Source organism: Panicum virgatum, chromosome 1N, assembly GCF_016808335.1.
Source record: "Panicum virgatum strain AP13 chromosome 1N, P.virgatum_v5, whole genome shotgun sequence".
In the NCBI taxonomy this organism is placed as follows: Eukaryota; Viridiplantae; Streptophyta; class Magnoliopsida; order Poales; family Poaceae; genus Panicum; species Panicum virgatum.
The window spans coordinates 17,734,758-17,806,846 of NC_053145.1; the positions used below are offsets into that span (position 1 = coordinate 17,734,758).

Sequence of the window (72,089 nt, forward strand, 5' to 3'; positions counted from 1 at the left end):
TAACAATGGGGAAGTGTTACTAGAGCTAGAAAAATATATTACAAAAGATGACTGTTGTAACACTTGAGAAATGTTCCACTTGATCACTAATTATGTTACAATGTAGTAACACTTTTTGGGATCTGAAGGAACACAACTATTTTGTTCCAATAGTAACATCGCATATAGGAACACTAACAATATTTGTTACTTGTGTTACTATGTCTCGTAGTAACACATTTATTGAGCTATAGTAACACAAGTTGATGTTACTAAAACCCTATTCCGCACCCTGGCAGATTATGTACGTCCAGTCATCCACTAATTTTGATGACTTTTGCTGACTCATACCTCATATTAATATGGGGCTAGTGGCATTGGAAAGCTTATTTCCTTAACTTTCCAGACATATGTAGAACATCAAAAACAGACTCTGTATGTAGACTGGGTTATGATTTCAAGGCGGCCTGATCTAGGACTTGGAGCTGGACTCAATTTGGTATGTTGTCAACTTCGCTTGGACATCTTTGCTGGTCTTTTTCTCCTCCATGCCTCTCTTCGCTTAATTCTTGAGCTTCTCCATTGTCCTAGTTAGAATAATTTTATAGAAAACCATTTTTTAGATTTTCTAAAAGTGCAAAGGAACAAGCTCACATCACCAAATGTCTCATAAATATGCATGTCACTGGATAAAAATAACTTAATTGTTGACACGATAGAAGTATACCCCCTCTCACCATACGTAGTCACCATTAGCACCGGGTCATGGGTCATGCCATGACCCGGTGCCTATACCGCCAATGACATTTGGTACCGGGTCGTGGCACGACCCGGTACCAAATTTCCTCCCTGGGTCGGTCCATGCCAAGAGTACTGTCTGTTATTGCACCCGATACTGATACCTCATAGTATCAGCTACAACAACAGTTGGTACCTTTGGTCTAGACTTTTAACACGTTTTCTAGTAGCGAGAACTGCAAACAAGAACCTAGGCCTTACATCATCATCTTAACTAGTGCAAATTGGAAGGACCTAAGCTTTTCAACAGTGCAGACGTTAGTTGTAATCCACAGAACAAATTATTGCTGGAACATTCATGCTGTGACAAGCCACTGCTTAGGTCCATGCATCACATGAAGCATGGATCGAAGGATGACATAGTCATGGAGATGTTGTTAATAGGATAATGACTATCATAGTTACCAATTGGATGAACCATTTAAGTATAATAACCATCATCACTCAAAATAACATCAAAATAAATTTTAATGAATATTTAGAGATCTTTAACTCTGCCTTCTTCATGAGCTATTGTGCTTAAATTATTGTTAGGGTTCGTTTGGATGTCGATATTGAAGAGCTTGGCATTGAATTGAGTTCAATACCAAATCAGGCTGGTATTAGAAATGAGTCACAATACCAAAGTGATTGTTTGGATGTAGATGAATCTGTGAGATGGAAGCAGCGTCATAATACCAGCCTCTAGCCCATCCATCGTGCTATTCATCCCCTCCTCGCGACGCTGAAAGCAGCGGGACGCTGGGAGCAGCACAACCGGCCTTCAAAGGAGCAGGGCAGCATGGCACTGGGAGCAGCGGTTGGGCAGCTTGACACAACGCCGACGCCCGCACACGGGGTGGCGGCGTGCGCTCGACTGGTGGGCGGGGATCAGCGCGCCCCCGAACAGAAGCAGCGCTCGACCGGCGGATCGGGACTGGCAGCCCCCGCACCTCACCCGTGCCGCTCGCCCCCACGGGGTACAAGAAGAGGAGGAGGGGAGCCGGAAGAGAGGAGGGAAAGGGGTGCTGGCCGCGAGGAAGAGGTGGAGAGGCGCTGGCCGCTAGGAAGACGAGTAGGAGGAGGAAGGGTGTGGCCCGCCGACGGAAAGAAGGAGAGGGATGGCAGCGCGGCCCGCCAGCGGAGGGAGAGGGGGGTGTGGCGCGCCAGAGGAGGGAGAGGGATGGTGGCGCGGCCCGCTAACTGGGAGGAGAGGGCAAGCGGCGCGGGGATGAATGTATCGCAATACCGAGGTGCGGGGCTCCAATTTGCTCGAGGGTGCGGGCAAGTGAAGCAAATGTCGTGCGGTATTCGCTCCCGTTTCCGATTTGCAATTCTAGTGACATCCAAATGGCAGTATTGGTGCCTGCGAATTCCAATTCCTGATTCCAAGCTCCAATGCCAACTTCCAAACGGAGCTTTATTGAATTGTGCTTGTTTCATCGACCACTGCTAAATTGTAGACAATGATTCCCTGACCACTAGACAAAACTTGTGTTAGCAATTGCTATGATTTATTTTGTCCTTGCTATATGTACAACTTTTTGCAACACAAACAACTATTATATACAACAAAACATATTCATTGTAAAAGGGACATGCTAACCACATGCTAAAGGGTTGCAAATGATATATTTTTTCATTACTATATGTGCACCTCTTTTGCAACGCAGATGACTATTACATGTACAATGAATCATATTTGTTGTAACATAGACATGCTATCACAACCATCATCTAAAGTGTTACAATATCTTCTAAGTATTGCAATGCTAATAAAATTGTCCGCAATGTAATTCATATCGTGGCAATAGTGATCACCTATTGCAACCGGAGCACATTTGGTTGTGATAACACTTATTTTTATCAACGATTTCTAAACTTTGAGCCTTGAAACAATTGCGTAGCAAAAATTCCATATATCGCAACCAAAAGTGCAAATGGTGATGATAACATCTCCTATTGCAACCAAATCATGGCGTTGCAAAAAAAAAGCGTGGCATTAGGGTCAATAGTAAGTATGCCTACACATAGGTCCATTTTCTAAAATTTTGAATAAGACTATAAATAATTATGTAGATTGAAAAAAAGTTGATAGATTTAGTTCCAACATCAATTTTCACAAATTAATTTTTTTATTTGAAATATTTTAGTACCAGTCACTGCTCTCTCTCTCTATCCCACAAAAATGCAAATATAAGTTTGTTCTAAGTCAAACGACATCAAAATTTAATTGAACTTATAAAGAAGTTTATCAACCTTTATTGCATCAAATACGTATGCTATGAAAATATACTTTTAGGATGAATATTAGTGATACTCAGTTGTTATCATAATTTTTTGGAAAAAGTCTAAATTACTCCCCTCAACTATAGCTAAAGTCCGAATAACCCCCTAAACTATAACTTGGTCCAATCTACCCCCTGAACTATGTCATTTAGTTCATTCTACAACATAATATAATTTGTTCTTTTTGTTTCTCCATACACAATTTGAATTTTAACCAAAAATTTTGCAGGGTGGTAGTGGACATCATGATGCATATTTTAGAAAATTTTTACAATTTTCAACTTTATTTCTCATATAATTTTGAACTCCAATGTTTAATTTTTGCTAAATATTCTAACATATAACAATAATGATAAAAAATTATGATATATTTTTTTAACATGTGTTATGATGTGTAGTATGATATTGTAAAATTTCAACTTAAAACTCCACCTATGCATGGAGAAATGGAAAAAATAAATTATGTTAGGGGGTAATTTGAACCAAAGAGCATAATTTGGGGGTAAAATAAACCAAACAATAATTTAGGGAGTTGTCCATGCTTTGGCTATAGTTGAGGGTAGTAATTTAGTCTTTTTTCTAATTTTTTTACTATTTAGCATGATTGGTGAAATTTAATATGGTTTGAGTTAGGACAAAATTAAAAGTGCATTATTCTTTTGGGGAGCACAATTTAGCATATAATCACCCATTATGTAGGGCTTCCGCATGATCTTCAATATCATAATTTTGTTAAAATATTTATAAAGTGTATTATCATAGTTGAAAAGATCTATATCTTATAGTAATGGTGTGTTCTTAATTGATAAAATTTAGATATTGATTGTCAAAACTGAAAAAGTTTTAGTAAGATTCATGTTGCATTACCTTCGATATTTTATTTTGCTTTGGACAATCTACATTTTAAATGTATGCCTTTAATGCCCCAGCTTGTAGATGAATCACTTAAATAAAATGCGTGGCAACATTATGGACTCAATCACTACTAGAAAACAGGTCATTGGTCCAGGCCAAAGGTACCAGCTGCTGTTGCAGCCGGTATCGATGGGTACCGGCTGCAACAGCAGCTGGTACCTTTGGCCTTGGACCAACCTAGTGGAGGACAATTGGCACCGGGTGGTGGTTCCAACCGGTTCCAATGCGTCAGCATAGGCACCGGTTTGAACCACCACCCGGTACCAAATGAAGGCGGCGCTATAGGCACCGTCTGATGGTAATAACCGGTTCCTATGGTGATGAAATGTGGTAGCTGCCAGGAGCTCGGGCCTAAGGCACCGGTTGGTGCCTTGACCCGGTGCTATTGAACAAAATTTAGCACCGGGTCATTGAAACCAACCGGTGCCTTTGGCCCGAGCCTATAAATACCCCAGCCCCTCCCCCCCTCAAGCTATCGTGAACTCACTGTTCATGGCAGCTCAGAGAGGTGAGGGGAGGGGAATTTTTTCTTTTTTTTGAAAAAAGGTTAGTTATTTTTCTTTATAACTTAGCAATTAATTTTTAGAAACAGTTATTACTTGATTTAGTTTATACATGTGATAATTATTTTTATTTGTAGCATCTTATTGTAGTTATATGCGTTATCAATTTATTTGATATTTGAATACTATCAAATTATTGTATTTATATGTTTTATCAATTTATTTGATAAGTGAATAGTATCTATTTATTGTAGATATATGCATTATCAATTATATAAATGTATTTTTATAAATTGGTAGTATGAATGAACTATTTGTACAGTACAATGATGTATATAAATGTATTGTGGACCCAGATGAGTCGGCAATGGATATACATGGCCGACCGGCGTTCAAAGGAGTTCATGGATGGCGTGCATGAATTCATAGAAGCGGCCGAGAAACACAAGTATGGCGGTTTCGTTCGTTGTCCATACAAATTCTGTAAGAATGAGAAGGATTACTCATCATCAAAAACCATCCATAGTCACTTGTTCAATAGTGGTTTCATGCCGAACTACTATGTTTGGACCAAGCATGGCGAAAGAGGAATTGTGCTGGATAATAATATAGAAGAAGAGGACAGGATTCCTGACTTTGCAGCCAATTATAATTCCTTTTTCAATGACACTGCAATGGGTGAGCCTGAAGAAGATACTGAAGGATACGTTGTAGAAGATGATCTTGGTCAGATGCTGCGCAAAGCTGAGGAAGGTTGCGAAACAGAAAAGGAATCGAGAGATCTGAAGTGTATGTTGGAGGACTACAGAACATTGTTGTACCCTGATTGCAAACAAGACCAAAAGAAGTTGGGTACCACATTGGAATTATTGCAATGGAAGGCATCAAATGGTTTGTCTAACAAGGGATTCGAGGAGTTGCTGAAACTTATAAAAAACTTACTCCCTGAGGGTAACACTTTGCCGGAGACAACATACAAGGCGACGTTGAGGGGATGTGTGTCAAGAAGAGGGTGCCTGCCAAGGTGATGTGGTATTTTCCTCTAATACCACGTCTGAAATGTTTGTTCATGAACAAAACGAATGCTAAATTGATGCGATGGCACAAAGAAGAACATAAGCAAGACAATATGTTGAGACACCCCGCTGATGGGTCGCAGTGGAGAAAAGTGGACAGAACATTCCCAACATTTGCAAATGATGCGAGGAATATAAGATTCGGCTTAAGTACGGATGGCATGAATCCTTTCGGTAAGCAGAGCAGTGGCCATAGTACCTGGCCCGTGACACTCTGTATATACAACCTTCCTCCCTGGTTGTGTATGAAGCGGAAATTCATTATGATGCCGGTGCTTATCCCCGGCCCGAAGCAACCCGGTAACGATATAGATGTGTATCTGAAACCACTGATTGAGGATCTTCTATTGTTGTGGAAAGAGGAGGGTGTTCGTATGTGGGATGCGCATGCAGAGGATCATTTTAACCTTCGTGCATTGCTTTTCGTAACCACCAACGATTGGCCAGCACTAAGTAACCTCTCTGGACAATCCAATAAGGGTTATAGGGCATGCACCCATTGTTTAGAAGAAACCGACAACATGTACCTCAAGCACTGTAGGAAGATCATGTATATGGGTCATCGTCGATTTCTTCTGATCAAGCACCCATTAAGGAGGAGGCATGCTCACTACGATGGAAAGGCAGATCATCGTACCAAGCCTAGGCACCATTGTGGGAAAATGGTGTTTGAAATGGTCAAAGATATAAAAGTAGTATTCGGAAAAGGACCCAGCAGCAAATCAGTGCAGAGTGATGACGGACGTGCACCTATGTGGAAAGAAGAAGAGTATTTTTTGGGAGTTACCTTATTGGGAAGACTTAGACGTCGGCCACGCAATTGATGTGATGCACCTAACAAAAAATCTTTGTGTGAACCTTCTAGGTTTCCTTGGTGTCTATGGTAAGGCAAAGGATACATTGGAAGCGCGGCAAAATCTTCAACGTATGAAACAACGGGCCGCCCTACATCCAGAAAAAAGGGATAAAGGACGTCATTATCTAGGTCATGCATGCTACACTCTTAGTAAGGAAGAGAAGCAAAGTATGTTCGACTGTTTGAACAGTATCAAGGTCCCATCAGGCTACTCTTCGAATATAAAGAGGCTACTGAACTTGAAAGAGAAGAAATTCGCACACGTAAAGTCCCATGACTGTCACGTGTTGATGACGCAATTGATTCCAGTTGCACTTAGAGGTATTCTACCAGCTAATGTTCGAGCAACAATTATAAAGCTATGCGCCTTTCTCAACACAATTTCTCCGAAGGCAATCAATCCATCGAGTTTAAGCAGGCTACAAGAGGATGTTGTCCAAAGTTTAGTCAGTCTTGAAATTATATTTCCTCCATCATTCTTCAATATTATGATGCATCTTCTAGTTCACCTGGTCAAAGAGATTGGTATTCTCGGTCCTGTTTTCCTTCATAATATGTTCCCTTTTGAACGATACTTTGCAGTCCTAAAGAAATACGTTCGTAATCGGGCTCATCCAGAAGGAAGCATTGCGAAGGGTTACGTCACAGAGGAGGTCATTGAGTTTTGTGTTGACTATATGGAAGAACTCTGCCCAATTGGGATTCCAGTATCACGTCATGTGGGGCGGCTGATTGGAAAGGGCACACATGGAAGAAAATCAGTAAATGCCACAGATCATGCCACGTTGAGCAAAGCACATCTCACAATTCTGCAACAATCAGCCTTGGTGGCTCCATACATGGAGGAGCACATGCAAATTGTGCGAAGCATATACCCTTTGAAGTCTGAGACATGGATTACAAAACATCATAACGATACATTCGCCACCTGGTTGCAGAAGGAAGTCATGGCTAACGATCAAATTCAGGAGCAACTAGCTTGGCTGGCCAGGGGTCTAGCAAATTCAATCTTGATGTACCAAGGATATGAAATTAATGGTTACACATTTTATACAAGAGCCCAAGATAACAAGAGCACCAATCAAAATAGTGGTGTCCATATAGATGCCACCGACTCTAGTGGCCAAACGAACTCATATTTTGGTTACATTGAAGAGATATGGGAACTCGACTATGGGCCGTTGAAAATACCTCTATTTCGTTGACAATGGGTTAAACTCACAGGAAAAGGTGTCGATATCGACGAGTACGGAATGACAACGGTAGACCTCAAAGAGCTTGGCTATCGAGATGAACCATTCGTCCTAGCTAAAGATGTCACTCAAGTTTTCTATGTGCAGTACATGTCTAGCAAACCGAGAACGGACAAGTCTAGGAATAAATAAAGTTTTGTAGGTGCCGGAGATGAGCCAAAGCGCCATATTGTTCTGGCAGGAAAAAAAAATTGTGGGAGTCGACGATGTCACAGATGAAGAAGAATACAATAAGATTGAAGATATGACTCCATTCGCAGTGGAGGTTGACACAAGTATTCTTTTAGCTAAAGAAGAGGCTCCGTACGCACGTCATGATCATAATGAAGGGATGATTGTAAAGCGAACCATTGTTAATATTCCCTTAGTTGAATGATTATGTCTTGTAATATTTTCTGTGAACATTATTAGATTTCTTATGCAATGAATTGGTTTATTGGACAATTAAATGATTTATTATGCAATTAAATAATTAGTTATGCATCTAAATGATTTATCATGTAGTAATTAGAATTATTGTGCATTTAAATGATTTATTATGCAATTATTTGATTTATTATGCAATTAAAATAATTAGTTATGCATCTAAATGATTTATTATGTAGTAATTAGAATTATTGTGCATTTAAATGATTTATTATGCAATTATTTGATTTATTATGCAATTAAAATAATTAGTTATGCATCTATATGATTTATCATGTAGTAATTAGAATTATTGTGCATTTAAATGATTTATTATGCAATTATTTGATTTATTATGCAATTAAAATAATTAGTTATGCATCTAAATGATTTATCATGTAGTAATTAGAATTATTGTGCATTTAAATGATTTATTATGCAATTATTTGATTTATTATGCAATTAAAATAATTAGTTATGCATCTAAATGATTTATTATGTAGTAATTAGAATTATTGTGCATTTAAATGATTTATTATGCAATTATTTGATTTATTATGCAATTAAAATAATTAGTTATGCATCTATATGATTTATCATGTAGTAATTAGAATTATTGTGCATTTAAATGATTTATTATGCAATTATTTGATTTATTATGCAATTAAAATAATTAGTTATGCATCTAAATGATTTATCATGTAGTAATTAGAATTATTGTGCATTTAAATGATTTATTATGCAATTATTTGATTTATTATGCAATTAAAATAATTAGTTATGCATCTTAATGATTTATCATGTAGTAATTAGAATTATTATGCATTTATTAAAAGAAAGCCTTAGGTACCGGTTAGAATTGTCAACCGGTACCAAAGGCAGGCAATTCGAAAAAAAAGGTTGGGCGCGCGTTCGAACCGTGGCCGCAGCGCACAAATTACACAGAGTTACCATTGAGCTATCAAGGGATTTCAGATGCCATCCCGCCAGAAATCTAGAAAAATAAATTTCAAAGACCCTAAGTCACTGGTTTTCGTTCCCCACCCGGTGCCAAAGGGGAATTTCAGATCCCGCCCGTTGGGCACCTAAGGCATCGGGTGGGAGGTCACCCGGTACCTAAGGCTTTCCTTAGGCACCGGTTGGATACCCAACCGGTACCTAAGGCTGCCTTAGGTACCGGGTGACTTTATCACCCGGTGCCAAAGGCTTCCACAATTTAAGCACCGGCCCTCTCCTTCTTCCTCCACTCGCTGCCGCCCTCCGCCGCTCGACCTCCGCCGCCGCCCAGCCCGTCCGCTCCCACCATTCGGACACGCCATCACGCAACCCGTCTGCCTCGACACCCTTGTGCACTTCTCGACCGCCGCCTCAACGACGCCCCCTGTCCCCTGCGCGCCGCCGCTGCCCCGTCCCCTGCGCGCCGCCGGCGGGCCATCCCCTGCGCGCCGCCGACCCCGTCCGAGCCCGCGCATTGCTTCGCGCTTCGCCTCGACGTCGTTCGCGATCACGTTCGTGCGCTAGTAAGGCCATGCCGTCCCGTTTCCACCTCACCTCGCCGCGGTTCGCGCATCCGCCATGGCCGCGACCTCGAGCTCGCGAGGCCCTCCCGTGCCTCCGCGTCATCTCCGTCGTCGCCGGGTGTTTCAAGCAGTGTAGGAGCTCTAGTTGCTCGGCTTAGGACGAATCGAGCCGCACCGGTCACCTCATCTCGGAACACGGCAATACCACCGCCGCGGACTTGCCGCCGAGCAGCCGCGCATGGCCAAGCCTCGCCGGAACCCTAATTCTGCCGCGATTCGGGGGGAATAGCTTCGCCTCGTGACTCTTAACGTGATGCACTAGCCGGTTTGGCTCGCCGTCGCTTAGACCCGCGTGTTCGCCGTCGAACCGCGCTGCCGTGCCGCCATTGTCGCCGACGAGCTCTGTCTTGTCACTCCAGCCTAGGGTTTTGTAGCTCGTCGAGTTCGCGGTGAAGAGAGGAGTCGAGTGTTGCCGTTGGTTTTGCCGGAGACCTCGCCGACAGCGAGTTCCGCCGTCGCCGTCATCATCCTCCCCGTTCCCCTGTCCCTGTCTCGCTGTCCGGTGGGGCCCAGAGTCAGCGGGACCCACATGTAAGTGACCGACAGTGTAAAAGAAAAGGAGAAGTTTGTTTTTATTTCTTCGTTTCCTTGCAAAAATCACAATACAAAATGTAGGGCTCCAAATTGAGTCAAATCAATTTTGTTAGTCTTCTTAAGTCCAGTACTACATGCTAGAAATATTAAACTTGGTCATTACTATGGTAAATTTAATTGTTTAGATTTAATCTTGAATCTACAATTTTCCTTATTAAATTCATAACTGCTATTTTATACTAAGTTCTAAAATTGTTCTCCTTATGAGCTTTGAGACATGAGCTCTATAAAGTGTAGTTAGCTTTAGATAATTTTTTTCTAAACCCATTAATGGACTTTACCTCATGCTTTTAAAATATTAAAGAGAGAATTTAGTTACAAGTGTACAATTTAGTTATTAGAGAGAATTTCTATTATTAGTCTTATGTATAGTGTACAATGTTTTCATTATTTATAGTTTATAATTTAATTATAGAATTTAGTTATTAGAGAGACTTTATTTAATCATGTATTTAAATAGAGAGTGAATAATGCTTGTATTTATGTATTTATCATGTATTTCTGTAACTCATGTATTTATCATGTAACTCGTGTATTTCTGTAACTCATGTATTTATGTATTATGAATTCTTCATTCTTAATTATGAAATCAAACACGATGCTCTCTCCTTCTTAACGACTTCTTAACGGTGATCGGTCTCTAGCTAACTCTCGTGTCTCCTTGTCCCCGACGCTCTCTCGCTGCCTCCCCACCGACGCTCTCTCGCTGTCTCCTCACCGACGCTTGGTCTCTCGCTCACACACACGCACACACACACACACACTCACACACCGCCGAACATGCGCTTTTGCTAAAGAGACCTTGAGTTTCTTCAAAATTAACCCGCAGTCCTTCCTAGTTCAAAAGAAATTCCAGATAGGCCCTTTATAGATTTTTCTTGCAAATAAGTCCCTAGAATCTTGTTTTAGCCATATCTTTCACATTTTGACTCCGATTTTAGCGATTCTTGTGCTCATGCGATCCTTGCATCGTGCATCTGTTAGATCCGAGCCGAACCAGAGCCGCCCCGGCGCTTTTGCTAAAGAGACCTTGAGTTTCTTCAAAATTAACCTGCAGTCCTTCCTAGTTCAAAAGAAATTCCAGAGATGCCCTTTCTAGATTTTTCTTGCAAATAAGTCCCTAGAATCTTGTTTTAGCCATATCTTTCACATTTTGACTCCGATTTTAGCGATTCTTGCGCTCACGCGATCCTTGCATCGTGCATCTGTTAGATCCGAGCCGAACCAGAGCCGCCCCGGCGCTTTTGCTAAAGAGACCCTGAGTTTCTTCAAAATTAACCCGCAGTCCTTCCTAGTTCAAAAGAAATTCCAGAGAGGCCCTTTCTAGATTTTTCTTGCAAATAAGTCCCTAGAATCTTGTTTTAGCCATATCTTTCACATTTTGACTCCGATTTTAGCGATTCTTGCGCTCACGCGATCCTTGCATCGTGCATCGTGCATGTAACTCATGTATTTATCATGTAACTCGTGTATTTCTATAACTCATGGACACATACTCTAACACATTTTTACGGTTTCAGTTAAGGATGGACCCCTTCCGTGATGACGAGGTCGCCAAGCAATACATGTTGGACGTAATAAACAAATATACGAGGGCCAACACCACCTAGCCAATCGCTGAAGAAGATGCTCGGACAGCTGATTCGTTCCTGAATATGTCTAGAGATGCCGATGAAGAAGATGATGACTTTGCGCCGCCGCCCAATGAACAACAGCATGTTCTAGTACGAATCTTAAAACTATATGCATGGTGATTTTAGTAGATTAGTTTTGCGATTAATATATCTTTTCTGTAATTTAGTCGACCTCCGCATCGACTTCGTTGAGCCAGTCAAAAGGGAGACGCCGGCCCACCAAGAAAATGGAGGGAAGACAGGTCATCACAGAAGTGGACGCAGAGGGCTATCCAAGTGCTCCAGAGGCTGCTAGCACAAAAATTGTCAACCAATGTGGGGTTATTGTTCGGGCAAGAATTCCGATCACCACAAGACTATGGAAAACGAGCAAACCCGAAGAACAGCAACACGCCATGACTGCGCATCAGAAGGAAATGCTATGGGTAGAACTCAAGGATATGTTCACTCTTCCTGAAGGAGTTGACCAAGAACTTGTGATGAAATGTGCCTTGAAAAGGATGGCCCTTGCCTTTGCAACTTTCAAGAAGAAGTTGTACATCAATTACATCAAGAAGGATAAGGAGCCGAACTGGGACGATCTTCCTCAGGTTAAACCATACTGGGAGGAGTTCAAACAATACAAACTATCAGAGGAAGCCCAAGAAAAATCCGAACAGGCCAAGGTGAATGCAGCAAATAAGAAGTACAGCCACCACCTTGGGGCTGCCGAGTACAAGAAGTCAATAAAAAAATGGTAGAAGATGGAGCAGGACCTTATGGATAGAGGCATCAGGCCAACAACTTGGGATTGGCCGGATAGATCCAAGTGGTGGTTATTTGCTAATGGCGTGACACTAAACCAGTTGGATGGAAATTTGGTCGTGCCCGAGCATATGCAAGAAGTGTCCCGCGATCTAGTCGCTGCAATAGATGAGACCCAACAAGGAACATTCCATCCTCAAAGGGAGAATGATGAGCTGACAAGGGCATTAAAGAATCTGGAACACTCTAGATGAGCCCGCGGCATCGGCGTGGTCCCATGGAAAGTTGCTTGGGCCGGAGATTCCTCTTACAAGACTCACCGAAAGAGCAAAGCCGAATAGGAAGAGAAACTTCGTGCCATGCAAGAAGAGATGACAAGGAAGGTTGCATCCTTGGAATCTCAGATGGACGCCAGGGTCAATAAGGCAGTGCAGCTAGCTCTGAGCCAAAGGGGCACTGCTAGGTCGCACCCGGATGTTGTGATAAGCCCGGTCTCTCAGCGACGCAGCAGCTGTGCATCCACAGCGGCGCCCGACGTACAAGTGGAACAGCAATCCCAGATTGAGCCAATAGGGGTAGATGACCAGAGGTATCCAGTGGACAATGTCACCATGCCGACGCCGTGCGAGCTTCATGTGCGAGCAAGAAATATATCCATTCATGTCGCATACAGGTCAGCCCTGCCCCTGAATCCTTCTACTACAATTAATTCATGGAAGGCCGATACCCCCTGGCTACACCTCCGTCACAGTCGAGCAGATAGTTGGAAACAATGAGGATCTTGAGCTCGACTTCGTTGGAGGGGATGGAGAGAAGACATTGGGAGACGCACTGCACGGGGTCGTTCTATGGTACAAGGCCAACATCAAACTTACTGCAAGCACAACGGCTCCCGTGCAGACCGATCGCCCGTCTCTGCGGTCTCCCTCACCGCCGTCCCCACAACCACTTCCTTCACCACCGTCTCCGCCGGCGCAAAGGGCCACGAGTACTCCAACTCCTCCTGACCCAGAAAAAGGAAAGAAAAAGACAGCATCCGGCCTCCCAGCGGCTGGACCCTCAAAGAAGAAGCAGAAAATGGTCGAAAGAAAATTAACCTACGAGAAAACTGCTGAGGAGTTGGAAGAGGAGACTGCTCAATATATAAAAGAACAATTGAAGCCTAAAGTCCCCCCGCCAAGGGAAAAGGTACCTCTAGAACTAGGGAAAAAGCTTCTCACAAACCTAGACAACCCACCAAAACCGAAAAGCTTACCCTCGGACTATGATCGTACTCTGACAAAAGCACACAAGGTGAGAAATCTGAAGAAAAAATGTGGCAAGACCATTACTCAGCTTGGCACACAACAAAAAGGACTCGAGCCCCTCCGGGTGCTAGGGTTGCCACTCCTACACCCGACGGACGTACAACTCTAGGCGGGCCTACAGGCCGCGATATTTCTTTCTGAAACTGGATTAACGCTAGAGGAGGCAACAGGGGCAAGTGGAGGCAGAAATCCCTGTCGCTCCCGTTCTTACTCCATTCCAGCATGGAAAACCTTTGGTCACTGAGGAAGAGGAGAAAAGTCTAGGCACGCAGATGTTCAATTTGCATAGATGGTACCTACGAATGTCGAAGGACCATGGGAAAATGTTTGGAGTCAAGTATCGTGACCATGATTTCTTCCACGGGGAGGAGGACTTCTGGGTGTACTTCGAAAATTTATATCACATTTACCATCGACAAGCCCTCGACGCCTCTATCATCACCATTTGGGTTTTGTAAGTATCACTTACCTCTACATTAATACTTTTTGTTAACAAGAACATAATTATATGTGTGCATTATAAAATTTCTATTGTATCGTTTAGACAGGAGACCCAAAGAAGCCGAAAACATGGATGGCACCATCAGATCGGCTTCATGTCTCCTTTGCTAGTCAACCAGAAAGTGCTCAACAAAAATTACAAGGAAACGTGCCAAAACATGTACGATTCGTTGACTAGGCAAAATTACAAATCCTATATATTCATACCATACAACTTTGGGTAAGCCTTGGTCGACTCAATCCTCTGTTATATTACTAAATTAATTCTAAGTCGTCTAATGCATGTATGTATATATCCTATCTATATCCGCAGTTATCATTGGATTTTACTCGTACTTTCCGTAGAGACCGGCAATCTTATAGTCTTTGACTCAATGAGAAATCCAAAGTCCGCAATCCAACATATCATAAACCCCTTGAATAGGTAAGTTCAGTTTGCACAATCAAATCTTTTTTATGTTAATAACAATTTCTGAATATCAAACTTAACTTTGAGCGCAGGGTTTGGAAAAAATTTGTGAAAAATAACAAAGGACGTGGTCAATGGAGGCCCGAACTGAACGTTAACATGGATTATCCGGTATGTTGATTCATAAAGATTTGTCTAGTTAAGTATATAATCCCAAATTGTTCTAAATTGAGTAATTTATTTATTTCTCCTTAAGTGTGCGAGACAACAACAAGGAACTGATTGGTGCGGGTACTACATATGCGACTACTTGCACATCATGACTCCATGCGGGAAGGTTACTGATGAAGACATGAGAGTACGTCCAAACCGTTCACTAATATATTTTCATAATTGTACTAACGCACATGATGTTAATCATTTTTTTTCTAAATGATAGATGTCTCAAATGGGGGATGAATGTTACTCTACTGATCGGATCAACGCCGTGTGCGAGCAGCTCGCCGGATTCATTTTGAATGAGATCTTGGATCCTAGAGGCGAGTTCTACCACGACGGTCACATCCATAGAGGACTTCCATCTACCTCCTGAGGGGACCAGTAGTTGGACTACAAACATGACTTGTACATTTGTAAATATTTTTAAACATTATGTCTTGATGTTTGTAAATTTGTAAATATATTAGTTCATCTAATTAGCTTAATTATATGCTCGCATTTCACTTTTAGTTAGTTTCAAATATTCTCTGAAAACGAACACAAACGACCAATGAATGTATAGTACTGTAGAGCTTGAGTGTGTTTAGCAATTATAAAAGAATAAATAGTAATAAATATAGCAAGCAAAACTAGATTTGGGAAAAAAAGGAAAAGGTCATTGGTACCGGTTGGAAAGACCAACCGGTACCAAAGGGGATGCCACCTTGCGTCAGCGTGGCAGCCTCTTTGGTACCGGTTGGACTTTCCAACCGGTACCAATGGGTGCCTAAGGCAGCGGGTTAAATACCCGGTGTCCTAAGGCGGGGCCATTGGTCTCGGTTGGCGGGAACCGGTTGGAAAACCGGTGCCTAAGGCCATTTCCAACCGGTTCCCATGGCCTGTTTTCTAGTAGTGAATGCACTAGAGTCATAAGAAGTATTAAGCTCTAAAAATTATCCATTTTTTCTTGTTCATGAACCAGTTGAGTAATAAAGTAACAATACTACAACACAATTCTTATTGAAAGCTAAGCCATACCGTAGAAAAGCAAACCTCTCTTTGCTACAACAACAAGATAACATCGAAGAAAACTACAACATGGAGACCAACACAAGTCGTATAATATGCTCTCCAACAATTGTAGTGCCGCAATTATGGATGCAACACATCATAACTTAGTTCCCCACATACTGGAAAGACAATATTTTCCATGGGAACTCTGGCTGCTGGGGCACACCCCACACAAATGCATGGTACCTGCCGGCTTTCTTGTATTCATCTGCCAGTTTCAACACTAGGAAGTAGTTGTTTCCAATTCCAGCAGGCATCGTGCTTGCCCAAAGCACATCAATGAGAGTAAAGTACTGGTTATTCTGTATCAATTGCTGCACAATAGATTTCCCAATTTGCCAGTACATGGCATCCCGGACATTGTTGATTTGTTGCCACCCTTTGTTCCAATCTGGGACATTGTATGATGGTGGTGCCTGGTTGTGAGTTTGGTCATTTGGAGGTGTAGGAGGAGGACTTGATTGTGGTGGTGGACTAGATTGTTGTGGAGGTGTGGTAGGGGGACTAGATGTTGTTGGAGGTGGCTGGGCATAGGTTGGAGGCATGGTAGGTGGACTTGAAGATGGCGGAGGTGTAGATTGTGGTGGTATGGCAGGAGTACTAGAGGATGGTGGAGGTGGCTGGTTATATGGTTCATTTGCTGGAGGTGTGGTAGGAGCACTTGGAGATAATGGAGGTGGACTTGATGGAGGTGTAGCCGTGGGACTTAAAGAAGGTGGAGATGGCTTGCTGCTCAGAGGTGTAGCAGGTGGGCTAGACTGTGATGGAGGTGAGTAGTTTGTTGGAGGTGTGGTAGGAGGACTAGATTGTGGTGGTGGAGCATATTGTTGTGGAGGCATAGTCGGAGGAGTTGAAGATGGTGGAGGTGGCATGTTGCTCGGAGATTTGGCAAGTGGGCTAGATTGAAATGGAGGAGTATATTGTTGTGGAGGTGTAGCTGGTGGACTTAAAGATGATGGAGGTGTGGTAGCTGGGCTAGACTGTGGCGGAGAATAGTTATTAGTCAGAGGTGTGGCAGGTGGGCTTGATTGTGGTGGAGGGGAATAGTTAGTCGGAGGTGTGGCAGGAGGAGTAGATTGTGATGGAGGTGTGACAGGAGGTGTAGCCGGGGGACTTAAAGATGGTGGAGGTGTGGCAGGAGGTGTAGCCGGGGGACTTAAAGATGGTGGAGGTGTGGCAGGAGGTGTAGCCGGGGGACTTAAAGATAGTGGAGGTGTGGCTGGAGGTGTAGTTGGGGGACTTAAAGATGGTGGAGGTGTGGCTGGCGGTGTAGCCGGGGGACTTAAAGATGGTGGAGGTGTGGCAGGAGGTGTAGCCGGGGGACTTAAAGATGATGGAGGTGGCTTGTTGCTTGGAGGTGTAGCAGGTGAATTAGAGTCTGATGGAGGTGAATAGTTGGTTGGAGGTGTGGTAGGAGGACTAGAATTTTGTGGATGCGAATTGTTGGCCGAAGGAGTGGTAGAAGGACTAGATTGTGGAGGAGAGGGATATTGCTGCGGAGGAGTAGCAAGGGAACTTGAAGATGGTGGAGGTGACATGTTGCTTGGAGGTGTGGCAGGTGGGTTAGACTGTGACGGGGGCAAATCGTTCATTGGAGGAGTGGCAGGAGAACTAGCTTGTGGTGGAGGTGAATAGTTAGTTGGAGGAGTGGCAGGAGGATTAGTTTGTGGTGGAGGAGGGTACAACTGTGGGGGTGTAGCCGGGGGACTCGAAGGTGGCGGTGGTGACATGTTACTTGGAGGTGTGACAGGTGGGCTAGACTGTGGTGGAGGTGAATAGTTTGTTGGAGATATGGCAGGCGGACTCGTCTGTGGTGGAGGAGGATATTGTTGTGGAGGTGCAGCCGGGGGACTTGAAGATGGTGGAGGCACATTGTTGCTTGGAGGAGTGGCGGGTGGACTAGACTGTGGTGGTGGTGATGATGGTTGCTCATAGTTCGGTGGGGGACTGGATTGTGATGGTGATGGTGGTGAGCTAGGAGCCACTGATGAAGGAGGCGGTGACTGGTGGTCATTACCGGTATAGGATGGAGCCTCAGCTGAGTCATTGGGTGGTGATGGCGATTCTTGCCCATCGTCATCACACTCAGTTTTCTTCGGAGGCCCATGGCCATCACCATGTGGGTCTGGACCTCGCCCTGCCTTTTTGCAGTGTGGGTTCTTCATCGGCCCAACCCCATTATCACCATCACCTTTTTTTGAGGTTTCCCCGCCATCAGATCCTTTGGCGCCCTTGTCCCCGGACTGCTTCTCGTCAGCTCGGGCTATGTGGACAGTGAGGAGGAGGGTGAGGAGAAGGAGAACTACTAACGATCTCATAGCGTGAGATCGCTGTCCTATAGGCAGCAGTTAGCAAGAGAGGTTCTTACTGGCTTGTGTTGCATGGACAGGGTGATACCTTCTATTTATACTAGTGTGGCTGGCACGTACCAATAGCTTGCTAGGGTTTGCTTTATCCCATACGATCGAGTTGCAGAATGATCTTCTCTCGTCTCGCCGACCTTGCTTTTGTTAATTCATTGTCAGCTGCTATGCTTAATAATCACCACTCGTTCAAGCCAACAGAAGGAATCTTAAACTGAACAATGGCTTAACATTGCTTGATATATATTTGTATGCTATTTCCGTTGACATTTTGCAGCGCGCACTGATCTCCGCACGCACAGAGCATCTAACATAAGAGATCGTGCCAGTCAATTGATATTTTCTGACATGGTCTGATCAGAAGGCTAAAACTGGGAAGATCGATCTACCTATACACGGCTTCCCAATGAGAAGGGCTTACCCCCAATACAATTAGCGCGGCAAGATTAATTAAGTTTGCTCCAGAAGAATCTCTGCGTTTTAATAATTGATACCTTCTGGCGATCCAGTATGTGATCATCACATAGATTTGATTTGATTTTCAGTTCTTAACCTTGTAAGATCTAATTTGTGAGTAGTACACAGATCTAGTTAAAATTCTTAACCAGACAAGATCAAGATGTAATTGGTATACTACATGTCTATCTGTAGCACAGATTGGCACACGAACCCAGAATGGACGGCGCAGCGAAGTCGCCTCTATCTCCTGGAGTCATCTCTCATATCACGTGAGGCACTGGATCTTGTATAGACATTTTGCAGGCAGAGATTTTTTTTTGAAATAAAATTTGCAGGTAGAGGTAGATCGATATATCAAACTCGACACCCGGATCCATTCTATCAGTTGAAATAAAATTTGCACTGTAAATTTTTGTTGCAGTTGATGCTCGAGTGTATGAACTGTAGAACCAGGCTTTTTGAACTGCAGAACCAGGCTTTTTGAACCCTAAATCGCCACACTTGGCGTGGATACACAGCTGTGTCCAGATTGAAACTTGATCATATGGAGCAGAACCAGGCTTTTTGAACCCTAAATTGCCTCACTTGGCGTGGATAACACAGCTGTGTCCAGATTGAAACTTGATCAGATGGAGCATGCATGCGTGACGCGAGATGGATCACTTTAGTTTTTGCTATATATGTACAAGACTTATCGCAGTTTGCATTATTGTATCTTTGGTGTACATGTCTCAAAAGGTAAAGAAAGTTGTACGAAAGAAGCTAAATAATGCTCTAAACACGGTAAGGACGTGAACCTTCTAAACCTTCTCATGAGCACAACAGGTAATAGCAGAACCTAGGTCACCATGGCTAGCTAAACCAGAAGCCTAAAACAATAAACCCTCTTGTGCTATTATAAAACAATCTATAATATAAAAGTTGAAAAAATTAAAATTATTCTTATTAAGATTAGACCCTAGCGTACTCCTCACGGACGTCCCAATTGCCAGGCCAAAAGATTTGATGAAAAGTGGTGTAGACCCACGTTTTTTATAGAAGAAAAATGTTTCTGCTGATTAATACTAATTCCACATCAATAGAAGGAAGAAGAAACAACAGTGGGACGCCTTCAGATGAACATCCATCCAGTAAGAAATTGATTAATTTTGGCAAGGAGTATAGCATCACCCATACTTAATTGATTTAATTATTGACATCGTGGTCAAACATTTACTTCAGGGTGCAGAGAAACTGTCAGATATATAGTCAAATTTTAGTATATTTTAATTCAAAATACTACTACTGATTTCATGATCTAAAATAATACGATCTTGTGATGACAAGCATGCGCCTGTGTTCATGTTAATTTTGCTAAGTAACACGAACAAGAAATAAACCAGAGATGACTTGTAATTATATCTGCCCCCGGCCCGGCCTGGGCATGAACTAATTGGGCTAGACCCAGCACAACCAGGCAAACAGGCCATGCCGTGCCACACATTGTGCCATCATCCCAGCCCAAGCAAGCTCACGAGCCCATTTTCTTGCCAGGCTGGCCCGAAAAGCAGGGGTTCCATTGTGCACGTGCTGTCCTGCCGCCCACCGACCACCGCCGCATGTGCGCAGAACCGGGCCAGTGAGCAGGGTGGCGACCATCGCCGCTCGTAGCTGTGGCACTGACGGCGGCGGAGGCGGTGGGGAATCGACCAAGAAGACAAGGAGAGAGAGAGATGAGGTGTGTAGTGTGTAGGAGTTAAGGTTTTGAGAGATGATATTTGGTGGGCCAGTGAGATTGAAGAATTATGTGGGCCGTTAACAAGCCAATCTTAAATATTGGGTTGTACCATGCCGCCCCGTTGTGTTGCACTGGCGGCCCAAGCATGACACACCATAACGGGCCATGTTGTCCCTGGCACGATAACCATCGGGTCGTATCGTGCTTGGGCGGTGCCAAAAACTCGGGACTCATGCCAGGCTGTCAGGCCTTGGGCCTTTTCGCCATCTATGTTTATAATGTACCGCAAGGTGGACATACCAGTTGCGTCATTCCCAGGCCTTTTCGCCAGGACCGTTTGATGTAGCTGAACTACCGTCGATGCAATGCACATGGCCGTCAGGAAGTAGTCGAGATGATCTTGATGTTCACTTGGGGAGCATTGTTACGACCGTATGGCTTAAGGACGAAGTCATTGTTAAGGCCACTGGAATGTAGACGAAGTAGTTGTGGCCACCAAGTAGTCGCACTGTTTAAGGACGAAATAGTCTACCAAGCTACTGGGATGTACGAAGTAGCTGTGGCCACCAGGAAGTAGTCATACAGGAAGGAAGGAAGCAAGCAATCTCGTGAAGACGCTTCCTAAAAACTTGATTGCTCGCTCTCCCGTGCAGTATCTTCAGCGTGCCGCGATGGAGATGCCAATAGCAAAAAATAGAGGGAGAAGTGAGAGGTCTACTAGATAGGAATACCAAAGTGTTAAGGTGTGTGAGAATGAGAGGCTTGGCTCCTTGTAAATGTGATCGGAGAGGAAGAGTGGTGAACTTGGACACAACGATGGCCATCAATTCACATCATTAATCAATCATCAATTCTCTATTTTAATCACCAATTACAATCTAGCCATTACTTTCCTCGATTATCCATATGGTAGCCACTTCATATCTCCCCAGTGGATCTTTCAACTATTAATTTATCATTCAAATAAATGATCCTAGTCCAACTATTCCAACAGAAACACTCTGAATTTGCGATCTCTGGGTTAGACGTTGGGTGAGCCGCCCAAAGCTATGACCAATCTCAGCAGGTTTTCGTACGACGACCCGCCGGAGCAGCTGGCCGCCGACGCCCCCGCCTTCCACCTCGCCGCGCTGGCCTTTATCTCCTCGCTCGCCATGGCCTCCCTGACGTGCTCGGCGACCTGCTCCCTCCTGACCTCCGGGTCCAGCCGGACGCCGACGCCCCACACCTCGCAGGCGTACTTGCAGTTGGTGTACTGGTCCGAGAACCCCGGCCAGGACACCATCGGCACGCCGGCCGCCACGCCCTCGCACGTCGAGTTCCACCCGCTGTGCGTCAGGAAGCAGCCCACGGCCGGGTGGCGCAGCACCTGCTCCTGCGGGCACCACGCCGTCACGTGGCACCTCCCCGCCGCCGCAGCTGTGAACTCCGGCGGCAACACGCCCGGGCCGCCGCCGCCGCCGCGGACGAGGTTGTCCCTGATGCACCACAGGATAAGGTGGCCGCTCGCCGCGAGGCCCCACGCGAACTCGGCCAGCTGCTCCGGCGTCAGCACCGTGTGGCTGCCGAAGTTGACGTAGACGACGGAGCGCTGCCGCTCCTGCGCGTCCAACCACGCCAGGCACTCGGCGTCCTGCACTCCTGCTTCCACAGACTTAGGCCGGTCGAGTCGGCGGCGGCGGCGGCGCTGTCGAGGTTCTGTCGGAGGAGGGAGCCCAGAGGGCCGACGGTGTAGATGCGCGGGTACTCGGCTCGGAGAGCGGCGAGGACATCGGCCTCGAGGCCGTCGAAGGTGTTGAGGATGAGAGCGCCGGCCTTGGCGCATTTGTTGGCCTCCGACTCGTTGAAGCGGAGGCCGAAGTCGTTCGGGTCGGTGGTGCGGAGGAAGCTGGAGAAGTCGCCGAGGCGGATCGGCGGCATGCCGGGGATCCAGTCGATGACCGTCTTCTCGAGGTAGCCGTTGGTCAAGTAGCTCTCATCTGCATGCCCGAATCGAAGAATGATAAAGATGAACCGAGTGAAAGCGCGAGATTTGGGGGGTGCGTCGTGCTCATGCTCACCCTTGAGTGGCACGTATCCTCGCTCCTCGAGCTCCCGGAGCCTCATGTGCGTCATGAGCGCGGCGGCGCTTCCGGTCCAGAACGCCATGGTCGGGATCCCGAGCTCCCGCGCCACGCCCAGCGCGAAGCTCATCAGCATCGTGGGCAGCACGCAGGTGACCGGCGGCACGCCGGGCGTGGCGTTGAGCAGCGCGATGAGGTCCCTGAGCGGCGCCGCGCAGCGCGTGCTCGTGGACACGGCGAGGCCGCGGCCGTAGTCCTGCTTGCCGCGGTCGGCCTCGGAGAGCCCGTCCGGGATGGCCTCGAAGCGGAACCCCTCGCGGCCCCGCACGGCGCCGGCGCCCTCCGTGGCCTGCACGCGCCGGTGGTTGTGCTCGGTGTTGACGAAGGTGACGTAGACGCCGTGGCGGTGCAGCAGCTTGGCGACCTGCAGCGCCGGGTTGATGTTGCCGGCGCCCGGGTACGGCACAACCATGACGAACGGATACCTGGACAAGACGATCATCGACTGGATCCCCGGCGTGCCGCTGATCAGCCTCGGCGACATCTCGAGCTTCGTCCGCACCACCGACCCGGATGACTTTGGCCTCGGATTCTGCGAGTCCGAGGTCGGCAACTGCACCAAGGCCGGCGCCCTCATCCTCAACACCTTCGAGGAGCTCGACGCCGACGTCCTCGCCGCGCTCCGCTCCGAGTACGCCCGCGTCTACACCGTCCGACCCCTGGGCTGACAGCAACTTCACCGACTCGACCGGCCTGAGCCTGTGGAAGCAGGACGCGTAGTGCCTCGCGTGGCTGGACACGCAGGAGCCGCGCTCCGTCGTGTACGTCAACTTCGGCGGCCACACGGTGATGACGCCGAAGCAGATGGCCGAGTTCGCGTGGGGCCTCGCGGCGAGCGGCCGCCCGTTCCTCTGGTCCATCAGGGACGACGCCGTCCGCGGCGGCGGCCTGCCCCCGGCGTTCGTGGCCGAGACGGCGGGGCGCTGCCGCGTGACGGCGTGGTGCCCGCAGGAGCAGGTCCTGCTCCACCCAGCCGTGGGCTGCTTCCTGACGTACAAAGGGTGGAACTCGACGTGCGAGAGCCTCGCCGCCGGCGTGCCGATTGTGTGCTGGCCGGGGTTCGCGGACCAGTACATCAACTGGAAGTACGCCTGCGAGGTGGAAGGCGCGGAGCAGGTCGCGGCGCGCGTCAGGGAGGCCATGGAGAGCGGCCGGGAAGATAAAGGCCAGCGCGGCGAGGTGGAAGGCGGAGGCGTTGGCGGCCAGCTGCCCCGGCGGGTCGTCGTATGAGAACCTTCTGAGCTTGGTCACAGCGTTGGGCGGCTCACCCCACCCCAAAACCCCAAAGCCTGAAAAGTGACCCCAGATGTCACAAATTCACAATGTTTCTTTGCACTCTGCACCCTGAACTATAGTAATCCTTTTTTTTAGAATTGAACTATAGTAATCCGTGTGACCATGATATCAATAATTTTTTTTTTGATGGGCATGATGTCGATAACTAAATTAATTAAGCATGGGTGATGCTATAATCCTGGCAAAAATTAAGTAATTTCTTACTGGATGGATGTTCATCTGACAGCGTCCACTGTTGTTTCTTCTTCCCTCTATTCATGTGGAATGTTCGCCTTCTTCATTTAGCCGATTTGGGAGGGGTTATTGCGGTTTCACTTATTTTGCACAAAACGAAGCATTGTAGCTATTGCCGCAAAAAGTCGACCTCGCGTGCAACACACTGGAGTGGAAGATCTGCTTAAATAGCTTCTAGAGGATCGAGGCATGCCAGTTAGTTTGATCCTTAAGATAGATAAACTAAAGATCAAAGAGCCGATCGGCCAAAGGGCCGATGTAGCGATATCAGTCGATATCGACACTTTTATACAACTGACTATATATATGATGTAGACCCTGATAGTAATACGAACCAATCAGCCGATATTGATACATAATATTAATTCAAACATATATCCAGTCTGTCAGTTGAAAACTACTCACTGGAGCAAATTTTTGTTGTAGTTGATGCTCAAATGTGTATCTGTTTACTTCTCATGAGTCATGATCAAGCGCTCTTAACGAGCACCGCAGAACTAGGCTTTTTGAACCCTAAATTACATACTTCCTCCATTCCAAATTATAAGTTATTTCAATTTTTTTGGAGAGTCAAAATATTTGAAATTAGATCTACACGCTTTCATCTTGGGGTGATTTGCACGGTTTTATGAGTTGGAAGTGTAGATTGTTTGGTTTCATAGAGGAAGGATCAAAATCAGATGATTGTGAATTTGTGATAGTTTAGGGTTAGAAAACGAACTTTACCTTAGATATAAGCATTTTCAAGTTTGATAATCCAAAAGTTTGGAACCACGTGCGACCAACGGGAGCATGACACCTCACCTGCATATTGGCTGGCAGCTCGACCAAATGGGGGCATTAATTTGCTCAACGGAGCATGAGCATGCATTCGCCTTTACCGTTGCTGGTTGCACCCAAATTGCTGTGGGTTAGCGCAACATTAGCCAAGAACCAAACACCAGCCGAATTCCTTATACACGCCAAAACTTGTCTTGGCTGACTATGGCTGAGAACCAAAACTACTATGCGGTCCCCACCCACCCCCTCCGTGCTACCCATCTATATGTCACTGCTAGAAAAAAAAACCCATGAGCACCAGTTGTTAAGGGCCTTAGGTACCGGTTCTTGAAACTGGTACTACGAAGCCGAGACTAAAAGTCTTGCCTTCAGTACCGGCTAAATCAACCGGTACCTAATTAAGACTCTCTTGCCGGTAAAAGTCTTGCCGCTGATCCATGGCCGGGTCCGCCCGCCGAGGCCGCTGCTCCATGGCCGCGTCTGCGAACCGGCTGGCGCGCTCTGTGGACGCGTCCGCCAGCCGCGCTCCATGGCCGTCGCGCTCAATTCTCGCATTCGCCAGCTGCGCTCCATGGCCGCGTCTGCCAGCCGCCGCGGCCATCCTGTCCAGCCTAAGTTTGAGCGGAGCAAGGGCCGACAGCCTGTGAGGAGTGGAGGGAGGGCGCCTGAGAGGAGCGGAGGGAGGAGCGCCTGAGATGAGCCGGGTGGCGGCTTGGATCTGATAGGACATGGGAGGGAGAGAGAGAGATTTGAGGGAGAGAGAGATTGAGTTAGGGATTGGCTCGGGTATATGGGCTTTATTGGATTCGACCCATTAACTGAGGCGGTTTTCTATAATGTGTCCGCCAGTAAAAATAGTGGTATTAACACAGGCGGTCACGTTAAAGGTGATCGCCTGTGTTAATAGATTTTACGAGGCGGTTTCTGTAACCGTCTCAGTTAATAGGAAATGACCGCCTTTGTTAATGATGGGCATTAACAGAGGCGGTTATTTTTTGTGCCCGCCTAAGAGCTCCAAAAAAATGTTGCTATTAATTAGTTTTTGTATTAGTGTATTAGTACTGAGTCACATTCATACTGATACTTTTGGGGTAGACTTTTGACTTATTTTCTACCAGTGTGTATTCATAATTCCTCCATCTTCCCTCTGTGCCCTAAGTGGCCTCAGCCTATGGAGTAGGAGCATTGAGTTGTTGTGTTCCTCACTACAAGAAATCTACGCTTTTGCCGCTCAAGATATCATAGCAGGTTATTTACATTTCACTAGTAGGTATAGTTAACCTCATGGCAACATATCAATTATATTTCCATGAATTTTAAGCGTTGCAATATTATGCCACTTATGTTGCAATAGGTTATCTAAAAGTTGCAATATAAGAAGATCCGTTGGGACAGATCCACATATGTTGCAACCCAAAATTACATTATTGGGCGTCATCGCAATGATATTGTAACGATTTAAATAAGTTGTGATAAGTTTTTAGAATATGTTGCAATATTTTATTGTGACCTCACTTTGTACCACAGAATATACTTGGTCGCAACCTCACATTATATGACCACGAAGTATACTTTATTACAACGAGAATTATTGCCACACATATTTTTCGTGGCAATAGAAGTTGCTACTAGTATATATTGTGCCATGTTTTTGCCTCTAATACAACGATTTTTTTTACCATGGCAAAAGCCTCATCCTCGAGGCTCAAATGCGTGCGAGTTGTGCGCCAGAGCGTCGCATCGTATCGCCCGAAATATTTTTATTTTTAATCTTTTTAATATTATAATACGGGCCAAAAGTTATTTACACCGGGTAGCCCGTCTGGTCACAACAGGCTGAGTGGCGTGATAGACCTCCTCTGTCGCGCTGCGCGGCGCAATAGGGGTGCCACGTTGGCCGGCCGAGACATTGCGACGCCAGCGGACTGCCAACACGGCACCCTTGTCGCACCAAATGCAGTGGCGCGACAGACTTGTCGCACCAGCTCGGATGGCGCGACAAGGGCCTAATTGTGCCCTGCGCCTAACCCTCTTTCTCCCCTTCCCTCCTTTCTTCCTCCCGAGCCCGAGCGGACTCTGCTCCCCCCCCCCCCCCCCAAAAAAAAAGAAAAATCTGGCAACTTTGGGTCGGAAAAGTGGGGCACCACCCTGGGAACGAATGTAATCCCCTACTCTTTTCTATGTTTTAGCGCTTAATTTCGTTGGCATTAGAGGTTAATGGTCTTCAAGGTTTGATAGAGATTGTGGGATATGATGAACTAGATTAATGTAGTGCTTGATATGAGGCTTAGGAAATATGCAGGCCATTCTCTATCCGTTAAAGTTGTTGCATGGTTCGATTTTGTTAGCTATTGATACTGTTAAGGGAGTAGAAAAATGCCCGTGCATTGCTCCGGTTAAATAGTTATATTGAAGTTTGCACAATAGCAATATTGTAAAGTAAATTTAGCATGCAGTAAGGCACTATCTATGTTTTTGGTTACCTTGTATGATTTTTGGCTTTAATGATTCACAAATGACAACAAGTATAAATTGACTGTCTACATTGATTCTTTTATGTTGCCCTTACGTTGACTTATTATTGTCTTTACTTATTTTTTTATACTAATTAAAATTTCATTCATTATTTTGCAGGATGGAACACCCAATGGAACACCCAATGTTCCCCTGCTGGAGACTCTCTACGACTCCAAGCACCGCATGCACGTCCTAGTTGATAGATTAGAGGTAAGCAAATAACATGTTTTATTTCCTTTAATGGGTTCCTTGTATATAATTCTTATATTGCTTTTACTCTTCTATGTCTAGCTACTAATGCACATTTGTTTCCATTTCAGGTGTTGCAGCCGCTGAGGCTGCATTCTCACTCACCATTGAGGCGGGATGAGCGATATGCGACCTTCCTTCGTCGGCCGGGTTGCTGCCGCTTGCTCGAGTTGTTTGTGCCGACCTCCCGGCGATGGATGTGGCTCTTTTGACCGCTCTCATCGATCGGTGGAGGCCGGAGACACATTCCTTCCATTTGCCGTGTGGAGAGGCCACCATCACCATGCAAGATATGGCTATGATTCTTGGCTTGCCCTTGGAAGGAAATGCAGTAACGGCCATCATTCAAACAGATGGGTGGAAGGACATGGTGGAGGCTCTTATTAGGGTGAGGCCTCCTACACCATCAGATGGGGTGAAGGACAGGAAGACGTCCAGGGTAAGCTCGGGTTGGTTGAGGCAGCACTTCAACCATTGTCGTCCAGGGTAAGCTCGGGTTGGTTGAGGCAGCACTTCAACCATTGTCCTGCAGGAGCAGAGCTAACGGTGGTAGAGAGGCATGCCTATGTTTGGTTATGGCACCTCTTTGGTGGATTTTTTTGCCCCTATGGAAGTGGAAACACTGTATCATGGATGATCCTGCCAATCCTTGATCAACGGCGGGAGATCATTGGCACATATAGTTTTGGGTCAGTGACGCTTGGTTGGATGTACCGGTAGCTTTGTGATGCATGCAAACCTAGGTGGGTGTGCATATCTCCTTCAGATTTGGATTTGAGAGAGGTACCCAATGGGTTGGCCTTACCGTGGCGCACTAGAGGTACTTGACGACCACCTATTTTAACTGTGCTTAGTTGAAAATAATTCGGCTTTCAAACTCATGATATCTTGATTTTGTAGGCGTGGCCACACGAGGACGACGAATCAAGGCCGACAGTTGCATAGTGTTGGAAGAATGTGGTGGCTGTTAGAGGGGATCCTCTGCATCGGTACATGTGCTACATGCGCTAATCGTGTGGCTTTAGAAACATGTGTACAAGCTCGTAACGAAGGGCGCGATCTTGCTCATGAAGGTAATGAAATTATCAAAGCAGTTTGCAAAGAACCACACTTTCTCTGTAGAATTAGATTCCCAATCAACCAATGAATCGGTAAGATCAGCAGGCTCGTCCCCCACTCTAATTCATAAAGAAATAGTAAAGAAAAAAGAAAACAAATGACTCAGACAAGCTTTTGCTTGTACTTCAGGATCTTGAATGTCTTAAAGACTGCTCTTGCTACTATTTTAGAGCAGTAACTTGGGTAAAAGCAGAAAGAAAAGTCTGTAGTGGTGAGTTGCCTGGATGATTTTAGCTTGTGTGAATGTTTAGCTTAGTGTAATCTAGTACCCTAGACTCTAGCTTAGCGTGGATGTGTAGCTGGTGTGGATTCTTTGTGTGTGGTTGAATTTGAGAACTCAACTAGCTTGTGTGGATGTTTATTTCTATGCTTTCTTGAGCGATTGTCATTGAGCCACTACTAGAGTGTGTGTAATTCTCAAACATGCAGATTTATGCTTGAATTTTAGAACCACAATTCTCAAGCTTATAGTCTCCTTGTAAATTAAACATCTATAATTGTCAGTTGAGCATGCTATGTATTGTTCTAGCAAAAGCAGGAGGCAGAACGCAGCAAGCAGGAAACACAGGCACATGTACCACTGCATGTACATTGTTTAGCTTATTTTCAATTTATATAGTCTGTTGTTTATGTCCCTAATATGTGCGCTCTGAATATCTGTAGCCAGGGAGGCCTTATTGCTGTTTTGAAACATATGGCACTCTTTTGATTAGGATAGTTGAATGTCTTCTGTACTCTAGGCAATGTGACTTGCAGGTTCGGTCGTGCCACTACTGATGGCGCGGCAGAGCCATATCTGGAGAGCTTTTCTCGTACCATACAGAACGATGCGGCAGGCCTTCTCTATCGCACCACTGCATGTGACGCGATAAGGGTGCCGCTCGTAGGCGGCCTGCTGGCGCCGCGCTGTCTCAACCGGCTAGGGTGGCACTCTTATCACGCCACTCAGCATGGCGAGATCAAACTGGCTACCCCGTATAAATAACTTTTGACCCGGATTATTTTTAAAATAATATTAAAAAAGTTAAAAAAAGGCTATGTTGTTGTTGTTGTATTAAAAAAGTTAAAAAAAAGAATCATGTCATCGTGGTTGCAGACAACAAGGCCCACAAAACTAAGGTCCACATAACTATCGGCCCAGAATGCACAGAGATAATAATCACCACGATGCATCTACCACTACTAATAATATATGCTAGCTAGACAAATGAATAAACATTAGTCGTAGTAGATCAAAAGCAAAGAATCATAAAGCATTAGGATTGATATCTACGTAAGCCTTGATCAAGACAAGGCGTGGCTCTTGAACTCCACAATGGCTTCGCCTCGCAAACACAACCTTGGTGGCTAAGGTTTAGCCTAAATCATCTCCTAGATAACTTTGAAGACACTAGTACCAAGTACATAGAACCCCATCAACATCGGCTCGAAAACAGCATCATCACTGGTTCGGCCATCCGTTGGATTAGCGTCGGCGGTGATAGGGCGAGGCATCAGCGCCAGGTCCAGAACCGATGGTGTTGCCCGTTGAAGAAAGAAAAAAATTCATCGGCATTGCTCCTGCACGCTTGTTGGGTCCTTATCTGATTTTACCCGAACAGAAAGTAAAGAAAAAATAAGAGCTTCAAGACCTTCAGGAGAAAATAGAGTATATTTCACCGATGATCAAAAAGTTATCACAGTAGAAAAATTGGAGGGCATTTATATCCCTAGATCTCAGATTACATCACCGCGAAGGACCTCACGGTCTTTTACTTGACTCACGCTGCAAGTGTGAGTCTAACAGCCGAGTGACGTTTACGGCATGCAATCTACCATGACCCGCAGTCTTCACGTGTTTGGTCCCACAGCGCCACGCCATCCTAGTGACTCCGGAGGTTGGGGAGACCTCCAGTGCTGATCCTCCTTCGCACTGCCCACCTTCAATCTCCTTGCAAAGCTTCCCGCAGCACATTGGCTTGCCCGGATCCTCGAAAGTCCCCTTCGAAGGTTAACAGAAGCCCGGAGCTGTCCATCCTGTATCAAGATGTGTTATGTAACATGGTTGTTACGTCATAAGGCAACCTTCAGAGGTTTCTTGTGCAGGTTAACCGCAATCATGTGCGAACCCTCAACCTTTGGGTACCTCTCCTTGCGGAGGTTGCGATCCTCAACAACGCCACTGCATGCTGCCCCAAGTGCTGGGCCGTCGCCACCACCACTGCGACGTCGAACATGTCACCGCTGGATTATAATACGAACGGGCGATGATGCCGACAATCACTGTCAGTTGATTTGAACCGGCGTTGATGAGACATTTGAGATGAGTCATTGTTTAGTAGTGCTTGCAGCGGCCCTCAGCTCCCTATGTTGTGTATCCATTAGTTTCTAGTCGATTGATTGGATAAATAATTATACCTGGCCGTGGAATGGGTATTTATAGTCTTAAGGTGTTGTGGGATGAAAGACACCTCGATTAGGGCCGGACGGATCAGCCTAGAGGTTAAATCTTTTCAGGATAGTCGGTTTGGACACTAAATATATCCCCAATCAGACTTCCGACGTGGGAGGTATGGACTGTATAATATTTTCTGCACCTGCGATACTTGGACATTTCAATCATGAGTTTCCTTTGATTTTACCACCAAATTAATTGTCCAAATCATCAAATGTGGTTGCTTATCTTCCTTTGTGTGCTTGCAACGTCAAAGTTCCTTGTCCAATGTCCCCTAGATTTTCTGGAATAAAGGTTCATCAAATGTGGATGTATTTGTATTGCTAAATGGGCCAAACCAATCAATCGGCCTATGGGCTGTGGGCTGATCAGCCCACCCTTTTTTGGGTGGATTCCATATCCATCTTAAGATTTGAGTGTTTGAGATTCGTGCACTACTGTATCTCTTCTCTACTCCTAAAAATTGTCTAAAAGGGACGCCGGCTTGGTGCGACCAGCGCTTTGGTTCAGCCAACACGGAGTATCGCGCGTCTGATCAAGCGACCAGACGATCAAATGCAGCACGTCCGTCTATCGCGCGCCGATCAATTCGAATTCAAAATCCATCCATCATGGCCCGTGATCATTGCGCGCCCACCGCATCCCTCACGCCGGCGCTCTCGCCTCTGCCAACCCCCATTCTTCGCTGCCACATCCCTAAACCCTGCCCTCGCGCGGTCGCGCCGGCTCTTTCGCATCACCCTCTCTCTTGCCGCCACCGCTCCCCCCCCCCCCCCCCCCCCCTCGCGCTGCTATCGCCTAGCTCTCGCGCTCCCCGACGCCGCCGCTCCGACGTCCCCCGCCGCGCCTCCCTTTCCCCCCGGCCTCCTCTCCTCCGCGCCGCCAGTCAAGCATTGCTAGCCAGGCGAGCCTTCTGCTCAGGAAGCAGCTCAAGGGTACGAATCCGAACGCCTCCCTATTCTCTCCTCCTTTGTCGCCATTCGCCGCGATCGGCTCTTGATCTCTTGCGCCTTGTTGGTTGATTGTCGCAGATCTCGCAAAGAACCTCGTGGATGGGTTCTCTGCCGGGCTGGTGGATGATAGCAACGTCTTCGAGTGGCAGGACACCATCGTCGGCCCGCCTGACAACCTACAGTGATTTCGAATGTTGCCAGCAGCATCCGCTCTCCGACCCCAGCATTGCCCATCGTCCTGCCCCAGGCCGGCGTCTGGATCCTTCTCAACTGCAGCAGATCGTGGTCGCCCACGCAGCAAAAAAGCGACAGTTAAGGTAGCCGGCGTGGCATACTTGGATGTGTCCGGGGGCGCCAAGGCCATCTGCACCATCCAGTACTTCAATTTTTCTATCTGCACCAGATTCATACTATGCACACCGGGTGTTTGTGTTTTCGTCCAACCAATTTTCTCAATGTTGCAAATGTATAAACAACGGGTGATTTGAGTAGCAAGGTTCAACTATTTTTCTTATGTTTTTATTACTGAATGCCCTCTTCTATCCTAAAATTGCATAGCTATGGATATCAATGTTCAAAAAAGCGCTAGGCGGTATCTAGGCGGTGACCCACCGCCTAGAGCTTAGGCGGGATTAAGCGGGATTAGGCGTTTCAAGGCGTTTTTCTAGGCGGTACAATATAATACGTATACTTCACCATATACTCTAAAAAGAAAAGAAAAAATAAGAAACTAGTGGGCCTTGAATGGAAAAGAAAGACCCAAGGCAGCCCAAATAGCCCACCAGCCCACCTCCCCCACCTTATCTTTCCACCCGTGACCCAATGCCTCCTCACTTCGATGCGACGACGCCTCCCCGTCGTCCTCTCCGCTCGCCCCTGCCTCCTCTGCCCCGCCGCCCCTGCCTCTGCCACCGCCGAATCCTCTTCCCCTACCTCCTCCTCCTCCTCCTCCTCCGAGCACCTGCCCCAACCTCCTCTTCCGCCGCGGCGCCCGTCCCCTGCCTCCTCTTCCGCCGCGGCGCCCATCCCCTACCTCCTCTGCCGCCGCGCGACATCCCTGCCTCCTCTGCCGCGGCCACCGCAGGCCTCCTCCACTACGCACCTGCCCCAACCTCCTCCTCCGGCGCCGCCCATCCTGACCTCTGCCGCCACCATGGGGCGCCTAGGGGACCGCCTACCCCCTAGGCCAAGCGGGACCCCTCCGCCCAGCGCGTAAGCGCGCTTAGGCGGCCGCGGAATTCCGCCTTTTTGAACATTGATGGATATGCTTTTTCATGTTTTGAATGCAGGCTTGTTGGATAATTTGTGTGATTTCGATTTGTACATGTGTAAACTGAAAGATCATACAGATCTTCTGTTTCTTGGTGTAATTGAAAATATATGAGATCAGATCTATGAATTCTAATATCTTCATCCATCTATGACTCTGTTAGTAAGCAACTGGAATAATGATCTCTTCTCCATCCTCTGGTATTACAGTAGCAACTTACTGTTTTAGATGAAAAAAGAGCACTAGCCAGTTTCAATTGCTGTGTGTGGCATCATTGCCTCTTGAGAAGGAACCTAAAATGTTGTCTTTATAAAAGCTTATTTTCTATGCCACGTTTAATATACTAGCTTGCGTTAAACTCTGTGCATATCGTTATGCTTTACTGATACATATTTTTGCTAATAATTTTAGCTACTACTAATTGAGTGATAAACTTGATGCATCTTGCAGGCTTTCAGATGGAAGTAGTTAAAACTACTCATGCTGGGCATGCAAAATCTCTTATATCTACTTCTGATTTCAGCACATGTCCTAATGGTATGAATATTAAACATATAGATATGGTATTTATCTTGTTCTAAGGTACAGGCAACCATCTTAACTGTTCTAATGATATCTTGAATATTTTTTTGCAGGAGTTGTGTGTGTGGGTGGCGATGGAATTGTAAACGAGGTTCGACCTTGGTGTTCATATTGTAGTTGGTTAGTAATAATTATCTTATTTGCTACCTCATCATTTATAGCTCTACAGGTGCTCAATGGTCTTCTGCTCAGAAGTGATAGAACAGAAGCTGTATCGAATCCAGTTGGAATAATTCCTGCAGGCTCTGACAACTCACTCGTCTGCACTGTTTTGGGGGTTAGAGATCCTATTTCTGCATCAATATTAATTGTTAAGGTATGCTTAGTTTCTTCTTTTTCTCAAAGACCCCATTACTATCGTTACTATAGCGTTTTATCGTGACTTACAATAGGCCGGCGTCTGGATCCTTCTCAACTGCAGCAGATCCGGGTCGCCCGCACAGCAAAAAAGTGACAGCTAAGGTACATTAATACTGCTATTTTCATTTTCTCTTTTAATACTGCTGCTTCCAGTACCCTAAACTGTACTAACATCCCTTGTTTGTATTCAGGTACATTCAATCAGGTAACAAAGAAGGCTGGAAAGAAGAGTATTCTATTAATGGACAGGTAAAGAACTTATCTTTGAGATGCTTCTTCATTTTTGAGTCATGCAAGAGCAACTACAATGTGCATCGTGTAGTCCTATTGTTGATTCAACAGTGCCTGCATATATTCACAAACTAAGTTAATTGGATTTTAAAGAATAATAGGCCATCAAATGAGCAGTTGCGAATTCGAATAGTTCTGTTCACCACAATAATTTGCGTTAAGTTAGGAATTTGAGCTTGTTGCAAAAATATTTCGACGGGCGCTTCTCTCTGTCTATCTCTCTCACACTCTCTCATATGGTATTACATAGTAATTCAGTCAAAAATACATACATTTGAACTCTATTGTTTACTGCCGTTCTAATGACCTCTGCCTCCTTTCTTTAAGCAGGAAACAGCCAATATTCCAAATAATTACATCCTACCAAGGGGTGGGAAAACACAACCAAGGAAGCAACAGGTAAGTCAAAGGGAAAAAAACAAAATATCTATTAAATTCCAGGTATTTTTTTTGTCACATCAAGCATACAGGAATTATATACTAACGGTTCTGTTCTGAAATTTTGTAGCACCTTGATTATGGATTGGTTGCATGCCAGGTATTGGTTGTTGATCTAACCCATGAGCTTGCACAACAAATTGAGAAGGTCATGCGGATCGAGATTTGTTCTTCCAAACACTGTTGTTCGCTAAATTACTTTTGTTCAGGTCCAACCCATGCCTTTCTTCTTTTCCAGCTATAATCAGACCACATTTTCTTTTAATACGGCTACAACAGTATGCTTGAAACTGTGACAAACAACCGCTTGCTCCAAATCTAGAATCCGAAAAAAATACATCCGTGCTCCAAATCCTTGCTTCAGTTCACTTATATGGCTTCCCATGCTTGCGAGTAACAAATTTTCCTTCTCTCTGTTGTGCTCTTCTTTTCAGATAGGGGATATCCTTCTTATAAGCTACACGACAAGGCTTTGCAGCAAGGGTGCCATTAGTGCTGATTGGTTGCAGTGCTGAAGCAGGTAGCAGCATAAAGCTCAGGGGCAATAGCAGCAAGCCATGTGTTTTCTGTTACATCCTTTCATCAGGATTATAACTGTCTACCGTCATGAAAAAGTAATGTGTATTTAGATTCCTATTAGAATACTAAACAATATCTCCATAGATTACATGTTCCATTATAAACATGTGCATTCTACGTTTGCTTATCTTGGAAAAATATAGTGTGTGTTTTGTGCAAAGTACTCGTAAAATAGAATTTATCGTACATTTGAATGTGTATATAGTTGACCTTGGTGACAATGGTGTACGGACAAGTTTAATTTATCTCAATACTTTTTAGAACAACGACATATGATGAATATTGTTATTCTTGGCTGATTTGATGAATATTGTTATTCTTGGCTGATTTACATCTGTTTATATTTAATTTTTTATTCCCGTAGCAACGCACGGGTATTTAACTAGTCAACCACCAAAAAGCGGACCACGCTTGCAGGTGGAGCAACATGAAGCGCAAGAAAGCGGCTAGGTATTAGTGCCTAGAAGACACGTGTCACAACATGATAGGTGGAAGTGGATGTGATGCTTAAGGAATTTCAAACTTCAAATGGTATGCCCCCTTAAACAATGAATCCAATTGGAAATCCGATTGAACTATAATATTCATTGCAATTAACGCAACAAGATGACATCCAATATGTTATTTAAAATTTTATTTTCATAATTCAACATTTTCATATACTAGTTCAACATTTTGGTATTTGGACATACTGATTCAATATTTCTACATAAAATGTTGATCCAGTTCATCTAAATTGTTGAACTAAAACTAATGAAATGTTCAATTTAGTATTTGGAAATGATGAGTATGTTTTGGACATAATAGATGAGCAGCCCTTAGCATATATAAGGTCAGTCTCAATGAAAGTTTCACGAAGGATTTCATAGCATTAAGTATATATCATCAACTTTGCTGACATGGTAAGGAGAGAGAATGATAGAGTTTCATGGGATGTGAGGAGAGTTTTATCACCATGAAACTCATCTGGCACAATTATCTAGTTCCTAGTCTAGGTAACTGTGCTCATGAAATTCCCACTGAGACTAGCCTAAAAACATTGATGGAAAAAAAAGTAGCTCCATTACCCTGGTTTGGCCCGCCTAATGATAGACTGCTGCCCAAACTAAGTCAGTGATAGCTGCCGCTGCTGCTTGTTCGTAGTCCCAGCTAGTGAGGATGATTTAAAGGCAGCGAATCCTCCTAGCTAGTTCTCGAGAGTGGGAAACCGGTGTGTGGGAAAACAGTCGCTGCCGTCTATTTTTTGTTTTCCACGTGAAAAAAGACAGCAGGCCGGGATGGAGCCCCTCGCCTTATGCTAATTGGGCTTTGGGCTTTAAAGATACAACTCCTATTTTTCTTCAAGACAAATAGGGAGGCTCCTTTTTGGGTCCTATTGATGCTGACCTTCATTGTGTAGGCTCCTTGCAATGTCCAGTCCAAAGTTCCGGTTCAAATCAAGCTGGTACAAAAATTGCATGTTTAGGTTGTATTTTTTTAATTTCAAAATAGTCCAAAATACATGATATATGCAAATATAGGGTTATTTCAAATGCCAATTGATAGTTTAGTATGAGAATTAATAAAAAACACTGCTAAGAAAGTGTTCAAAACGTATCATAATTGAACGCCAACCACTATAAATCAAGAGCTACTTAAGATTTAAAATTTTCCTTGATGTAGATAAAAAACATACCTAAAAACTCTATTTGAGTATATAGGTGATTTGTTTACCCTTCATATGATTTGTTTACTCTATTTGAGTTGATAGGTGATTTGTTTACCCTTCAAAAATCTCTAAATGTTTTAGTAGTTAATCTAAATCAAGTGCAAATTTTGTTTCAAAAAATATATCAAGTGCAAATTATTTTGTTTGGATCTGGCATCACATCTACCTAATATTTAAAATTAAATTTCTTCTTAAAAAGCTATATTTGATTTTTAACAGAAGCTGATTACCTTAAGATGATTCTAAAAATCAAAAAAACATTTTGAGTATATGACCTAAAACAGTAGATACGCAATGGAAAGAAATTGATTCCACTACTCAGTGCTCACTACACAAACTTAATTTATCACCACCTGTTCAGCGGTCACTGGATTTGTTACTACTTCTGGTTCTGAACTAGTGATGGAAATTGGACATCACTCCTGGTTCAAGCCACGAACCAGTTCGAGTCATCAACCGGGTGGTGATAGCCATGGAAAAAATAGTATTAAAATCTTATATGGAACTTACTACCACATGATCAGCCAATGTGATTTTTACAAGAAAAATGCGAAGTGTGCATTCAAGATTTGAACCCACACCTTATAGGTTGTGCAACACCTCTATATTAACTACATAGTCGATCACTTGTGACAACCTAACTAAGGTTGTTCTTTTTTACTAACTTCTTTAAATCTTAATATTACATATTTAGTCGTTAAAACAATGTAAATAAAAGGTTGTCAACTACAGAGCTATAGATCTTGTCGATCACTTAAACTTTGATGTTGTCCTTGTTTTCCTTTGAGGTCATTTGATAGGTGTGAGGATTTATACCGAATATTTGGACATGTAAAAAATCTCAGATAAAAAGTTGTGAACTAGAAAGGTTTATCTATAGTTGAACTCTATAATTTTAGAATAAGTTAAAATTTATACCCTCAACTTATAACAATATCTAGTTTATACTCTTAAACTATCACAAAAGTCCAAGTTCGAACCTTGAACTACAAAACTGGATAATGAAGGTCACTCAACTATTGAAGCGGGGCAAATTTGGCCCCTTTAGTATTAAATTTTAATTAAAAATTTATAAGTTACTTATTTTAAATCAGAAAATTACGAAATGGATGCCAACATGTTTCTAAAAATGTAACTATGTATTGGCACTCTACTTTTCAGTTATTCAAATTCAAATTTTTCATATTTTTCATATTTGTTTTCTTCTACTTATACCAATTATTTTGAATAACTAAGATTCTAGTGCAGCACCAATAGATAGGTTACATTTTTATAAATATTAATACCATTGTATTTTTTATTTGAAATGAATTAGTTTTTATTTGTTAGATCTAAGCATGATTTTTTAATTTTCTTGAAAAAATTCAAAACTACATTTGAAACCATTCAAAAGGGCCAAATTTGTCTTGTTTATATAGTTGGATGGCCTCCGTTATCCAATTTTGTAGTCAAAGGTTGGAATCAGACATGTGTGATAGATTGAGAGTATAAGTGGGACTTTTCCTTTTGTATATAGCTGAACTCTGCAATTTTAGAATAAGCTAAAGTTTATATTCATCCAACTCAGTATGGAAACTCACCTATAATCACTAGTACTCTATACTGTCACACCCGGTTTTAAGGACAAAACCGAATGCATAGCTATATGTATGCCAGGATCAAGTTTCATACATATAGAGACATCATAAGTGAATAATCAGTAACAGTATCACGAAAAAGAGAACTAAAACAAATAAAAGACTATCAGAGTTTACAGCTTATCATGGAAACGAAGGCTCCAAACTTCACAGGCAATCGACTGGGGGTTGTGCATGCCTAGAACTCAGCATCATCTTCAGAAAACTTCATACACCTTCTCCTTCTGAGCAGCAGTAAGCAAGGGTGAGTACACTTATGGTTGGTACTCAGCAAGGCCACAAGAAATAACCAGAATGTGATTTATATCCATCTTTAAGTTTATTAATCATGTGAGGGTCCAAGCCGCTCTTGACCGTGAGTACGGTTAACCGGTTAGTTTTAACTCTGCAGAGGTTGTACACTTTCACCACAATTCGCGTAAAAGTTCCGAAGAACTTTGAACCCAACCACGCATATGTGCTGATCAGGCACAATACCACACTTCCGAGGTGTGATTGCATAGGGACGCTACGAGGCCTTTACAAAGAATTCCTATATGTATGTGTTGGTCCCTGCCGTGCGGTCCCTCAGAAGACGCAGGTTCCTTCACCCGCTCCACAACACAAACTCATAACCACCAAGCGGAACAACCCCAACACAACATATAGTTCATCTAATTACTTAGCCAAGACCAGAGCCCATTAGTATTGTGGTTGTACGGTTTTCTTGGGTGGTTCTCCATGTTCCAATTAAATCATATCATCTTGTGAATAAAGCATAGATAGAAAGATGGTTAGGGTCACTTGCCTTTCTCCAACGAAAAGCTACTCTTACTGCTCTTCAGCTCTTGCTTGCATGGAAAACTTGACCTTCAAACTTCGAACATCGATACTTCTACTCGGAGCAATCAACGAGCAACCATACAAAGCAAACAAAAAGATACAACTAAGAACAATACACCAAACAAGATAAAAGCTTTGAAAGAACGCACTAAAGGATAGGGCTCGTTGCTATGGTTACGAGAGCGCAAGAAACGCGGAAAACGGAACTAAAACGGCGATTCTTCAGAATATACGGTGCTTCAGAGATCTAGTCGCGATTAACTAAAGAGTTAAGAGCTAGCGGAAAGATTTGCAAGACACAGAAAACTGTGCTCACAGAGGATAACAAGGTCACAAAGCTATCGCACACGTTGCAAGGATCACGTGAGCGCAAGAATCGATAAAAAATGGAGCTAAAACGAAGAAGATATGGCTAAAACAAGATTCTAGGGACTTGTTTGCAATAGATTTAAACTTTCAGGGGCTAGCTCTAAAGAAACTAGGGACTAAAACGAGATTTAACCTAAGATACAGGGGCTAGCTTGCAAAACAACGCACTAAGGATGGCGGGTTCTATTTTGGAAAAGCTCAGGGTGTTTTCCGTAAAGATTTGGACTAAAACAGAAATAGTTTTGAACTGCGATGCACGGAGGGTTGATTTTGGAAAAACAGAGGGGTTTATTTGCAAAAATGACCACGGTTGAACGGTATTTGGTTTAGTTGACTCGGGTCATATTAGATCTGGGCCGCTGGATCTAAATCGGACGGCGGGAGTGGATTGGGGTGGGCTGGCGGCGGCGCAGAGCTAGAGCGGGCGGAGCGGAGCTCGCGGCGGCGCATGGCGGATGGCGGCGACGGCGAACAAGACCGAGCGGAGCAGAGCGAGAGAGAGAGGGAAGAAAAGACGGAGGAAGTTGCTCACCGGAGAAGAAGGAAATCGTCGGAGTCGAGGAAGAAGGCACGGGGTCGACGGCGAAATGGCGACGACTCACGAGAAGGAAGACACCACGACGAAGAGGACAACGAGCTGAGAACTGGGGTGGCGTCGGATTTCACCGGAGATGCACGGATGCGGAGGATGGTGGGATTCTGGGGAAAAGATTATTTTAGGGATTCCCAAACAAGGAGCCTCCCTATGGGTAGTCTATATTTTTGTGTGGAGTTGCCATGAGAGGTTGGTTTAATATATAGAGAGAAAAGTCTCGCCATCCCACATCAACTAGCAATGTGGTACTAAACCTCCCTCCCATGCTAATGGGCTTTACGTGCCTTTAGCCCATTAGGGAACACATGAATGGGCCCTTGAGGTCCATTAGGGATTTATGCACTTTTGATAGACTTAGCCCATTTAAAATTTCGGAATTAATTATTTTCGAAATTAAAATAATTCTAGAAAAATCTAGAATTCATATTTAAAGTCCGAAAAATATTCCAAATGGCCCGAAAATTCTAGGAAAAATCCTAGAAATATATTGGGACCTAACGAACTCAAATAAAATATTTGGAGCTCATGAGAAGATTTGGAAGAGCCTCTAAAAATTAGAGTTTGCTCTAGGGAAAATGGGAAAAGAATCCAGAAAAATCCGGAAAATTCCCGGGAAGAATTTTTGATGATAGAACACGTTTTGAAAGGTTTTCACACTCAACAACACTATGCATGTGACATGAATGCATCACCAGAAGAACAACATCATTTAATTTGAAAAACAACCAATATTTATTTTCTTTTACACTAAATTCTCTGTGAAGAAAATTAAATGTTGAGAAAATTTTAAAATTTTGAGAAAATTGTTGTTTTATTTTTAATTTTAATCACATCCTGAAATTCAAAAATTTCAGGGTGTGACATATACTCTATACACCCTGGAAGTGGAGGTCTGGTAGCGCTCCTGGGACCGTTCCGTCACTCATGGGTCGACACGTCGCTTGCTTTGCTTGAGCCAGCGGGGAGGGACGCCCGACGCGGGCCCTGCTTTTTCCGCCACCGCCTTCTGCGGGCGCTGCGGCTCGTGTACCTTATCGCGGAAGAAAAGGGAGCGACGAGAGGTACTCTGGATTTTTGGCCCAGGTCGAGACCGTGGCCTGTGGCCCTTTGCCGCCACCGTCGGCCGATCCAGCCTGCTGGGCTTGGGCCGTTGCGTGTGTCGTCGGTTCCTGCTCATAAAATATAAAATCGGCAAGCGCCTGTTCCTCTGTGTCGTTCCCCTTCCGGCTTCCTCGCCGTCGTCGCCGACTCCGATGGGTCACTGCCGACCTTTCACGCATCCCCTCTCGCTGCTGGTACTGTTCCTCGCCACACCCTCTCTCACTGCACCATTCCGACGAGATCAAAAAGCCGTCAACAGTTCGGGTCGCAGCCTCGGCCCTCATCCGCCCAACGCCCCAACTGCTTCCTCACCGCCCCGTCACCCTTCATCTGCTTGTAGTTCTCGATTGGACCGACATCAAACTTTGTAGCTCTACTGCCAGCAAGATGAAAGGGACAGCTCCGAAGAACAGCGATGGTGGGTGAGTGCCTGAGTCTCTCTCTCTCTCTCTCTCTCTCTCTCTCGACCTGATTTGATTTTGGAGGGTAGTAATCTTTTTTATGTTTGCATAGCCCGTCTCAAAAAATCAGCGTTAGATGGTTAAAATAAGTAACCTCTTATCGCTGAAGAAAAGTAGCATTAGTGAATACATTCAGATGTCTACCGCTCTTCATGCTAGATTGATGCTGCGTTGTTAGTTCCACATGATCTAATGTATTTTTTCTTCTAATCATATATTTGACTATTTTCTGCATGAAATTGTCCACAAAATTTGATTAGTAACATGGCTGGGTATGCATGGAGTGGCAGAGTTCAACTCTGAATCCTCAGCAGTGCAATTGTATTCATCAGAAATCAGGATATGCATTGCCGATATGAAGCCCTTCCATCGACCTTGCTCCATAGCAGCGGACTGATCTAGCAATGGTTTGGTGTTGCTCTTAGGCTTAATTTCATCAATGTTCAAAGTGCGGCATCCATGGTCCTGAACACACCAATTAATATTTCTTCGCTTTTACCTTTTCTGCCCCTACCTACACTAATCAGTAGTTTCTAATTTGTATGTTCACGTAATATAAGTAGGACTAAATTTTTTTTGGATTTGTATAGCGTCATATGTTTCTGCTTATACAAATAGCTTAAGCCTTTTTTTTTCAAATTACTCTTGACAGTTTATCTAACAAAATAACCAACAATATGCACAATTGAGTCTTTGTAAAGTTGAAATTGCAAGTTCTTTAAAATTGCTGTGTTTTTTTATTGTGGTTTCAGATGACCTTTTAGTTTAATAATAAATGTAAATGTGATACACATACATTAGCTCCTAAAAGTAATTTATCAGCAAACATATAAAACATTCACATACATGGCTGTTGACTTGACATATTTCTACTGTGATAAGACATCTTCTTTGATAAGGCTCAAATTCTTCAGCATGGCAACCATGTGTAACTTTTTTTTTTGAAACAACCATAAGGTAGTTTGTTCCCCATTTTCCCTGATTCCCTTGCTGCTTCAGTTTTGATGTGTTTCTTCTGTCAACCAAAGTACTTTACTCCATACTCTAATATGAAAGAAATACTGCTGCCTTTGCATACATGTTCTTCTAATATGATAAATCGATAACACCCAATTGGCGGCTAATTGTACTACCTCATCATATCTTCGCAGTATACCCTGCTTCGCTTTGGCCTGGCTCATTCAACATGTTCAGCATTCAAACAACAAAGAAACCACCGTTTTTTGGGAACGGCGCAGCGTAGCGCGCCAATTTTCCTAGTTATTATATTTTGTAGTCGAACGATACAAATCTAACTTTATTATAATTTGAGGGTGTAAACGGGAATTTTATTTTTTAAATATGTAGTTAAAGTTTATCTTCGTTCAACTTAGTATGAAAACTGACCTATAATCATCAATTATTATTATTTAATATGTATAAATATAAGCAAATAAATACTATGAATATAAAAAATTGAAACTGAATAAATAATAAGTAGAGTGCCAATAGATATTTTACATTTTTAGAAACCTTTTGGTACCCATTTCATATTTTTCTGATTTAATATGAATTAGTTTTAAAATTTTGGATCTAATTATGATTTTTTTATTTTTCATAAAATGAAAAACCACCGTTGAAACCACCTAAAAAACCAAACTTCCCTAGTTTAGATAGTTGAATGGTCCTTGTTATCTGATTTTGTAGTTAAAGGTTGAAAATCGAAGTTCTAACCGTTCGAGTGTGTAAACTAGACTTTTTTCTTAACTGGCAGTAGTACACCATCACTGCCAGTCTTCAAAGCAACCAGCAGCGATAAACCTGTGGAAAATAGTTTGTATCATAGTGATTGGTTTTGTTCTTCCATCCGTGTTGCACGCACAAGGCCCGCAAGAAATGAAATATAGACGGTGTTCGATCAAGTAAATATTTCTTTACATCTGCAAGTGAGAAAAGGAGATGCAAAAAATTGACAAAGCAGCAAAGATCCATATGGAAATATGGGGCATGTCACCTCTTGTTCAAATCAAACCACTGATCCTTCAGACACTTCTATCGTGACTGTATCTATAATTCTATATAGGGTTATGCAAGGTGCATGTCCCTGAGATGTTCGAATGGAGGAATTGTAAAATTTGGTTTTATTTGAAATCTACTTCCTGTGTTCTAAAAAAACAAGTCGTCCTATGAATTTAAGAATAAATTAATAAGAAGGTAAAATGACTATGATTGTCCCTATTTATTATCTATATTTGGCACTAATTGATTCTTACATGCAATACACTTTCTAAATATAATAAGGATCTGTCTCCTCATCAGGTGACTTAGATATTGCAATCTCGTAAGTCACTTGTAACACTAGACACAAAAACAAGACAAAAAACAAAATAAAACACAACAAAAATAAAACAAGACACATAGATTGATCTTGGATGGAATCCAAGGGTCCATGTTGGTGACTTACGCAAATACAAGATCTAAATCACCTTAAAACGAGTAAATCTCATATAATAAGATGACTTGTTTTTGGGACAAATTTTGAATCCTAGAATGACTTCTTTTTTTTTTGGATGGAGGGAGTAGAATTTATAGGGAAATTGCCTACCTTTGCCTTAACCAGGTTCAATTGTGACACATGTCATACTCCATTTAAGGTAAGTTATTTGCTCCAAAATTTAGAATCTTTGCACTGGGATTCACCACCATGATGCATCATGTGGATGCATTGGATTCCTCCAAGCATATTTGGGAACTATACAGCGGTTAAAAAAGTCAGGGGGCAAATGCGTATACAAAATATGGCATGAAAGTCAAAGGCAAGAGCCCTACCAAACCATTGAGAAGAGCAGGAAGCACAGTTCTATAAATCACGACCAAACTTCACCATATTTTGTGGATGACAGAAACAAGCCAATTTTATTTAAGGCGATTAAAATTGCTGAAAATCCAATACTTTTTTTTATTGACGCTAACTAAACAGACACTTTTGCATTGTGTATCAGTCCAAGTCCAACAACTGATCCTTCAGCTCTCGTGTGTGCCGCTGAGCGCTCTCACCATGGTCAGCAGGTTCTCAAACGACGAGCCGCCGGGGCTGGTGGCCGTCTCCGCCTCCTCCTTCCACTTGGCCGCCCTCCTCCTCATCTCCTCGCTCTCCATGGCCTCCCTGACGTGCGCGGCGACCTGCTCCCTCCACACCTCCGGGTCCAGCCGGACGCCGACGCCCCACACCTCGCAGGCGTACTTGCAGTTGGTGTACTGGTCCGAGAACCCCGGCCAGCACACCATCGGCACGCCGGCGGCCACGCCCTCGCACGTCGAGTTCCACCCGCTGTGCGTCAGGAAGCAGCCCACGGCCGGGTGGCGCAGCACCTGCTCCTGCGGGCACCACGCCGTCACGTGGCACCTCCCCGCCGCTGCAGCCCAGAAGTCCGGGGGCAGCACGGCCGGGCCGCCGCCGCCGCCGCGGACGAGGTTGTCCCTGATGCACCATAGGATCAGGTGGCCGCTCGCCGCGAGGCCCCAGGCGAACTCGGCCAGCTGCTCCGGCGTCAGCACCGTGTGGCTGCCGAAGTTGACGTAGACGACGGAGCGCTGCCGCTCCTGCGCGTCCAGCCACGCCAGGCACTCGGCGTCCTGCTTCCACAGGCTTAGGCCGGTCGAGTCGTCGGCGGCGGCGGCGCTATCGAGGTTCTGTCGGAGGAGGGAGCCCAGAGGGCCGACGGTGTAGATGCGCGGGTACTCGGCTCGGAGAGCGGCGAGGACGTCGGCCTCGAGGCCGTCGAAGGTGTTGAGGATGAGAGCGCCGGCCTTGGCGCATTTGTTGGCCTCCGACTCGTTGAAGCGGAGGCCGAAGTCGTTCGGGTCGGTGGTGCGGAGGAAGCTGGAGAAGTCGCCGAGGCGGATCGGCGGCATGCCGGGGATCCAGTCGATGACCGTCTTCTCGAGGTAGCCGTTGGTCAAGTAGCTCTCATCTGCATGCCCGAATCGAAGAATGATAAAGATGAACCGAGTGAAAGCGTGCGAGATTTGGGGGGGTGCGTCGTGCTCATGCTCACCCTTGAGTGGCACGTATCCTCGCTCCTCGAGCTCCCGGAGCCTCATGTGCGTCATGAGCGCGGCGGCGCTGCCGGTCCAGAACGCCATGGTCGGGATCCCGAGCTCCCGCGCCACGCCCAGCGCGAAGCTCATCAGCATCGTGGGCAGCACGCAGGTGACCGGCGGCACGCCGGGTGTGGCGTTGAGCAGCGCGATGAGGTCCCTGAGCGGCGCCGCGCAGCGCGTGCTCGTGGACACGGCGAGGCCGCGGCCGTAGTCCTGCTTGCCGCGGTCGGCCTCGGAGAGCCCGTCCGGGGTTGTGCTCGGTGTTGACGAAGGTGACGTAGACGCCGTGGCGGTGCAGCAGCTTGGCGACCTGCAGCGCCGGGTTGATGTTGCCGGCGCCCGGGTACGGCACAACCATGACGTGCGGCCTCGCCATGGCCGCAAAGGATCTTGCACGCTCGAAGACAAAGTTGGCCTCGATAGAGATCGGATCGGGTCTGATCTTCCCCACTCCCCAGGATATAAAAATCGAAAGACGCGGATAATGAAACCGAGGAGGAAATGGCCGTTCAGGTGCAGACGGCAGACTGCAGACAAGAGCGCCTACGCCATTGAAAGATGCTCCCGGGCTAACTTTTCGCTTGTCGCCAGCCGGCCGCTCGGTTTTGAGTCTTTGGGCAAGATAGCGACGTCAAAAACTTTAGAGCAAAGATAATGATTTAATCCGCTGGTGACGGCAGAAATCTTCAGTCCTTAGCTCTCCACTATTAATACATGATTCACTTATCTATCTCATAAAATTTCTTGATTCTTGTTTTGAACCTGGCTGTAAGCTTATAGCTCACTTTTCCTCTCTCTCTCCTATTCTCTCTTCTCCACTTCAACATTCAGTTTGCTTATAGCCTACTATAATGCTTGCTCTTAGTGCATCGGCACGGCCGTAACAAGCTACTCCCTTCGTCCCAGAATATAAATATTTATAGATTTGATCAAAATCAAACTTCTTATTCAATTATGATCATAAATAGTAAATAATTTATAATGATCTATAAGATAAACATAATATTAACAGATTGTTACAAAAGCAATTATCATAATATACAAGTGTTTTCTCCTCAAAAAATATAATATAAGTGTTTATATTTAAAATAATTCATTCATAAGTATATTGATGGTCAAAGTTGAATAAATTTGACTTTGACAAAATTTAGAAATGCTTATATTCTAGGACAGAGGTAGTAGTTAGTATATGCACCTATGTTAGAGTCCGTTTGAATGAGTATTATGATGTTTGGACACCAATTAGAAGTATTAAATATGAGCTTAATACAAAATCAATTATATAAATGGAGACTAATTCATTAAATGAAACGAATGTATTAAACCTAATTATCTATGACTTGACATGCTGTAAATATGTGCTAATGATGGATTCAAAAGATTAAATATATTTGTCTTGAGAATTAGCCTTTATTTATGCAATTATTTTGCAATTAATGTTTATTTAATATACTTCTTATTGGTGTCAAATATCCGATGTGACAGAACTAAACTTTAGTCTTGAAGATCCAAAGAGACAAACCTTTAGATAGAGGGGTAACTTCTGCTGAGTGCTGAACATTATTTATTTGATAATCATAACTTTGAGTGGAAACTAGGTAATACTGAGAATATATCGAAGCATACGTAATTTACTATTGATCTGGCATTCTCCTTTGCTGATGATGGTACCAGGTATTCTTGAGATCACTTCATATTAGTCGTAGCAATTACACATTAAGATTGTGAACACCCAATTAACAATGAAAATTAAATCTATATATATAATTAAAAGTAATTAAAAATGTTCCTTCCGTGGTACTCTCACGCTGGACCGACCGGACGTGGGACCATCATCGCCATCTTACCTGAGCCCACGCCTTGCCAAGCAGATGACAATACGGGGCAGCTCCTAGCTCCAGCTAGACCCGAGCAAATGGGCCTGGAGCAGCAGCTCGGAACGCTTGGAGCCCAATGAAGCAAGTCCACATTCACACTACTGTAGCTGAGACGGTCCACCGAAGGACTAGCACCAGAAGACGACGTGACGTGAAGCACAGAACCACTAACCGTTAAGACCGATTACTGTAATAACCGGCCTCTTTTTCTTAATTGCACAGTAAAACTTAGACACTCACACAAGACACGTGCTTTTATAAATGCACGTACATAAACCTTATCTCTTTGAATATTTTTAAAGACTGAGCCGTTAAATTCTCGAAATTGATGAAGTCACGTTGAGAACAGAAATACCGTCTACCACTGAAGGCACAACACCGTGAAATCCCAGTACCTAAGGTGCTACAACGAGACTCTCGTAACAACTAGACTACAGTCACTTTCGCAACCGGTCTTCACTTCAACATATATTAGGAAAGAGGCGACACTCTAGAGATAGGCTTTTTTATGTGTGTGGATCCCCTCACTAAACATTTAGTTCCTATCACATCAAAACAAATCTTGTTATTTAGTAGTATTAAATAAAGTTTGATTACAAATCTGATTGCAGAACCCCTAGGCTAAACTGCGAGACGAATCTAAAGAGATATATTAATCTATATTTAGCGTACAGTCACTGTAGCACCACTGTAGCAAAATCATGGATTAATTAGACTCATTAGATTCGTCTCGCGAGTTAGCACCCATCTGTACAAAAAATTTTGTAAAAAGATTTTGTTTAATACTTCTAAATAGTAAGATTCTCTTTGATGTGATAGAAACTAAAATTAGTCCGATAGGATCCAACCGTACAACAAATATCAAGCTCTAAAGCTCAGGAGTGCAATCTGCTGACTGGATGCAGAGTATTAGTGTCCAAACCAGTATAAACCCTATATCTTCGAGAGTCAAACCATATGGATATGCACGCAGCAAAACTGTGATGGCACGTGGTGTGACGAGAAATATCGACGAGGTAATTCCAATGAAGATGTGGCGCCACCACAGATGCTGACGTGGCACTGGCCACATCACCTGCCACGTGGCTCTATCCACATCACCCGCTAGCGTGTCATGCAAAGCTAGGTCAGCCACCGACGTGGTCCATACCACGTGGTATATCTTTTAATGACGAAACTGGTCATGAACTATGACATAAATATTTTGTCGCTGACGAGTGTCTGTTCGATGACGAAAGATATTCGCCATTGAAAAGTTCACTTCTATGACGAATTTTAACATTTTGTCACAGTGGGATAAATATGACGGTAGTGGTATGATGAACGGTTTTTCATCACAAAAATTCTTCAATGATGTTTCTGTTCCCTAATTTGACAAATATGTTTCGTCATCTATGTGAGTTTCTCTACTAGTGTACCCTTTAACCGAACATGGAGGATTAGAACGCCACGAAATAGGGCCGTCACCGTCTTCAGGCTACCTTTACAAATCGTGGAAAATTGTAACATCCAGCAACACATGATTAACCAAGACACCATGTCTATATTAATAAGTGATACTCTAGTATCCCGCGTCGAGCCCCCACACTTCGGATGGGTAGACACCATACAAGAGCAAACTATCGAATACTGGAATAGTACCGATGTACCAAACCTAATTGTCTAATCATGCAAAGCATAGAGCAATAATGTAAACTAATTAAGAAGTATATGTCTGACACCGCAGGATATAAGTTATACGAATATAAATAACTATAGGTTAAGTCTATTACAAACGACCGCAGATTACAAAAGAGAACTAGAGACGAAGTCATACCGAAACTCCTGAGCAACCTCGAGGACCCGAAGACAACTACTTTCAGCCTAAACTCCACTAACCTATAGAGCTAAACAAGAGAAGAGCTTGAGCTTGCACTTGTGGTGTGTCTCCATTTCTTACCCCCTCTCCCATATTTGTATGAGGGAGACACGGGTGTGCACGGGCGAGTTCTGCAGCTGAGCCTCCTTGAACCGACCTTGGGAGCCAATGAGATGCCGCCACGTCGAAGGCGGTAAGGCTGTTGTGCCATGGGCCGGTCGGCCAACCATGATGGTTTGGCCGAGCTCACTTAGGCTCCAACCGCCCCCAACTTCGGCTGGGAGGCTGTATTAGGGACCCTCATGCCCAATCCAGGTGATAGGCGTTGTCTTAAGTCGGTTAACTGATGGTAAGTGGCCCTTTGATCTGTGTGAGCCTGATTCTCGTGCTCTCATTGGTTGACGATTTTTACCTTGGATCATAAGGTGCTTGTGAACTCCGCCTATGCTGACTGGAAGACTCTCTCCTGAGTCGTCTCAGCATAGCCGGTCCCAAGCCCGGATAAAGGAGGAGGGTTGCGTTAGGTTTTGGCAAACCAGCATAAAAATAGCCACTCTAATGGATTTGAAACCCACAAGAAACTCGTTGGGGCGTAACCCTCTTAGCGACACGCTACATCGGAACCCGGGTGTGGTGATAAATGGGCAAGGGCCGGGTCGCCATCCCCCCAAGGGCGCGTCGTATCATGACCTGGGTACGATGATAAGTGAGCAAGGGTCGGGTCGTCACCTGAATGGTGCGCTATATCTACGCCCGGGTGTAGTGAAAAATGAGCAAGGGTCTTCACACTTCCCTCGACGGGTGTGAAGGGTAAGGAAGCTAGCCGAGCCAATTAGGATTCGTATAGATAGCTGGAACGTAGGGTCCCTAACGGGTAAGTTGCGAGAGCTAGTTGATGTAGCAATTATGAGGCGTGTAAATATTCTATGCGTTCAGGAGACTAAATGGAAGGGCCAGAAGGCGAAGGAGGTTGAGGATACTGGCTTCAAGCTTTGGTACACGGGAGCAACTCCGGGTAGGAATGGTGTAGGCATCTTGATTGATAGGAGCCTTAAGGATAGAGTCGTAGAGGTTAGAAGGCAAGGCGACCGGATTATCCTAATCTGGTTGGTAGTTGGAGATTCGGTTTTGAATGTGATCAGTGCCTATGCCCCTCAGGTAGGCCTTAGTGAGAGCACCAAGATGCAGTTCTGGGAAGATCTAGATAGCATGGTTAGTACCGTGCCTACCAGCGAGAAACTCTTCATAGGAGGAGATCTCAACGGCCATGTGGGTGCGACTAATGTAGGGTTCGAGCGAGTGCACGGGGGTTTTGGGTATGGTAGCAGGAGTCAAGAGGGGGAGGATGTGTTGAACTTCGCATTAGCCTACGACTTGTTGATAGCGAATACCGTGTTTAAGAAGAGGGAATCCCATCTTGTGACGTTTCGTAGTGGACAACACTCGAGCCAGATCTACTTTATCCTTGCTAGGAGGGAGGATAGACGTGATTGCTTAGATTGTAAGGTGATACCTGGGGAGTGTGTTGTCCCTCAACACAAGCTTGTGGTGACGGACTTTCGTCTTCGGGTACGTGTCCACCGGGACAAACATTTAAGGAAGCTTAGAGGGGAAGCGACACAAGCGTTTAAGGAAAGGATGCTAGGTGAGGGGCCTTGGGAAGAAGGAGAAGACGCAGATGACATGTGGCTAAAGATGGCAACATGTGTTTGGAAGGTGGCCTCAGAGGTGTTTGGCGTGAGTAGGGGAGGCAAACAGGAGGGGAAAGACACCTGGTGGTGGAATGAGGAGGTGCAAAGGGCTATTAAGGAGAAGAAGGAGTGTTTCAAGCGCCTCCACCTTGACAAGAGTGCAGCCAACATCGAGGGCTATAAATTAGCGAAGAGGGTTGCAAAGCGAGCTGTGAATGTAGCAAAGGGTAAGGCGTATGATGACCTGTATCAGCGGCTAGGCACGAAAGAAGGGGAGAAGGACATTTATAGGATGGCTAGGATTCGCGAGCGGAAGACAAGGGACATCAACCAAATCAAATGCATTAAGGATGGGACAGATCGACTGCTAGTGAATGATGAGGAGATCATAGATAGATGGAGAGAGTACTTCGACAAGTTGTTTAATGGGGAGAGTGAGGGCCCTACCCTTGAGTTAGATGACTCTTTTGACGATACCAACAGACGTTTTGTGAGGAGAATTCAGGAGGTAGAGATTGGGGAGGCTTTGAAGAGGATGAAGGGAGGTAAATCGATGGGCCCTGATGGTATCCCCATTGAGGTGTGGAGATGCCTAGGAGATAGAGCAATAGTATGGTTAACTAAGCTTTTTAATCTCATTTTTCGGTCAAACAAGATGCCGGAAGAATGGTGGAGAAGTATATTAGTACCTATCTTCAAAAATAAGGGTGATGTTCAAAGTTGTACTAACTACCGTGGGATTAAGCTGATGAGCCATACGATGAAGCTTTGGGAGAGGGTTATCGAGCATCGCCTAAGAAGAGTGACAAGTGTGACCCAAAACCTATTTGGGTTCATGCCTGGAAGGTCAACCATGGAGGCGATTTTCTTAATACGACAATTGATGGAGAGATATAGGGAACAGAAGAAGGACTTGCACATGGTCTTCATTGACCTTGAGAAGGCATATGACAAAGTACCGAGAAATATCATGTGGTGGGCCTTGGAGAAGCACAAAGTCCCAACTAAGTACATTACCCTCATTAAGGATATGTACAAGGATGCGACGACGTTTGTCCGGACATGTGATGGCAACACCACTGACTTTCCTATTAACATAGGCCTACACCAGGGGTCAGCATTGAGCCCTTATTTATTTGCTTTAGTGATGGATGAGGTCACAAGGGATATACAAGGTGAGATCCCTTGGTGTATGCTCTTTGCTGATGATGTGGTGCTAGTTGACGAGAGTAGGGCAGGGGTTAATAGGAAGTTAGAGCTGTGGAGATGCACGTTAGAGTCGAAAGGGTTCAGACTTAGTAGGACCAAGACCGAGTACATGATGTGCGATTTCAGCGCGACTAGGCATGAGGGGGGAGACATTAGTCTAGATGGACAAGTGGTGGTTCAGAAGAATACTTTTCGGTATTTAGGATCGGTGCTACAAAAGGATGGCGACATTGATGAAGATGTTAGGCACAGAATTTCAGCTGGCTGGTTGAAATGGCGGCAAGCTTCTGGCATCCTTTGTGACAAGAGGGTGCCACAAAAGCTAAAAGGCAAATTCTATAGGACAACAATTCGTCCGGCGATGCTAGACGGTGCTGAATGTTGGCCTACAAAAAGGCGACATGTCCAGCAACTGAGTGTAGCAGAGATGCGGATGTTGCGGTGGTTTTGCGGGCACACAAGGAGGGATAGAGTCCGGAACGAAGTTATTCGGGATAGGGTCGGAGTAGCACCAATTGAGGAGAAACTTACCCAGCATCGGCTGAGATGGTTTGGACATGTCCAACGAAGGCCTCCTGAGGCGCCGGTGAGTAATGGGGTTCTTGAGCGGGTCGATAATATAAAGAGGGGTAGAGGTAGACCTAAACTGACGTGGGATGAGTTGGTTAAGAGAGACCTTAAGGACTGGAATATCTCTAAAGAGATAGCTTTGTATAGGAGCGCTTGGAGACTAGCTATCAATGTGCCTGAACCTTGAACTTATTTCTTTCGGGTTTCATCTCTAGCCTACCCCAACTTTCTTGGGAAAAAAGGCTATGTTGATGTTGATGTTGATGATCATAAGGTGCTTGGGACCTGCACTTTAGCTCATTTCCAATGTTGCATATTTTGTAGAGGCATGCTGGGTTTTGGCATAATTTTCGATAAAGATGTGTGTAAGAAATGCAAACTCTTATGATTTTCTGATAAAATTGATGCTTGAAAACGGTCTCCAAGAAGTGTCAACAGTGTTCGGGTGGGCTGGGCTGAGTAGATTGCTTATGCCTTGTGAGCTAAAATGGAGATTTTGTAGCCCAAGATCGGGAAAATACTGCAAGATTTTTTTGGGAAAATAGAGGAACTGCTGAAACAGTCAAGAAACCTCCTCAACCGGTTCCGCTCCCAATTTCACTGTTTTTTTTCTATTTTCCTATTTTTCCTCTAAAAATGATATCCGACCGGGATAATTGGTATGTGGTGCCAATCGAGATGGGATTTTCCTATCCTATTTTCAACCCTAGCGAAGATGATGCTGAAGGAGGTTGCGCAAAGTGATCACGATCATCATTGGCTGCGTCCGGCGGAGAAAGGGGATCCACGGGTGCCTTTCTGTTTCCAGTAATTTTGATGTCAGCCTTGCGCCATAAAACGACACCATGGAGTGTGTTTCCCAATGTCTTCTCTCCATTCCCTCCAATGAAATCGAGCTCGATCTTCTCGTTGTCTTTGCTCGTTCCAACTATCTTCTCGATTGTGACGGTGGAGTAGCCAAGGGGCATTGGCATTCCATGAATTGTACTTCCAGGAATCACTGGTATGGTTGACCCTTATGCTACATGAACAAATATATTTTTGCTCCCACATGTAGCTCACATGCTGTTGTCATGGTGATATCATCCACTGGGTACCTTTGGCGCTCCTCCGCTGCTGCCTCAATCTTAGGGTGCTTAGCTGGTACGTCGGGCGCCGTCGTGGATGCACAACTTCTACGTCGCTGAGAGCCCGGCTTATCACAACATCCTGCTGCGACCCAGCAATGGTCCTTTGCTGGCTCAGAGCAAGGTGCATTGCCTCATTGACCCTTGCATCCATCTGAGATTCTAACGATGCAACTTTTTTGTTCATTTCTTCTTGTAAGGCAAAGGTTTTCTCGTCCTATTCTGTCATGCTCTTTCGATGTGTCTTGTACGAGCTATCTCTGACCCAAGAAACTTTCCATGGGACCACGCTAATTCCGCGGGCTCATCCAAAGTGTTCGGGATTCTTTAACGCGATGTTCAGCTCATCATTCTCCCTTTGAGGCTGGAATGTTCCTCGTTTGGCCTCTTCTACTACTGTGACCAGATCGCGGGGCACTTCTTGCATATGCTGAGGCATGACAAAAGATACATCAGATTAGTTCAGTGTCACACCATTAGCAAACAACCACTACTTCCATCTATCCGGCCAGTCCCTAGTCACGGGCCGCATGCCTCTATCCATGAGCGTATTCATTAAATTTTGTCAAAAGTCAGATATGGGAATATCATATTCTCTATATCTAAATAGGGAAGTATATATTTCTCTATTATTATTATTTGTTTTCCTTTTATTTTTATTTTCATTTTGACTTTCTTGTAATGTTAAAGTCTAATAGTTGCCTAAAAATCAAATATAGCTTGTACGTTGTTTCGGGCATGGTGTTACCTTCAAGGAATTAGTTTTTTAATATGTTTCAGGAACTCCTCAAATCCCGTGTCATACAAACCATTTGATGCCTTCCACTGCAACAATTCCAATTGGTACCCAACTTTTTATACCTTGTTTGCAATCTAGGTACAACAATATTTTGTAGTCCTCCAACATATGCTTATATCTCTCGATTTCTTTTCGATTTCTGTCACAGAACACAGTCCAAATAATACCAATCAAGTGCAATAATTAACACTTATACTCAACTAGAATTACTGCACTCAACCAGTACACTCAGACCGCCTGCTGTAACCAGGATCGATTACACAGGAACTCTCGCCAAAAAGACGAGCACAGATGATTACCGGTAACAAAGCGATCAAAGCCACTACAACCCGAGTTAACAGAAACACCAATTTAAACTACAACAAGTGGTTACAAGCCAGTTTTACAAATTAAACTTCAGAGTTCAACGCAGCGGAAAACAATTTAGAGTTTAAAACAAGCTTCAAAATACCGTACGATAACCAACGTCGCAGACAAAGACGAGCTTCACACCTTGCCCACTGATGTGAGGCTCACCTGCCCGAACTTCACGAAGAAGACACAACCGACCAACCCGGAGGAAGTGATTGACCGATCCACGAGGCGCAGATTTCTTCGGAGTCCTCCGGAACGTAACCTGCTAAAATATATGGCAACAACAAGCCTGAGTATTCTAATACTCAGCAAGACTTACCCATCTATGGGTATACTTAGCCCATTATCTAGACATGAAAAGCTTTTTGGCTCTGGAGTTTGTTTTGCTGAAAAGCTACTAATATTGAATCCTTACTTTCAATATCTTAGCGCCAATTGAGTTGACCGCTATAACTTAGGTTTGCCTAGTACTCTAGAGCATACATGGTTGATCACATTATCTTTTCAGATTACCACAGCCAACATTCTCAGTTCAAACTCATTTCACTTCTTTACTACGATGTGACAGAGAGATCAAGGTTCTCATATCCGCGAGTCACGGCGAATCGATTCGATTTAACCTTGCAAGGTGGACCTAACCAACACGGCACGTATATGCCCTGTCGGGCTATACACACCAACCCTTCACATATGCACACCGAATAGGCGAACTGCCCTGCGACCCGGGACTGCTAGCCCCACCGATACCAATGAAGGGTCAGCCATGAGTTTGAATACTAGCTCCACTGGTGAAGATAGTATCAAGTCCGCCTACCGGTGCACATATGGTACTGAGCTTACCGGTTTCGACTACCTCCTACTCCCGGCATGCGGTTAGTACTGTTCAATCCTCGATCAGTAGTGCCAACAACGGCACGGTCCTCAATCGACACAGGCGGAGGCTTACTTTCCATAACTTCCATATCCATAACCAATCCATCTCCGCCCGGTCTCTATTTTTCCTTTCTTTTTCTCAAAGATTCATGCTCCAGTAACTTTTTCATAAGTAACAAGACCTATATCTCGCGAGTGACAGGAATCACTCGTCTTCTACCGAATCCTAATTAAGCATTGCAGTACTAACGACCTGTATACTAGTAGAGTGACTGAGGAAACCTAGGGATCATGCATCTAAGATTCCAATCAACTCCTAGAAACTTAAATGCACAATAAATATATAACAATTATTGAATACTGGAATTAAGGGTTATGCATCGGGGCTTGCTTTGCCAGTCAGCGGGGTTAGCGACCTCTGGATCTGGCTCGACGGCTGCTTCGGCTCGTGGTTCCCCTGCTTGCGGCTCCTGGATCGGCTCGGCGACCAACTCGTAGACGGCTTCGCTCGTGACGTCTACACGTATGAAAAAGGATGCCATGCAAGACTTAAAATGGTGCAATGAAATGATACAAGTGTTCAAGATGCAACGATAACACCGAAAGAAAGATTATTTGGCAGCGCAAAAAGAAAAACTGCGGCTAGGAACGAAACACGTGCAGGAACTCAACTTGCCGACACAAATAAAACACAAAACTTTACTAGCATGAAAATACATTGAAAACACATGCAAGACAAATTTATTAACTTTTATTGCAAAAAGGAAAACATTTATTTTTGCCCTAGCAAAATAAACTCAGCAACAATAGATCCACAACCAAACACATAGGCTATGCACCTGAAAATTTTACAGTGGACTACACATGTGAGGACTAAGCCACTGTGAAATTTTTATAAATTTTAGAGCAACAGAACAACTGGTATAAAATAAACTAGGTTAAACATAAACTGAATCTTTAGCAAGGGTAAAAGTGACATTTCCCATGCCCAAGTATTTTTCTTCAGTAGATCTTGAATTTAGAAACCTAACAAAATTTATTTTGCATTTTTCTACAAATTTTTGAAGTTTTCTGCCGAATAAATAAAGAAAATGGAAAACAAAACTAAAAGCGGAACTGACGGCTGGGCCCCACACGCCAGGGAGCCCAGACCGCCACTCCCCTGCTTTTGGCCCGCACGCACAGGGGCCACGGCCGGCGGCGCGGCCAGGCATGGCGGCGGCGCTCCGGCAGCCGGCCGGTGGCGAGGCGAGGCCAAGCCGCGGCCAGGGCGGCCTGCAGAGCAGCGGCGCGCACGGGACGGCCAGGGGCGCGGGCGGGGCGGCGCTGCAGCGTGCGCAGGGCGGGGGCGCGCGGCTTGCGGCAGCGCGCTGTGCGCGGCGGTGGCGCGGCTGCGCCGGCCAGCGCAAGGCCAGGGAGTGGCGCTACGGGGCGGGGCAAGCACCAGCTCGCCCGGGCGGAGCTGGCGCGCGCGGTGGCGCCGCCCAAAGCCACACGGGCTCTGCCCGCGGCGTGCGGCGGCGGGAGCAGTGGCGGCCATGGCGCCCGCGGCGGCGTTCCGCCGGCGGCGGCGCTAGAAAGGGAGGGGAAAGAGCTCGGGGAGGACGAGTGACTCACCACGAACCCGTTCTTGGGGTTGATTTGAGCGGAGGGTGGTCGGAGAAGCGGATTGACGCGAGGGAGGCGGAGCTCGGGTTGGCTCCAATGGCGGCCGACGGTAGGGTTAGGGTTTCGGCCAACTCGGCCGAGAAAGAGCTCAGGTGAGGTCGGGGAAGGTGGAGGGGGTGGTGAGGGAGCTTAGGGCGCGAGGAATCGGGAGAGGTTCGAGCGGAGGCGGCGTATTGCGGCCGGCGGTGGCGAGCGGCGCGAGCTCGCTCGAGCTCTGCTCGAGGAGGAAGAAGGCCGGGGAAGGAAGCGAAGTTGGTCTTGGGCGCCCGGAATGGGATGAGGTCGCGAGGTACGACGAGGTGGCGGTGGCACGGATGCCTAGGATGGCCGGCACGTGGGCACGGCGTCGATCACGGCGTGTCACGCGTCATGCTCTGCTCCACTGCCGAGAGACCGAGATTGAGTGATTTTTAGCCGACTTTGACCATCCAAAACTCCAAATTTTACATTCCAACATGAAATTTGGCCAAAATAAAAGTTGTAGAGGATGAGAAAATCTACAACTTTGCTTTTGGGCGAAAGTTGATTCGAAGGTCGGATCAAGGAGAAAAACGAGATCGAACACGGCTAAACAACATTTACCACGCGAACTCGGTTAACGCTAACGATGAGCTTAAGTCCATCATTAGTGGGTTAAGCACATGATTAGCATCGCAATTAACACTGGAGTGTTACAGCCTTCCCCCCTTAAAAGAATCTCGTCCCGAGATTCACGATCGAGAAAACGTAAAAGATGAGATGGGGTATTTGAGAAGTACCTTGATGAGCATTTAAAAAGTCCGGATACTTGGATCTTAGAAATTCCTCTTGCTCCCAAGTAGCTTCATCTTCGGAGTGATTACTCCATTGAACTTTGTAGAATCGGTTGGTTGTGCGATGAGTAACTCGATCCTTGCGATCAAGTATCTTGATTGGATGCTCAGGATAAGTGAGATCAGATTCTAAATGAATAGTGTCACTGTCAATAGCTTCAATTGGAACTCTAAGACACTTCTTGAGTTGCGATATATGGAAGATGTTATGAATTGCCGAAAATTTTGTTGGAAGATTCAATCGGTAAGCCACAGGACCGTATCTTTCGACAATTGGATATGGACCAATGTAGCGGGGAGCTAGTTTTCCTTTTACTCCAAATCTTTGCACGCCTTTCCAAGGTGATACTTTTAAGTATACATGGTCACCGACTTCAAAAACAAGTGGATCACGCCGTTTATCCGCATAACTCTTGTAACGGGACTGCGCAATCTTCAAGTTTTCTTGAATCAGATGAACTTGTTCTTCGGCTTCTTTAACCATGTCAGGTCCAAAAATAGTCCTCTCTCCAACTTCTGACCAATTCAGAGGAGTACGGCATTGACGACCGTATAAAGCTTCGAATGGTGCCATTTTAATGCTTTCTTGATAGCTATTATTATAAGAAAATTCAGCTAATGGCAAGCATTCATCCCATTTCTGCGGGTAGGCTAAAACACATGCGCGGAGCATATCTTCTAAAATCTGATTAATTCGCTCCGTTTGGCCATCTGTTTGAGGGTGATAAGCTGAGCTGCGGATCAATCGAGTCCCTAAACAGGTATGCAATTGTTCCCAGAAGCGAGCAACAAACTGGGTCCCTCGATCTGATATGATAGTCTTTGGCACTCCATGTAAACATAGGATACGATCCATATACAACTCGGCATACTTCTTTGCTTGATAGATTGTTTTAACTGGAAGAAAATGTGCGGATTTGGTCAGGCGGTCTACAATGACCCAGATCGAATCGTAACCCTTTTGAGTTCGGGGTAAACCGACAATAAAATACATGCTGATGTGTTCCCATTTCCATTCAGGAATACTCAAAGGTTACAACATTCCAGCTGGTCTGAGATGACTAGCTTTGACCCTACGACAGATGTCACATTCTGACACATACTTGGCAATCTCTCTTTTCATCCGAGTCCACCAAAACTGTTGTTTGAGGTCTTGATACATCTTGTTGCTACCAGGATGAATTGATAGTAGAGAGGTATGAACTTCATCAAGAATTTGCTTTCTGAGCTCAAAATCCTTAGGCACCACTAATCGGTTCTTAAACCATAACACATTCTCACTATCTTGGTGAAAACAACTTACTTTCGAATCTCCTTCTGATAATCTCCTCTGAATTTCCTTTATTCCTTTATCTTTCTTTTGTGCTGTGATGATTAGATCACGAAGAGTAGGAGTGAGTTCTAGATGGGCTAGTGTGCCATGTGGTACAATGCTCAAGTTCAGCTTCTCCATTTCAAAGCAAAGAGACTCGCTTAATGGTATAGCTGAGATGCAATGACAATGGGCTTTGCGACTTAGCGCATCTGCAACTACATTCGCTTTACCAGGATGATAATGCACTTCAAGTTCATAATCCTTTATCAGTTCCAACCATCGCCTTTGGCGCATATTCAGATCAGGTTGAGTAAAAAGATACTTAAGACTCTTGTGGTCAGTGTAGATGCGACAAGGACTACCCAAGAGATAATGCCGCCATATCTTCAGAGAATGAACTACAGCAGCTAATTCCAAATCATGAGTTGGGTAATTTTCCTCGTGGCGTTTGAGTGACCTAGACGCATATGCAATCACTCGGTTCTCCTGCATCAAGACACAACCAATACCAGTACCAGATGCATCACAGTATATGTCAAATGGTTTTGATGTATCAGGTTGAGCCAGGATAGGTGCAGAAGTTAAAAACATTTTCAGAGTATGAAAAGCCTCTTCACATTTGTCATTCCAATGAAATTTGATACCTTTCTTGAGTAGCTCGGTCATAGGCTTAGCAATTTTTGAAAACTCTGGGATGAATCGACGATAATACCCAGCTAATCCTAGAAAGCTGCGGATTTCCTTAACTGATATTGGAGCCTCCCAATCCAACACATCTTGAACTTTTCCTGGATGAACTGAAATACCCTCTGCAGATATGACATGGCCTAAGAAAGGAACTTCTTTAAGCCAAAATTCACATTTGCTGAATTTTGCATACAGCTGGTGCTCTCGTAGACGTTGAAGAACAATATGAAGGTGCTTGGCGTGCTCTTCTTCATTCTTGGAATATATCAGGACGTCATCAATGCATACCACAATAAACTTGTCCAACTCAGGCATGATGACCGAATTCATAAGGTACATGAAATAAGCTGGAGCATTAGTCAATCCAAAAGACATGACTAGGTACTCATAAAGACCATAACGAGTGGAGAATGCTATTTTTGGTATACCCACCGGTCCGATTTTGATTTGATGATAACCAGATCGTAGATCTATTTTTGAGAATACCTTAGCTCCAGCTAGTTGATCATCTCGGTAAATCAACCAAGGTCCTTTGTCTACCACATCTTGTAGCCTTCTAGCATTTTCGTCCATTAGCAGTTCTTTAAAAGATCAATCCCCTTGGTAACTTCGGAAGAAAGACTCACTAGATTTAGGTCCGGTATAGAGATTTTTAGGCAAAACGGCGAACGATAGATGCAGGAAATGCCCATGAGGAGATATCACACCGACACAGTGGTATAAGGGATCATAATTAGCAATTTCCATACCAGCGTGTGTCGAGTAGTACAAGCATGTGTTGATTGCTCAGAGTAGGCTCTTGGTTTCATTGCGGCGCTGTCAGGCATACTTCCAACGAGAATCTCTTGTAGCACATATAGATTGTGCATGTATAAGCATTACAAGACGGAGGGATAGCAAGGAGGTAATCCAAAAACGGGGCATAACATGAGAGCAACAGGGATTAGCTGCCACAGACAGCAGGAAATAAGATTCTTGCTTAAGCTTCACATACAGCTTCTGTCCACCGATGAGATTACCTAATTACCGATCAACAGGGGATTCGGTCCGGTTGGACAGTAACATGAGATCAAGTCCGCTAACCATTCAGGAACCTACGGGAGCTATAAACGAAACCAGCAGACACTTGGAACAAAACTGATGTACCTTCCAGAGACTTACCTGATAAAGCAATGACGTGATTTACAACGGAACGATTTTGACGCTAAAGGAGAAAAGGAGATTAGCATTACACAAGATCATTCTTTACATGCAGTCAGGGACGCCTCCTGATGACGACAATGATTTTAAGAAACATCCGGACTCAATTCTTGCGAGACTCTTCGAGTAGAATAGATAATTGAGTGATGTAAGATTTTCTGTTCAAGAAGAAAAGGTCAAACAAAGCAAGGAATGATGCTGAGACAAGGTAATCAAGTCCTCACAGCGCGGAGATCGCAACACGAGGAAAGCAAATGTCATTGAGATTCATCACAAGGTTCATGAATAACAAGTGAGGGTAATACGGAAGGATGGTTTAGGAGGTGTTTTCGGAATATCCTTGCTCAGGATTATATTATCTGATGAATTGCACAAAACATGCTTCTTTATGCCAATACAATGCCACCATGCCAAAGAATAAAGATAAAATGTTTCATCCATAGTGCAAATGCTTGATGGCTCGGATAATGATGCACTCTTGGAATGCATGATTGCAATGCTGGTGCAACACGATGATAGAATATTCCATGCACAATGGAATGGTGCATATGACTCGATGCATTAGTTATGATGCTGGCTCAATGATGCATACACCATGGTGCAAAGATGATGATGCCTATGTTTTATGCATATATGCGATGCATAAAATATGATACACTCACATGAGTTTGCGATGCACACAATACAACACACGTCTTAGGACCGTTCTCTTGCGCGAGACTAACCTCTCGTTAACCCTATACCCTTGAGAGGGATTAGAAGTTAGGACACTAGTAAGGTTGCATAAAAGGGGATTGCAGTGAGTTATGTCACATATACCTTGGCACCAGCGTGCTCCTAGTGGCTCAATCATGTGGCTGCAGCACACATGAGGTCCTAGGTTCCGTCACGGTATCAGGGTCATGTGATTAAACACCACCACAAGAAATCAAGAGTAGCAACCCAACAGTGCCAGCAACAAGATAGATTAACGAAACCGAAGACAACCCGAAGTTGTACTCGGACACATACCCGTTAGTCAGCCCACGCATTCCCGATCATGATGCAACACAATGCACTGACCAATGAGGTGATGCAGGATGTTACAATGACTCTACTCAAAAGTTAGTTTGTCATGAACCTTTTTAATTTATCCAAACTACTGAGCAAGAATGGAATGTACAAAGTTCCGGTGTTAGAATCAAAATAGCCAACAATATAGATTACGAAATCAATGATAGGCCGATCATTGAACGATGGATTGAAGGACTTTGTTGGCAAACTCAAGGCTTTGCCACAAAAAGTAACAGTGGCTTGTTGGAATTGGTCCAAGACATGAATCAAGAGGTTGACTTGAATGACAAGCTAAGATCTACTGGAAAGGTTCTCACATGATCCAAGCCGCTGAGAAAGATCTTCTCAACCAAGGTCAGACTAGCAGATTGTATAGGTCTCACTACTAACAACACAAATTCTAGGTGAACCTTTAGGTAAAAGCATCACATTTTAGCAAACGACGCGACAGGCATGACAATCAATCAAACTCAAGATTATGCCAAGATGCATGCACGTTCTATCGTTTCTCACCCAAGCAAGTACCAAATATGGTATACGAAAACGACTAGCGGCACAATTACGTACTCTCCCTATATATACTAGTCGTTCCTACAATCAAGGATTCATAACGTGCTTACGTAGTTAGTGTTCCTGCAAACAAACCAAGACAACAAGAGATATAAATATCCATTTCTGGACCCTTCGTGCCAGCACACACGAACGGTCCCCATGTGTCCTACGCCACACGGGTAACGCATATGCAGTTTCCCACATATTCACCCATACATTACCATCCACTATAGAGATGGCACCCAAACGTTCGACGCTGAATGGGCAGCGCTGCATACGTTACCGAAGCAACGTATTCACTTCTCGTACAAATCGCCTTACGGGACACCCAAGGGTACACGTGTCCCAAGGTACACGGTTATGACCAACTGCATAACGAGTCTTCACCTTGTAACATTGCCTTACGAGATGGCCGTGATCACAATCACACGGTTAGAAATCCGCACTCCATATCAGGCGGCAGATAGCGACAGGCTCATTTGAATTGAGCCTTATCACCTCCTCGTATGCTCAACATACGGGACCCGCGCACGTATGAAACACATGGGCTATTCTAAGGACTATCAGGATACTCACCTTGCTTACCTCAGCGTAGGTGCGTCGTTACAGAATAGTAGTTGTGCATAAAAGTAAGGTTTAAAGAGAAGTAAATGCTGGAAGTGCTGGAATAAAATAGATACTTAGATGCCACCTAACTTATAGAACATAATTAGGGCATACGAACTATCTACTCTATTCCTTAGCGCATCTAACGTCAACTTTTCGAAAACCCGAAATTTTGCAGAACAAAGTTTACTTAACGTAGTTAAGTACGCCAGTAATCACCCCCCAGTGCAATTAGCTCTGATGCCAGCTGTCACAGAACACAGTCCAAATAATACCAATCAAGTGCAATAATTAACACTTAAACTCAACCAGAATTACTGCACTCAACCAGTACACTCAGACCGCCTGCTGTAACCAGGATCGATTACATAGGAACTCTCACCAAAAAGACGAGCACAGATGATTACCGGTAACAAAGCGATCAAAGCCACTACAACCCGAGTTAACAGAATCACCAATTTAAACTACAACAAGTGGTTACAAGCCAGTTTTACAAATTAAACTTCAGAGTTCAACGCAGCGGAAAACAATTTAGAGTTTAAAACAAGCTTCAAAATACCGTACGATAACCAATGTCGCAGACAAAGACGAGCTTCACACCTTGCCCACTGATGTGAGGCTCACCTGCCCGAACTTCACGAAGAAGACACAACCGACCAACCCGGAGGAAGTGGTTGACCGATCCACGAGGCGCAGATTTCTTCGGAGTCCTCCGGAACGTAACCTGCTAAAATATATGGCAACAACAAGCATGAGTATTCTAATACTCAGCAAGACTTACCCGTCTATGGGTATACTTAGCCCATTATCTAGACATGAAAAGTTTTTTGGCTCTGGAGTTTGTTTTGCTGAAAAGCTACTAATATTGAATCCTTACTTTCAATATTTTAGCGCCAATTGAGTTGACCGCTATAACTTAGGTTTGCCTAGTACTCTAGAGCATACATGGTTGATCACATTATCTTTTCAGATTACCACAGCCAACATTCTCAGTTCAAACTCATTTCACTTCTTTACTACGATGTGACAGAGAGATCAAGGTTCTCATATCCGCGAGTCACGACGAATCGATTCGATTTAACCTTGCAAGGTGGACCTAACCAACACAGCACGTATATGCCCCGTTGGGCTATACACACCAACCCTTCACATATGCACACCGAATAGGCGAACTGCCCTGCGACCCGGGACTGCTAGCCCCACCGATACCAATGAAGGGTCAGCCATGAGTTTGAATACTAGCTCCACTGGTGAAGACAGTATCAAGTCCGCCTACCGGTGCACATATGGTACTGAGCCTACCGGTTTCGACTACCTCCTACTCCCGGCATGCGGTTAGTACTGTTCAATCCTCGATCAGTAGTGCCAACAACGGTACGGTCCTCAATCGACACAGGCGGAGGCTTACTTTCCATAACTTCCATATCCATAACCAATCCATCTCCGCCCGGTCTCCATTTTTCCTTTCTTTTTCTCAAAGATTCATGCTCCAGTAACTTTTTCATAAGTAACAAGACCTATATCTCGCGAGTGACAGGAATCACTCGTCTTCTACCGAATCCTAGTTAAGCATTGCAGTACTAACGACCTGTATACTAGTAGAGTGACTGAGGAAACCTAGGGATCATGCATCTAAGGTTCCAATCAACTCCTAGAAACTTAAATGCACAATAAATATATAACAATTATTGAATACTGGAATTAAGGGTTATGCACCGGGGCTTGCCTTGGCAGTCAGCGGGGTTAGCGACTTCTGGATCTGGCTCGACGGCTGCTTCGGCTCGTGGTTCCCCTGCTTGCGGCTCCTGGATCGGCTCGGCGAGCAACTCGTAGACGGCTTCGCTCGTGACGTCTACACGTATGAAAAAGGATGCCATGCAAGACTTAAAATGGTGCAATGAAATGATACAAGTGTTCAAGATGCAGCGATAACACCGAAAGAAAGATTATTTGGCAGCGCAAAAAGAAAAACTGAGGCTAGGAACGAAACACGTGCAGGAACTCAACTTGCCGACACAAATAAAACACAAAACTTTACTAGCATGAAAATACATTGAAAACACATGCACGAAAAATTTATTAACTTTTATTGCAAAAAGGAAAACATTTATTTTTGCCCTAGCAAAATAAACACAGCAACAATAGATCCACAACCAAACACATAGGCTATGCACCTGAAAATTTTATAGTGGAGTACACATGTGAGGACTAAGCCACTGTGAAATTTTTATAAATTTTAGAGCAACAGAACAACTGGTATAAAATAAACTAGGTTAAACATAAACTGAATCTTTAGCAAGGGTAAAAGTGACATTTCCCATGCCCAAGCATTTTTCTTCAGTAGATCTTGATTTTAGAAACCTAACAAAATTTATTTTGCATTTTTCCCATTTTCCTGCATTTTTCTACAAATTTTTGAAGTTTTCTGCCGAATAAATAAAGAAAATGGAAAACAAAACTAAAAGCGGAACTGACGGCTGGGCCCCACACGCCAGGAAGCCCAGACCGCTACTCCCCTGCTTTTGGCCCGCACGCGCAGGGGCCACGGCCGGCGGCGCGGCCAGGCATGGCGGCAGCACTCCGGCAGCCGGCCGGCGGCGAGGCGAGGCCAAGCCGCGGCCAGGGCGGCCTGCAGAGCAGCGGCGCGCACGAGATGGCCAGGGGCGCGGGCGGGGCGGCGCTGCACCGTGCGCAGGGCGGGGCCGCACGGCGGCGCGCGGCTGCGCCGGCCAGCGCAAGGCCAGGGAGTGGCGCTACGGGGCGGGGCAAGCACCAGCTCGCCCGGGCGGAGCTGGCGCGTGCAGTGGCGCGGCCCAGAGCCACGCGGGCTCTGCCCGCGGCGTGCGGCGGCGGGAGCAGTGGCGGCCATGGCGCCCGCGGCGGCGTTCCACCGGCGGCGGCGCTAGAAAGGGAGGGGAAAGAGCTCGGGGAGGACGAGTGACTCACCATGAACCCGTTCTTGGGGTCGATTTGAGCGGAGAATGGTCGGAGAAGCGGATTGACGCGAGGGAGGCGGAGCTCGGGTTGGCTCCAATGGCGGCCGACGGTTGGGTTAGGGTTTCGGCCAACTCGGCCGGGAAAGAGCTCAGGTGAGGTCGGGGAAGGTGGAGGGGGTGGTGAGGGAGCTTAGGGCGCGAGGAATCGGGAGAGGTTCGAGCGGAGGCGGCGTATTGCGGCCGGCGGTGGCGAGCGGCGCGAGCTCGCTCGAGCTGTGCTCGAGGAGGAAGAAGGCCGGGGAAGGAAGCGAAGTTGGTCTTGGGCGCCCGGAATGGGATGAGGTCGCGAGGTACGACGAGGTGGCGGTGGCACGGACGCCTAGGATGGCCGGCACGTGGGCACGGCGTCGATCACGGCGTGTCACGCGTCATGCTCTGCTCCACTGCCGAGAGACCGAGATTGAGTGATTTTTAGCCGACTTTGACCATCCAAAACTCCAAATTTTACATTGGAACATGAAATTTGGCCAAAATAAAAGTTGTAGAGGACGAGAAAATCTACAACTTTGCTTTTGGGCGAAAGTTGATTCGAAGGTCGGATCAAGGAGAAAAACGAGATCGAACACGGCTAAACAACATTTACCGCGCGAACTCGGTTAACGCTAACGATGAGCTTAAGTCCATCATTAGCGGGTTAAGCACATGATTAGCATCGCAATTAACACTGGAGTGTTACAATTTCGCAGATTTCCTCCGCTTTTGCGTAGCATTTGACCAAGATCGTCTTATGCAGCATGTCCTTTAGCTTCTTCGTCTGCCTCACCATTATAGTATCTTCATAAAAGGCATTGTATTCATCCGCAATATCAGGAATCTTGTCCTCTTCTTCTTTATCATTATCGAGCATAATTCCTCTTTCTCCATGCTTGGTCCAAACAAAATTGTTGGGCATGAAACTGTTTGAGAACAAGTAAATGTGGATGATTGTTGATGAGGAGTACATCTAAAAATAATATAACATGTCTAAAGCAAACTAAATTAATCGTGTTTTTGAGTACATCTAAATAAATAATTATCATATGCCTAATAATTAATATAGAAATTACAAACTTAATCATGAGTTAACAACATCTAAAATAATTATCACATATATAAACTACATCATAATTATCACATGTATAAAATAATAGTAAACTAACCCAATCCCTAACTACATCCAAATAAATAATTATTATGTGCACAAATCATTAGAGTGTCAAAATTGCTAACTAATTCATATAAATAACAATTTTCACATGTTTATTCAAATGCGAAAGTTAACAGTTAGACCTCGTACTTTGTTATGAAAAGGAATCCGCAATTTCTATATTATCACTCTCTCTGTGTCTCCCTATATGTCTATCTATGTATGTGTCCATATATTTGTATCCTCGCGAATGAGAGACAGAAATAATGTAGACATTGTGGATTCCTTCTTATAATCGAATCGATGACAAATCATATTTTTCAAGCTCACTAATTCACTAATTCACCTACTAACTACCTCTAAAAATAATATAACATGTACAAAGTAATACTAAATTGACCCAATTCCTAACTACATCTAAATAAATAATTATCATATGCCTGATAATTACTATGATAATTACAAACTAAATCACATGCTAACTGCGTCTAAAAATAATTGTGACATATATAAACTACATCTGGTGCTAACTATGTTAAAAAAAATAATTGCTAAGTAATGGAAAAAATTATATTGCAAAACTTGTTGTCAAAAAAAAGTTGTAAAATTCGTCTCCCCTCTCTTCACTTGGCTGCCATAAACAGTGAGTTCACGACAGCTTGGTCGGAGGGGCGGGGTATTTAGGCCTTGTTTGTTTTTCCCACGCTATTCCATTCTACAAAAAGAATCTTGCATGTATGATGTATTAAATGAAGTCTATTTGCAAAACCTTTTCAGAGATGGGTGTAATTTTTCGCGACGAACCTAACGACGGTAATTAATCGATGATTTGCTACAGTGATGCTATAGTAACCATCCTCTAATCGTGCGTTCAAAGGCCTTATTAGATTCTTTAGGGTCACTAGCGCGGGAGTTCTGAAATTGGTTTTGTAAACTGGCTTTGTCTGACACCGTAATTAGCGGTCAAACTGTCACTATTCACTAGCACGCTGCAAACCAAACGGGACCTACGCGGGCTAAAGGAACTGGTTGATGCCCCTGATCCGGTGCTAATTCTAATTCATTAGCACCGGGCTAAGGCACCAAACAATGCTTTAGACCCATGTTACTGCCACCACCGGATCGTAACTTGACCCGATGCCAATGCCAGCACAATTAGCACTGGGTCGTGCCACAACCCGATGCATATGCCATCAAGAGCAATTGTTATTGGGTCAAGGCACAAACCAGTGCCTATGTTGCAGTATTGGCACTGGGTCATGCCACAACCTAATGCCTTTTCTGTGCTCGGTCTAGGCCAAAGATACCACCATACCAGCAGGTGTTGCAGCCGGTACTGATATCAGCTGCGACAAGGGCTAGTACTTCTGGTCTGGATGTTTGGCCTGTTTTCTAGTTGTGGAGATTTGGTCTGGACCTTTAGCCTGTTTTCTAGTCGTGGAGATTTTGTGGAGTTCTTTTACGACAGCGCAAAATGCACCAATAATTTCTTTTCCTCTCAATCTCCCACAATCTTATGAAACTGGAATACTGGATAGTCAAAAGCTACGGCTACGGCCGATGGGACGGCAAAAAAAGAATACGAAGTAAATCCAGATGGCAACCATTTCATTAGATTACCTCGCGAGATAAGGATAAGCAGTACGCTGTCACGGAGCGACAAAGCGTGACGGATCACCGTTCGCCAATGGCGAGACCGCACGCCGTGGTGCTCCCGTACCCGGGCGCCGGCAACATCAACCCGGCGCTGCAGCTCGCCAAGCTGCTCCACCGCCACGGCGTGTACATCACCTTCGTCAACACCGAGCACAACCACCGCCTGGTGCGGGAGACCGAGGGCACGGGCGCCGTGCGCGGCCGCGACGGGTTCCGGTTCGAGGCCATCCCGGACGGCCTCTCCGACGCCGACCGCGGCAAGCAGGACTACGGGCAGAGCCTGCTGGCGTCCACGACCACGCGGTGCGCCGCGCCACTGAGAAACCTCATCGCGCGGCTCAACGGCACGCCCGGGGTGCCGCCGGTGACGTGCGTGATGCCCACGGGGCTGATGACCTTCGCGCTGGCCGTTGCGCGGGACCTCGGCATCCCGACCATGGTGTTCTGGTGCGCCGGTGGGGCCTCGCTGATGGCGTACATGAGGACGCGGGAGCTCAGGGAGAGAGGCTACGTGCCACTCAAAGGTAACCACTTCCCCCAAACCTTTGCTTCTGCACAGTTCTGCTCACCACGCAAAAGCACTCTCGATTGATTCCGGCTGTTGTCCGGCATACTGCAGATGAGAGCTTCCTGACGAACGGCTACCTGGACAAGACGATCATCGACTGGATCCCCGGCGTGCCGCTGATCAGCCTCGGCGACATCTCGAGCTTCGTCCGCACCACCGACCCGGATGACTTTGGCCTCGGATTCTGCGAGTCCGAGGTCGGCAACTGCACCAAGGCCGGCGCCCTCATCCTCAACACCTTCGAGGAGCTCGACGCCGACGTCCTCGCCGCGCTCCGCTCCGAGTACGCCCGCGTCTACACCGTCGGACCCCTGGGCTCCCTCCTCCAGCACAGCGCCGCCGCCGCCGCTGACAGCAACTTCACCGACTCGACCGGCCTGAGCCTGTGGAAGCAGGACGCCGAGTGCCTCGCGTGGCTGGACACGCAGGAGCCGCGCTCCGTCGTGTACGTCAACTTCGGCAGCCACACGGTGATGACGCCGAAGCAGCTGGCCGAGTTCGCGTGGGGCCTCGCGGCGAGCGGCCGCCCGTTCCTCTGGTCCATCAGGGACGACGCCGTCCGCGGCGGCGGCCTGCCCCCGGCGTTCGTGGCCGAGACGGCGGGGCGCTGCCGCGTGACGGCGTGGTGCCCGCAGGAGCAGGTCCTGCTCCACCCAGCCGTGGGCTGCTTCCTGACGCACAACGGGTGGAACTCGACGTGCGAGAGCCTCGCCGCCGGCGTGCCGATGGTGTGCTGGCCGGGGTTCGCGGACCAGTACATCAACTGCAAGTACGCCTGCGAGGTGTGGGGCGTCGGCGTCCGGCTTGACGCAGAGGTCAGGAGGGAGCAGGTCGCGGCGCGCGTCAGGGAGGCCATGGAGA

The 72,089-nt window shown here is 45.2% G+C and overlaps 2 protein-coding genes, 1 long non-coding RNA gene and 1 pseudogene across 3 annotated transcripts in view; 2 read left to right on the forward strand and 2 right to left on the reverse strand.

The window, feature by feature from the left end:
• Window positions 1-16,077: 16,077 nt before the first annotated feature.
• Window positions 16,078-16,980, reverse strand: LOC120655393 (pollen-specific leucine-rich repeat extensin-like protein 3). The gene has a single exon (XM_039933181.1). The coding sequence runs from the start codon at window positions 16,961-16,963 to the stop codon at window positions 16,196-16,198; it is 768 nt and encodes a 255-aa protein (XP_039789115.1). The 5' UTR covers window positions 16,964-16,980; the 3' UTR covers window positions 16,078-16,195.
• A 4,571-nt stretch (window positions 16,981-21,551) lies between these two features.
• LOC120655394 lies at window positions 21,552-47,346 on the reverse strand (annotated as a pseudogene).
• Window positions 34,010-34,563, forward strand: LOC120655395. Its single transcript, XR_005667477.1, has 3 exons — window positions 34,010-34,142; window positions 34,241-34,278; window positions 34,357-34,563. It is a non-coding gene; the product is annotated as an uncharacterized LOC120655395 (long non-coding RNA).
• A 23,238-nt stretch (window positions 47,347-70,584) lies between the features above and the next one.
• The window catches only part of LOC120655396 (7-deoxyloganetin glucosyltransferase-like), a 1,853-nt gene continuing 348 nt past the window's right edge, over window positions 70,585-72,089 (forward strand). Inside the window, exons 1-2 of the mRNA XM_039933183.1 lie at window positions 70,585-71,184; window positions 71,280-72,089. The exon at window positions 71,280-72,089 is cut by the window's right edge and continues 348 nt beyond it. Coding sequence (XP_039789117.1) covers window positions 70,692-71,184; window positions 71,280-72,089 — 1,303 coding nt within the window. The 5' untranslated portion in view covers window positions 70,585-70,691. The remainder of the gene's footprint in view (window positions 71,185-71,279) is intronic.

What these genes read in the sequence shown, in the direction of transcription:
- LOC120655393 (XM_039933181.1), bottom strand. Translation starts at nt 16,963, where the DNA reads ATGCCACCTCCACCATCTTCAACTCCTCCGACTATGCCTCCACAACAA.